At 36.3% G+C, this 72,089-nt stretch overlaps 4 protein-coding genes across 6 annotated transcripts; 3 read left to right on the plus strand and 1 right to left on the minus strand.

Moving 5' to 3' along the window:
* Positions 1-1,380: 1,380 nt before the first annotated feature.
* On the plus strand, positions 1,381-12,311 carry LOC110799254 (uncharacterized). Of its 3 annotated transcripts, none has more exons than XM_056837115.1 (9): positions 1,382-2,068; positions 2,736-2,828; positions 3,646-3,750; positions 3,852-3,986; positions 4,054-4,143; positions 4,276-4,410; positions 9,062-9,244; positions 9,560-9,676; positions 11,935-12,311. In XM_056837115.1, the coding sequence occupies exons 1-9, from the start codon at positions 1,793-1,795 to the stop codon at positions 11,956-11,958; spliced, it is 1,158 nt and encodes a 385-aa protein (XP_056693093.1). In that variant the 5' UTR covers positions 1,382-1,792; the 3' UTR covers positions 11,959-12,311. The 3 variants fall into 3 exon arrangements, with proteins under 3 accessions (XP_021860174.1, XP_056693093.1, XP_021860173.1); XM_022004481.2 differs by lacking the exon at positions 11,935-12,311 and adding an exon at positions 10,080-10,363 and having other exon boundaries at positions 1,385-2,068; XM_022004482.2 differs by lacking the exons at positions 4,276-4,410; positions 11,935-12,311 and adding an exon at positions 10,080-10,363 and having other exon boundaries at positions 1,381-2,068.
* A 786-nt stretch (positions 12,312-13,097) lies between these two features.
* Positions 13,098-17,169, plus strand: LOC110799260 (phospholipase D alpha 1). Its single transcript, XM_022004489.2, has 4 exons — positions 13,098-13,437; positions 13,554-13,664; positions 14,526-16,422; positions 16,532-17,169. Exons 2-4 carry the CDS (start codon positions 13,572-13,574, stop codon positions 16,969-16,971), a joined length of 2,430 nt encoding a protein of 809 aa, XP_021860181.1. The 5' UTR covers positions 13,098-13,437; positions 13,554-13,571; the 3' UTR covers positions 16,972-17,169.
* A 13,626-nt stretch (positions 17,170-30,795) lies between these two features.
* On the plus strand, positions 30,796-31,356 carry LOC110799256 (uncharacterized). Its single transcript, XM_022004484.2, has one exon. It carries the CDS (start codon positions 30,796-30,798, stop codon positions 31,354-31,356), a length of 561 nt encoding a protein of 186 aa, XP_021860176.2.
* A 35,322-nt stretch (positions 31,357-66,678) lies between these two features.
* On the minus strand, positions 66,679-68,057 carry LOC110799259 (uncharacterized). The gene is made up of 2 exons (XM_022004488.2): positions 67,755-68,057; positions 66,679-67,254 (listed from the first exon to the last, which is right to left on the minus strand). The coding sequence occupies exons 1-2, from the start codon at positions 67,903-67,905 to the stop codon at positions 67,034-67,036; spliced, it is 372 nt and encodes a 123-aa protein (XP_021860180.1). The 5' UTR covers positions 67,906-68,057; the 3' UTR covers positions 66,679-67,033.
* Positions 68,058-72,089: the final 4,032 nt, after the last annotated feature.

Raw genomic sequence — 72,089 nt, forward strand, 5'->3', positions numbered from 1 at the left:
AATTATTAATTATTATCCCTTTAAATGGAAAGAATCAAAATTGTGGGAGTTTATGTTCTTCATTTTCGACATTGTTGATCTTGAAAATTCATTCGGTAAAATCTCTTCCCATTTATGTTTTTGCTTATTTGGTTGTAAATTAATTTGGTTTTCTATTCTGCCTATTTAATTTGATTATCAGAATTATCTACAACGTACTTATCTTAACATGATTATACTTGAAATTCGTATAGTGCTACATAAAATTATGTTGGCATTGGGACGGACCTGACAGTAAAAAGTCTTAAATTTGGATGTTTGTAAGATGAGATTTTTGATTAAATGATGATTTTCTTAGGAAAATAGCATAAGCATATCATAGTTATCAAGTCATTGAGAAGGGATATGAAGATAAATTTAGGGGGTCTCCCTTTCGATGTAGACTTTCATCTGTCTGATTCTATTTTTGCCATTGACTTAATCAATGGTTACCTACTATTGTAAGTAATCTTCCCCCAGCTACATTTCTTTGGTGGTACTTGTGATTAAGGTTTGTCCCTCATTTGTTGGTTATTTATGTGTAGGTATCGTGATGCTGATGAGGCAGAACCACAACGGTATTATTTCACATATTTCCATATATTATTGACTCTAATATTTGGGTTTAATGTTGGAAATGCAGTCTGAAAAGCAGGATATCAACAATTAGTACAAAACAATGTTATTATAAGTATGTAATTTAAACACTTTTGGGTTTACTACATTTTCCTATGTCGTATGTAAAACCCGTGCCTTGCACGCCAGAAGACTAGTTACTATTAATATACTCCCTCCGTCCCGGAATACTTGACCTGTTTTCCTTATCGGGCCGTCCCTTAATACTTGACCTTTTTCTAAAAATGGAAATATTCTAACAATATTATATTATTTCTCACTCCACCCCTATTAACCCACCAACCCCCTACTCCATACAAAAAATAATTAAAAATTCAACCCCTACTTTCCCCCAACCCCACATCTTAACCCACCTCCCACTAACTACATTAAAATAATACCGCACTATCAACTACTACCTATTAAATTAAATAAGTCAATTCAAGTCCCTTAAACTCTGTGCCGGTCAAACCGGGTCGAGTATTCCGGGACGGAGGGAGTAGCACTATATGAGGAGTAGACTTTTTCAGAAACTTTACGTGTAACTAAGTAAAAGAGGGGCCCATTTGTTCATTGTTTCAATGTTTCATTCCCAAGCAAGGTCAAAATCTGTCAGCAAACTTTATGTTTTTCATATTTTTTACACTTATTTTTCTCTTTTTCTTCATATTTTCAGTTTTTATTGTAAAAAAAATCTTTGCCTATAAATTACTTTTGAAGTAGAAAAAATCAAAAATTATATAAGGGCTTATTTTTTAGGATGGGAAAATTTAGCACAGGGCCTCAAGTGTGTTTGGGCCGGGACTGTGTGTTATTGCTGCGTTTCGGCCCGGGAGTACCATTTGGCCGGTACTCACTCTCGGGTGTAGCATTCAGTACTTGTATGAATGTACCGAGTATGATTTTATGTTAACTAACCTTTGAGGCCTTGACCCTCCTTGGCTTCCTACCATTCAACGAAACCTGTAACTGAAAAAACTACCAGTCTTTATGGTCATGGATTCCAAGAACCCATCTTTTTCTCTCCTCTTTACACCTCTTTCATACCCACAAACTCCATCTTCGTGGAATCGTCACCTTTTGTCTGCCAAGTGCCAACCACCAACTCGGCCATCCAATTCAGTCCCAACACTGAGTCGTGCACTGAGTCATCAAACCCATGCTCAGAAGAAAGCTCAATCTGCCAGACTCACCTCGAAATGTGTTGTCAGACCGACCCGGAAACTCAGGATCCGTACCCGGGTACGAATTGGGTGAGGAGCTTGAAATGTTGCACCCTCATGGGTTCGGATGGACCAATGAAGGTGAAACTGAACCAGTTGAGGAGGAACGGGAAGAGGTTAATGTTCGTACTAGGGTTAATAAAGATGGGTCGGGTCCCAATTTGAAGAATTTTTTGGAGGAGGATGAAAAAAGGTCTGATCTTGAGTATGAGGTGAGGCACTGAGGCATGACAATTAGGGTTTTATGATAAAAAATTTCAAAAGTTGGTTTGGTTTCTGTTGAACTATTTTTACTAATATTGAAGAATTTTGATCTAATTTAGTGTTTAAGTTGCTCTTTATGGATTGACTCATTGACATGGGTAATTAGCTAGATAATTTTAATTGAAATTTGTTTGGATAATTTTAATTGAAATTTGTTTGGATAATTTGTTTGACCTGGTTCACACTTCACTATATGAGATTGGGCTCGGGTTCGCAATTCGCTACCTAATTTGCTAACTAGACCAAAATTATACCATTCATATTGTAATTCGCCTTTTCGGTTCACGTTTCGTGGTCTGATTAGAGAATCAGACAACACTGGTTTGACACTCAGGGGAATATGATTTTGGAAAAGTTGCATAAAAAGGGTCTCTGTTGTAATGAAAAGAACATGTAAGACGCATCCGGAAGCGTGATTCGCGTCATGTTCCGGGTGTAGTATCTAAGTTGTAGACTTGATTAGAATTTGTTAACTTCTAGTATTGGTGAAGGCTTACTTTGGTTTGTTATTGGAATCTTAAATGGGTTGGTTTTCGGATTTTGCTAGAAGTACTTTGCTTTTCTGACTTGATGTGGATCATCATTAATTGAGGTTTTCATTGTATTTGGTGGTAGTTAATTCAAGAGGAGATAAATTTGGAGAAGTTGCAAAGAATAGCTAGTACTGGTATACCAGACGGTGGCAGTCTTCGAGCAACCACTTGGAAGGTTAGAGATTTAGAAATGTTGAGTTTATTGGTTTGTAATTGTTGGGTGTTGAACATTTATACTGACTGAGTTGGATTAGTAGGTATCTCACATGATAGGCAAATTCTTATATAAGCTTAAAACAAACGAATTTTTATTTTCTGATTAATGATAGTTTTGAGAATGTTGTTTTCTGCTTGAGAATTTACGTATCTTGGTGGTTCTAGTTTTAGCATTGGTAGTTTGAAGTTTGAGCTCGCTTTCATCTCCATCACTTAATAGTTTCAGGGAAGTTGAGACTGTATTTGGTAAAGAGAAAATCTTGGGATGTGCTTTGGCTAATGGTAGTTCCGATTTCTGAAGACATAGATACCTACTTATCAATAAGTAGGCGTAGTTCGAATTTATCTTCTATCTTACTTAATACTTATGACGTCTTATTAGGCGGATCATTCTGAATTACTTGTCGAGAATACCTTCTTTTGTAGTTTCGAGTCTCTCGACTGATTATGGGTTTGGCTGTAAAGTTGACCTCTTTGGACCCATGTTGAGGACTAAAGGGTATCGTACATGGTGGACTGCTGTTGTAATGAAACTTATTTTTGGCATTGGACTGGAAAGTTGATTTGACTGCTTTACATCTGTGGCAAGGATGTATTCAGTAAAGTTCTGTGGTGTTGATCGGTTGCTTTTAAAACAGGATTTCTATGATCTTTTTGTTAAGTTAGCTTTAATAATTTCGGGGGTTCTAGTAAATGTTAGGTCTGTTTTCAAGTTTTTGGTAGTTCTTATGTCGTCAATGTCAAACAGGCCTCATACTCTCAGCTGTTGCTTGCAGCTTCTCTTGGGATATTTACCTCCTGCCCGAGATTTGTGGCAGAAGGTGTTGAGCGAGAATCGTTTGAAATATTCAAAGCTCAAAGACGAATATCTATTAAGTCCTGTAAGACCGAAATTTTAGTTTGTTTAACACTGCAAGATTCTGTGTAGCGGATCTTTCTTAGACATTATTGTAAACTAACAATTTCGCTTTTACATAGACAGTCACGACTTTCTAGTGGAGAAAAGACTCCAAGTTTGGATGAGCATGGTGACGGACCACTTAGACGACGTGATGTATCTGATGAAGATCATCCCCTTAGCCTCGGTGAAACTAGTGTCTGGCACAAATATTTTGAGGTAGCTTCTTATTATTTGAGATTGATGTACTTCGTGCTTGGCCTATTGCTAACTCGCATGCTGTCAGTTCACAGAGATCGCAGAGCAAATTGACCGAGATCTGCAACGTACACACCCAGATTTGAAGTTTTTCTCATCTTCAGGCCAGAAAAAGAAGGTATGTGTCACACCCTATTCTTTGCTCTCAATTTTGTAAATCCTTTCATGAACCAACATCACAATTATCACACTACGCTTGAGTGTGTATGCGTTAGTAACATTTATTCTATGTATAATTTTGTCTATATAGACTCAGGAATCAATGAGGAATATACTTCTTTTGTTCGCTAAGCTCAATCCTACAACTCATTATGTGCAAGGGATGAATGAGGTTTTGGCACCAATATACTATGTATTTAGTACTGATCCTGTCGAGGAAAATGCTGTAAGAACATGTTTCCCTTTTACTCTCTTCATTAGCTTGACTTTTTAAGCATTGAGCAATATATGTAACTTCTCTTGAGGACCATTCTAGGCCTAGTGAGGATTCCCAAAAATACTAAGGTCTACACCGTCTTGGACAAAAAACTAATCCTGAAAGTTTCCCAACATAAGTAGAGTTATAGAATGAAATATCCGAGTGTACTGAGTAGCTGTCCAGGGTCTTGATAATTTTGAGCTCATACAAGGTACAACAGTAAAAAAGGGATGAAAATGATCCAGAGGAACTCATTCAAGGAATAAAGTCAGTTAAATCTGTTCTGGTACAGAGGAAATTTCTAAGGAAATGGGTGGACTTTTTTTTTATTCTGGAGACCTGTTCATTGCTCTAATGAACTTTCTTAGGTCTCGTAATCATTGTGTAATGGTCAATATGGGCCACAGGGAAGGAATGGCTCTCAATCCTTTCTAGTGGGGCGATTGCGGGTCCATGTTTGGGATGAGGGGATTCCAACAAGAGAAATCTGATATTTTTTTTATATGTTTTGTTAAAAAGTGAACTATATACAACCTATCACCCCATAGGAAAGCTACTGTAAACAAACCATCCAGGAGGGACTCTTCACAGCAGCTTGGGGAGCACACAAAGGCTAACAGACTAGCCTATGAAACAAACCTTTGCAACATTTACAAACTAACAGTCCACTCTTTATCTATACCACTAACTTTACTACCTATAATGTGTACAACTCTAGTCTTTATCAAAAATTTACTGTTTTGACAGTCTTTTCTATACTTGGAGAGAGATGCCAAAAATCCGTTATTCCTTGCCTGCCAAATCAAGTAAGCAGAAGCTGCCACTGCTGCAGTGATGACTCTTCGCCTCCACTTTGAGCCTTTGAATCCTCGTCTAACCCAAATGGTCATCTTGTCAATGTGCTCAGGGTAATGAAACACTCCCAACCAGTTCATAACTCCTCTAATGCAATATTTTCTGTATTCATAACTATCAAAAAGATGATTCAGAGTTTCAGATATCTGACCACAGATAACCCAAGTGTCGGAATCAATGACACCAATGTTGTATAATCGAGATCTTGTCTGCAACCTATCTAGCATAAGCATCCACAAAATGAACCTATGCTTTGGAACAACAGTCTATCCCAAATGCTAAAAGACCAGTTAACAATCTGAGTAGGCCCCTGCATAACTTTATAAGCCTCAGAAATGGAGTATTTTTCATATAAATATTCCGATTTAACTGTTGTTTCACCTTTACAACGCATTTCCAACTCCAACTAGCACCTTGTGGAACATTATAACTACACCAATCAGCATTCTTCATATAAACTTCATGCACCCACTTAAACCCAAAGGGTATCTTGGTTTTGAGCCACGTCCCAACCAAGCTTTCCAACAGCAGCAGCATTTCACAGAAGAACATTCCTGATCCCTACACCCCCTGCTTTCTTAGGATCACACAACTTTTCCCATTTCACATTTTCAGGTTTATGAGTACAACTGTACAAGCTTCAACGGACCAAAGAAAAGCCCTACAAATGGAATTAATCTTCCTTGAGCCTGTTTTAGGAAGGAGAAAAATCTGCTCCGATAAACATGTAAGCTGATCAAAACTGAGTTAACAAGCTGAAGTCTCCCAGTGTAAGAGATGCATCTTGTCTGCCATGTTTTAAACTTTTAATCTAACATGTTTCTTCCAATTAGTCTATCACAGTCAGCAACACTAAGTTGTTTTGCACTTATGGAGTTATGGGAACCTCTAATTACTTAAAAAGTAGGGAACCTAAGGAAAACCCAGAAGCTAGCACAATTCTGGAAGTGGTATCTTCATTCATACCACTGCAATACACTGCAGTCTTTGTCTTGTTGGCATATAGATCCGAGGTGTCAGAGAATAACTGCAGACCTTGGAGCATGCAAAAAATAGAAGAAAAATCCCCTTTGCAAATCAACAATAAGTCATCGGCAAAGCAAAGGTGATTCAAACCCAAACTCGCACACCTAGAGTGAAAACGAAACTGCTGCAAATTAGCCACATAGTTCTAGATAGATATTCCATGCATATGACAAAAGGGGGGGGGGGGGGGGGGGGGGGGGAGAGGGGAGGGGAGGGTAACCTTGTCTCAAACCTCTCCGAGCTTGAAAGTAGCCATGGGTACCACCATTGATCAAAAGAGAGTACTTAGTAGAAGTGAGGCAGGTCATGATCAAGTTGCTGAATTTCCTAGGACAATTCAAGGAGTTAAGCATTGAACAAAATCCCAATCCACTGTATCATAAGCCTTTCGAATGTCAATTTTGATCATACAACTCTTTTCGTTAGACTTCCTCTGATAGTGCCTTACCAAATCTTGACAAATTAACACTTTGTGCAGAATTGTCCTTCCTTCAATAAATGCACCCTGATTAACTGAGATGATAGAAGGAAGAACAACCTTAAGCCTTGAACAAAGTAACTTGGGTATGCATTTGTACACCACATTACAGCAAGAAATAGGTCTATAATCCACCACAGAAGCCGGATAGTCAGATCTAGGGATTCGTGTTATAGAGGTTACGTTGAGATTGCTAAGACATTGTTGCCGGAACGGTTTAAAACTTGGTCAAACATTTCAAGGGAGTCTTAATTCTTTTTTAAGGTCTTGCAGAGTCACAAAGAAATTGCTGTACAAAAATTTCATTCCATACTTTCTAGGTTTTAGACATAAGATTCATGGGGCCATAACTTGTAACCTCCATCTAGAGATGTTTGGGATAGTTCAAAGTGTGAGAAACTGTATGGCCTTTGGCTATGGAGGCACTTTGTTATCATGAGCTTTTTCTTAGGTGTGTACCAATTTGGATTCTGAACTAATCTCCAAATTTGCTGCCCTTGCTGCAAACCTGCATTTATGAAGACTTTTGCCAAATTTATGACCTGTGAAAACATCCATAATCAAACAACCGAAGAATTAGTTATGCAACATTCGTTTGCCATTACAAGATGCTAGTATAGTATCAGCCATTAAGACGAGCATGTGAAATAGTGTGGACACTTCTGGACGAGATAACCAAACTGAGTAGCAAATTTTGTTCCCATACGCAATCCAGTTGGCACAGTGCACCTATGTTTCATGTCTATAAATTATAATCCTTATGTGACTTCCAATCTCTCCGATTCCTAAGCCTCCTCTCACAGTCGTCATGTGAAGCACTAAGTTTATTCATTTGGATTAAAATGACACTAGAATTGAAATGATTGAGGCCCATTTCTAAGGAGACAATTCCAGGAGAAACAGGGAATATTTATGGAAGTTGTGTGAAAACTGGGAAAGTGTCCCAATGGTGAATTGGTGATAAGAATCATACATGACTCTAGAATCATATCTTTTGTTAAAGAAGATAATAAGTCATCACTAAAGGGCTCCCTTTGTTGCTTAAGGTCCATGTTAGTCTTCTGGACCAAAGATGAAATGAGGACTCAACAACACCCAAACAATTTTCTGTTCGAGTTCTAAGACCTTGAAGAAACTGGAACACCTTGGGGCCACTTTTGTAAATGGTTTTCCCAAAATTACCTGAAGTCAGAATTCTTGTCCGAGAGGCCCTCTTAAGATATTGGTGCTTTGGTGGAAAGTAAATAATTTGGGGGGGAAACCTTCACATGTTCAAGTCCCCTCAAAGGCTCCTATAGTCACCAGGGGCCAAGATTAGTTATCTGGACTGCATTTGGTACTCAGATCATATCAAAATAATCATGTTGGTACCAGTCTAGTCAATCATCGTTTTTGGTCTTGAAAGAAAAATGTGAACAGTTCAGGTTGGAACATATTATTCGTGTGGTGCTTTTAGAACTGGGACTAGCGGACCAGGATCTGTAATTGAGTAGGTTTTGTTTATGTAATTCTTGGTATTGGTATTTCCACCAATTTGTAGGTTTGTTTTTACAATCTCATTTTCAGTTATTTGCATTCCCATCTTTCTTTGATGAATCGACTATCATTTGTTGTAACTTTAAATGGGAAGAAGTGGGAAACTAGATTGGTATCAGTTAGAAAGGGTTTGGATAAACTCTGTTGAAGGTTGGATACTTGATGAATTGGCCACTCAAATAGGGTTAAAATAAATATCTTATTTCCAAAATGAGGAGAAAATACCTTTTTACGTATGAATGTTTTGAGGACAGAGATGTTTACATGTAGGCTCCGTTTGGTAGGGCGTAATACATTTTCATGGAAAATGATTTTCCCTTTTTCAATCATTTTACGTTGTTTGGGTAAGGGATGGAAAACAATTTTCCATGACTCCCTCCAAGGTGGAAAATCCTTTTTCCATTTGAAAGGGAGGGAAAACACTTTTCCTTCTTTCCTCCTTACCTCCCTCTCCTTTCCTCCCCTCAATCTTCACCATATTCTCCCATTTTCCTTTAAGGTACCAAACAAAGGAAAACTAATTTGGAATTGTGTTTTCCTTGAAAAATGTTTTCCATGGAAAATCATTTTACGATGAAAACATTTTACGCCCTACCAAACGGAGCCTTATTTAGAGTTGTTTAAATGAATGAATGACTGGTACATTATTTTTCCTTGTTTTTTTCTCTTTGCTGTTTGGCCAGTGAAGCTTACATTAGTCTGGGTCGATATCATGTCATGCAGGCCAATGCTGAAGCTGATAGTTTCGGTTGCTTTGTTAGACTAATGAGTGATTCAGTGGATCACTTTTGCCAACAGCTGGACAATAATAGCTCCGTGGGAATCCACTCGACTCTATCTAGACTCCAAGAGATGCTAAAAGTCAATGATGAAGAGCTCTGGCAGCACCTTGAGTTTACAACCAAGGTAAGTCATGCATTTTGATAGATAGCGAAAGGGAGTTATACAGAAGTTGCGAGAAAATGTTTTCTACTACAACATCCACAGCTATACTAACAGTGGAAATATCAATTTTTGGTGTACACTTACATGGGGTAATCAACATGACGTTGTAAATTGAATTTAGGCTTTTGAGTGCAGGTTAATTGATTATTCTTTTAACTTCCGCTCCTTTCTGGTTTGTTCTGGTCACAACGACCATCTCCTGTGACGATTCATGTTAGCCGACCCCAAATCATTTTGGGACTAAGGCTTTGATGTTGTTGTTGTTGTTGAGTGCAGGTTAATCCACAATTTTATGCATTCAGATGGATCACATTGCTATTGACTCAAGAATTTGAATTCAATACCATTTTGAGAATATGGGATTCCTTTTTAAGTCATCCTTCCGGTGTACAGGTGTGTAGTCACTAGTCTCTCTTTCTGGTTACTTTTTTAAGGAGTCTAGTACATGCCAAAGTTCAAATATCAGCCCTGGAATTACGTACACCTTGTTTTGAGATATTTGGTCCTCCCATAAAACTTTAGGATTGTTCACCTTCCTCCCCTTACCCTGAACAATAATTTTAGTATTGCGACCGAGGGGGGTGATAAATATATTATCAGATATTGGACTAAAAGGCTGATATAGAGAGCATTTTAGTAAATTAGAAGAAGAGTTTAGAACATATTTTGGAGACCAACTGAAATTTGAAAGAGGGTTGGGGGGGAAGGGTTTAGATATGGGTTTATACTTCCTCTCCCATGAGGCATGAGTGCATGAGCAATTACTTAACTAGAATGTTGGTTAATTTTCACTCAGGATATGCTTCTACGTGTATGTTGTGCAATGCTGATACACACGAAAAGTAGATTGCTAACTGGAGATTTCGTAGCCAACTTATATCTTCTACAGCACTATCCCCAGGTTGACATTGAATACCTTCTTCAGGTAGCGCGAGATATCATCCCCGAGACCTCTACAATTCGTGTTTCTTTAGATTAATTACATTGTATACATTGGTTAAACAGATTCAGTTTCTGCTACAAGTCCTGCTGTTGACTTTTGGATTGTTATAGTGAACACTTTGATATTTTACTTATGGAGTTATGGTGTCTGAAATCTCAATTGATTAGGCTACTTATGGGCAAATAATGATGGATAGCATGAACCCATACCCACTGCTCCAAATTTGTACCCCCTAACTTTTCTAAGCAAATTCTTTATGATAAAAAGTGGCACAAAGGCCTGGTCAATGCCCATACTGACCCTTAAAACGCCGCGCCTAGTTTCCTCATGGCTCGATCCTCAATTTCACCATCATCGTCTGCCTTGCCGACAAGTTCAGCCCACCTAGATCCGCCCATTGACCACCTCTAGGGGGTACTATCGTAGTATCGTCTACGTAAAAACCCGATATTATAATTTCATTGCCTCGTGTGCTCGTACAAGATGCCAAGATGAAAATGCTTTGTTCACTTGCCTAGCTACTTACCTCATTCAAAATTTACAAAAATTTAAGACCAGCTTCTTACCAATTAGTAATACTTTTTAATCAAATTGTTATACAAAGTATTTTATAATTATTAATTATATTCTCCAATCAATTAATTATACTTTCTTACTAAATAGTTATCTTACATAAAGTTGACATACGCGGTCTTATTCATATGGCAGGATATATATACTCTTAAAAGTTAAGCCGTAGCTCATAAGGTGGAAACTTGCCGGACTAATCACTCCATGGTTAGGTCATTAGTCTGCTTTTATGCCTTTACAACTTGTTTTTTCCTTATATAAAATGCACAAATCAGTGAGTCTAATTATGAAAGTTTCTCATCCCTTCTTAATTCTCTGCATATAAACAAGACAATACCGCCAAAAACGTTATATTGCAAGTTTGCAACTGCCCTTATGACTTCTTTCTCTTAACCTGATGCGCCATAGTATTTTATTTTTATTTTTATATCCAATAGATGACGCGCGTATTAGAATTTTCTGATGGTTTAGGTGATTTGATACGTATTTCAATCATTAAACAATTGGGGTGGCCTAAAGGCGGGTCAGGGGTCGCACCGTGACCAAAAGTTCAGCCTATCCTGTCGGGTTGGATCGAGTCAAACTTTGGGTTGTTCTTGTGCCCAAGACAGATATTTCAGGTCAAGAATATCGGTTTTTTATAGATGTCTTTTGGCCATATTTGTGCGAGACCAAGTTTTATAACTACAATTGCAATTTTGATTTCCCAAGAACCACCCAATAAAATTAAAATTGGGTCGGGACCAAAAGACGGAACTAAAAATCTGCCTAAAACTCGCTATTTTTCGGGGCGTGCCAGTGGTACGGGCTAAAGATGATCAGGTCTAGGATGGTCGTTCGTATCCAAACGCATACCTAATATGTACTATATATATTTTACGACAAATTTGTGATTTAAGCTAATGAATTTTAACCATCAAAATATGATGCATTATTCTACAAATTTGTGATTTAATTTGCAAGCAAGGTGATGAAGTTCATGAGCATCTGTTTTTCAATTGTCCCTATAGTCTGTTGTGTCTGCAAGGGCTTACTGATTGGCTTGGCATTCAGATTACTGGTACAAACTTGCAGAATGTAATATGTGGTATTAAAAGGAAGAGACTTTCTAAATTCAGAACTCAAGTATGCTATGCAGGGGTGGCAGCCTTGGTTTACCTGATCTGGAAAAGCAGAAATCAAAGCTTCTGGGAGCATTCTGTGCCAACAGTGTATTCTGTAATGGGGAGTTTGAAGCAAATTGTGAGAGCTAGGATTACAGTAGTTATGAGTCAGAAAGTGAGCAGGAGTGACAGTAGTTGGTTTCTCAGTTTGTAATCTGAAGTGTAGTTGTGTGTGTAGTTGTGTGTAGCTAGTTTGTTAGCTGCTAGTTGTGTGTTGGCTGCTGTGGCAGTTAGTAGTGTTGTGTTGCCTGCTCAGTTTGAGTAGGCTAGGTTGTAATGACCTTTGTTTGGTATTAATTATATTGCTTGCTTACCAAAAAAGAAGGTGAAGATAGTAATTTACTTGACATTATACATATTGTATATGGTTTTATTATTATTGATATAAAAAAATTAGCTTATTTTAATCAAAGACATAAGAATTCCAAACATTCCTGGTTTCCTCGAAAGAAACTTTCTTGTCTTAAAAACCTCTTTCGTCTTACTTGCATAGTTGATAGTTGTATGGTTGGAGATCAGGTTTGTGTGAATATAGCTTTAACTTTGAGCACGTTTGCTTTGTTTTTCTCTCAATAGTGGGGATTGGTGGAACGTGCCATTTAATTTGTGGCCCTAATAATCCTTTTCACGTGATATATGATAATAATCATTACCTTATACAACTAGTTGATCCATAAACTAAATTACACAAATCGTAATATTTTTTTAGATCTCTAGTATAAAAGTAAAATAAGATTAATTTGCGTAGGGTAAAAGAGTGAGATCCCTATACTAAGATCATATGAATCATGATAGTTTGTTTAAACAATTTATATCTCACACTATATATTACTAAAGAATTAACTCATTTGAAAACAATTATTTCTAATATACTTTTCTTCTAGAACTAACCTTGTAATCTTGTACCTTTGACAAAATCAACTTTATTCAAAGTAATATAACCATAATATTCTATAATAATACACCTGTAATTGAGGATCAAGTTATCATTATAACTAAAGAGAAATTCAATTATGTAGGTTAAATGTCATTTTCATTAAGTGGTAGGGATCAACTTGCCCAATAGATTACCACCACGTGTCCAATGTTGATGGACCAATCTTGTTTTTAGTTACTCATTTCATATCCACAGGCATATCCCAAAATCCTTAACCAATTAAGGCACAACATATTGTCCATGCCAATAATAATTCAACCAAAATATTCATAAAAATAAGAAAATAAAAAAGACAAAAATATGTTAATATCTAAGTTGATCTCATAAATCATAGACTTGTATTTTAATCCCTTCACCACATCTCATAGATGTGCTACCTACAACACTTTTGCTACATATAATTAAATATCTTTTATTCAACTTGCATTTCATTAATCTCCAAATTTGTTTTTTATTTTTATTTTTTATATATTCAGTCTTTTTTCTCTGTTTTTCTGATCACTTTCCAGAAGATCAGAGATCGAGTATTTGCTTGTATCAGGTAACATTTCCTACAAAAATGTTTATATTATTGGTTAAAAATAAAAATAAAAATGCTGTTCTTTCTTCTTTCTTACACTTGATTATGGAGTATAAGTGATTAAACATATGTTGTAGGTGGATTATTAAGATAATATGGCAAAGATACTATTACATGGTGTTCTTCATGTTACCATTTACGAGGCCACTCGACTGTTTGGTGGTGGTGGTGGCAGATTCTTCCACAAGGTTTGTTCCCTGAAACTTACTGAATTTCATTGTTTTCTGTAGCTGGAAGTGTTGTAGTACTAGTCCCTTTCGATTAACCTATGAAATGATGAAGTACATTTATAATGTTGATTAGCAAAACCTTGGAACAAAAGTCTTTGCCTTTTCTGTTTTGTCAGATTTAACTCAGATGGTGTTTGACAGTTAGTTGAGCAGTTCTGTTATTATTGTTGTTGCTGATTTGGAGTGTTGTTGTCTATTCTTGGTTAAATAATTTATATCTTACTATAAAGTTATAAATGTATATGTGGTTGGATGATAAAGAATTGTGTGCTTTTTTGAAGATTAATGTGAATATGCTTCATATTATGTTGTTCTAGATCAAGGTTGAAGGATTTGATCACCATTCACCAGTCAACGAAACTCGAGTTGGGTTAATCTGATCTGGATTGTGAAGTTCAGAATTAAGAGTGCTCAACAGTTTATCTTATTCCGATTTACTGATGAGTGATCAGAACTTGTTGCATTTATATAATGAAGCACATATGCCTGAAATTGATCTGATAGTCTGATCTGTGCAGCAGGAACGACTAACTTCATTTACTGTTAATTCACCAATCCTGGATTCCTAGTTGATTTTCCCTTGTAAATTGCAGTTTACAGCACAAGGCAGTGGCATTTTTCCACTGTAAAACACGATTTTATAAGTTAGTTTTTGACAAATTTGCCTCTTAACAAGACACATGTCTCGCTTTACCTGTGCACCAGAACATTCTGCTGCGATTAGCTGGTGTTGGGGTGACTTGTTATGTACTACTCCGTATTTCATATATCTTATAACGCGTATGATGTGAGAGTGACTTAGACAAATGTTTGTTGCAGGTGGTAGAAGGGCTTGAAAATGTGATAGGAAAAGGTGCAGGGAGACTGTATGCTTCAGTGGATATAGAAGGAGCAAGAGTTGGGCGAACAAGGCTTATAGAAAACGACCCAAACCCCCGTTGGTACGAGCAGTTCCATATTTACTGTGGCCATATGGCTTCTGATGTAATCTTTACCTTGAAAGAAGATGAAGCCATTGGAGCAACCCTTCTCGGAAGAGCTTATCTCCCTGTAACCGACATCCTAGGTGGGGAAGAAGTCGACACATGGCTTGATATCCTCGACAAGAATGGCAAACCTATACACAAAGGGTCTAAAGTCCATGTCAAAGTCCAATTCTTTGATGTCACTAGAGATTTAAACTGGAATAAAGGGATTAAAACACCCAAATTCCCTGGGGTACCCTACACTTATTTTACTCAAAGGAACCAATGTAAGGTGACTCTGTACCAGGATGCTCATGTTCCTGATGATTTTGTCCCTAAGATCCCTCTCGCGGGTGGGAACTACTATAAGCCAAACCGTTGTTGGGAAGACATCTTTGATGCTATTACGGATGCTAAACATTTAATTTACATAGCAGGGTGGTCAGTTTATACTGAGATTACCTTAATAAGGGATACTAGAAGGCCAAGACCTGGTGGAGATATGACTTTAGGTGAGCTTCTTAAGAAGAAAGCAATGGAAGGAGTGAGAGTTTTGATGCTGGTTTGGGATGACAGGACTTCGATAAAAGGTCTGAAGGAAGACGGACTCATGGCCACCCATGATGAAGAGACATCAAACTTTTTCGCGGGTACTGAAGTGCATTGTGTGTTATGCCCTCGAAACCCTGACAGTGGGAGGAGTTTTATTCAGAATATTGAGATTGGCACGATGTTCACCCACCACCAGAAGATCGTTGCTGTAGATACTGCACTCCCTAGTAGTGGAAGTGGTTCAGATAAAAGAAGAATCATGAGCTTTGTTGGAGGTATAGATCTTTGTGACGGGCGTTATGACACTCAATTCCACTCCCTGTTCAGGACTCTTTCTACTGCTCACCATGATGATTTCCATCAGGCCAACTACAGCAGTGCCTCGATTAGTAAAGGTGGGCCTCGAGAGCCATGGCACGACATTCACTGTAGACTAGAAGGGCCAGTTGCTTGGGATGTCCTGTATAATTTCGAGCAAAGATGGAGGAAGCAAGGTACTATTGATCTTCTGCTTGACCTACGAGGAATGAACTCAACATTCATCCCTCCTTCTCCTGTTACTTTTCCTGATGATCAAGAATCCTGGAACGTTCAAGTCTTTCGATCAATAGATGGTGGGGCTGCTTTCGGCTTCCCTGACTCCCCTGAAGAGGCTGCAAAAGCAGGGCTTATAAGTGGGAAAGACAGCATCATTGATCGAAGCATTCAAGATGCTTATATCAATGCTATACGAAGAGCAAAGAGGTTTATATACATTGAGAATCAGTACTTCATAGGGAGCTCATTTGGTTGGAAAGCTTCAGATATTACTCCTGCTGCTATTGAAGCCCTGAATCTCATCCCTAAAGAACTCTCCTTAAAGATCATTAGTAAGATTGAAAAAGGGGAGAGGTTTACTGTGTATGTTGTTCTACCAATGTGGCCTGAAGGGTTTCCAGAAAGCGCGTCAGTTCAGGCTATACTTGATTGGCAGAGAAGAACTATGGAAATGATGTATACTGATGTGCTTCAGGCACTTAAAGCTCAAGGGATTCAGGCTGACCCTAAGGAGTATCTGACATTCTTTTGTCTAGGGAACCGTGAGGTCAAGAAGCCCGGTGAGTATGAGCCTATAGATAGGCCGGCACCTAATACTAATTACAGTCAAGCACAGGAAGCTAGGAGGTTCATGATCTATGTACATGCTAAGTTGATGATAGGTAATTCCTTACTCCCCATTATAACACTATCTCTCTATATCAAAATTTGACACTCCTGTTAACTACTTAGTTAGTTATTGATGATGATTTTTATTTTTTGTTGTGTTAGTTGATGATGAGTACATAATAGTTGGTTCTGCCAACATAAACGAGAGGTCAATGAACGGAGCAAGGGACTCAGAGATAGCTATGGGAGCCTACCAACCACACCACATAACTAGCCACAGGAATGAGCCAGCAAGAGGTCAAGTTCATGGTTTCAGAATGTCATTGTGGTACGAGCATTTAGGCATGCTTGATAATGTGTTCCTTGAACCAGAGAGTGTGGAATGTGTAAGGAAAGTGAATCAAACCGCGCTAAAGAACTGGGATTTATACACTTCTGAGACCTTGGAACATGATCTTCCTGGGCACTTACTTAGGTATCCTGTTGGAATCACTGAAGAAGGCGAGGTTGTTGAGCTTCCGGGTTGGGAGTATTTCCCTGATACTAAAGCTAGAGTTGTTGGCGTGAAAGCTGATTCTCTACCTCCTATCCTCACCACTTAACCAAGCCTCCAAACTTGCTTATAGTCTTGTGTTGTTACAATGCTATGTAAACTGTAAAGGTTGGATAAGAGTATGTGTGTGGTTGGATGGTTCGATGAGAATAGTGTTGTGTACTTGTGTTGTATGACGGTTTTATTGGCTTATGTAGCTCTAATCCTGTTTATTGTTTTGAATAAATACATGCTATTTAGTTACTTACTCTATTTCTTAAATATTACACCATGCTTGACTTTACGCTTTTCCACGCATACGTTGACTCTTACTATCTCGAATTATCTATAAGTAAAAATTATAAAACGCTGATATTTACAAAATACATATCTATGAATCTCGAGGAGTACAGATTACAGAATACGACTAGGTTATGACCTAAAGAGTTTATATAGTACTCTTTAGACAGATGCGGAAAAACCCAGAAAATAGGCCCAAAACAGATAACTCTAGTCCAGAATAACATATACAATGGACTTGATCGATTCAAGACATTATTCTAACAAATTTTAATTTATAGTATTAGTTTCATTGATTTCATACTATATTTGATGTAGGATTGTAATTTTAGATTTAGTTGTTATTAGTTTCAATTACTTATTGTCTGAACCACGAACTTTAGTATCACGTTAAGAATATTATAGTCGTTGTTTGACTAGCTATTGGTGACAAACCGTGTATAATTTTTTTACCTCTACATCATTTTCTGAGAATTTTTGGTTAGATTGATCGAGTAGTACACATATTAATTTCCTGAAACTTTTTGGTTCGATTGAGTAATAGACATATTAATTTTACGATGCCATTTTTGCTTATTGGTTTCCTTTAGTTATTTAACTGTTGTTGACCTCTATTTAAGTGGGCATAGCAACTATTAGTTGTGTTGCTAAAATGTAGAGGATAAGAGATCTATTATCTATTACTATATACTAAAAGAGATATTAGGAATGACACGTGTCACTTCCTGGTGAAAAATTTTCCCGTCAAAAACTATTTCCTAAAAAGATATATTTATTTTATTCTTTTTTTATTTTCTCTCCTTTTGTATAAATTTTTATATACAGAAAAAAAATATATAGGATTATGGAATATGCCATTATTAAAATTTTGGTAAAATTTTAGTCAAACTGTCATATCAATAATAAAAAATATTCTTACTCGATATTTTTGTCAAATTAGCATATTAAATATATCAAATATTTTAGTCAGATCATCTATTACTATATACTAAAAGAGACACCAGGAATGACAGTGTCACTTCCTGGTGAAAATTTTTTCCGCCAAAAACTCTTTCCTAAAAAGACATATTTATTTTATTCTTTTTTTATTTTATCTCATTTTGTATAAATGTTTATATATGGAAAAAAAATATAGGATTATGGAATATGCCATTATTTTGTCAAACTGTCATATCAATAATAGAAAATATTCTTACGCGATATTTTGGTCAAATTAGCATATTAAAATATCAAATAGTTTGGTCAGATAATCATATTAAACATATAAAATATATAATACGTAATAAGTTAAAATATGATAAAATTAGTACATTCGAGATTATTAGTTACGCAATAGATTTAAGGGATAAATAATTCAATTAAATTTTTTATAAAAAAGATGGTCAAATAATAATTTATAAATATCCGTGCGCGCACGGGACCTAATCTAGTTATATACTAAAAGAGACACCAGGAATGACACATGTCATTTTCTGGTGCGATTTTTTCCCGCCAAAATATTTTTTTATTTTTTTACTTTAAAATAAATAAATAACATTACGTTTTTTTAGGAAACTAAGATAAAAATATATTTTAATTACCATAGATGTGTACTGCATAATATATTATTGGAGGAAAGCTAAATCAATATTATTTTTTCCTTTATGATATAATTTTATTTATGTATTATTATAACTTTTTAATCTGATAAGAAATATAAAAAATATTGATAAATGAACTTCTAATGTTAGTCTACTATTAATAATATAATACATGGTAACTGGTAAGTAATTAAGAATATTAATTAAAATAATAATACATGGTAAGTAGACTACCATATAAGTTTATTTATCAAGATTTTACTCAATTCAAAATATATTGTATTTGACTAACTCGGTTATGCTCGGGTCTTTTCGAAATTTAGTCTTGAGTCATTCGGGTTTGGTTAACGTTGTTAGATACATACAAGTAAACGGCTATAATTTTTAACTTTGTATAGTAATATGCAAATTTAGTTCATTTGAATATATTTTTTACAAAACTTTAAATTTATACTTTCTCATATATCCTTTTTACTTTCATGTTTTTCCTAATATCACAAGTCTTTTAGTTACGATTAAAATAATAAATTATTTTAGTAGTAGCCGTGCGTTGCACGGGCCCTAAACTAGTTGATATATATATCTTACAAATACAGTTTCTTAGATATAGTAAAAGAAACTGCTTTTCCAACAAATTCAATTCAGTCTCTTATCGATCGTACAAAATTATTTATATTATGAACTTATCAAATAGATCGGACATTTAAACTAACCAATTTCTTTTCCTAATCTAGGAGACCGCACCAACCATCCGGTTTCTTATGCAAATAGACCCACTACCTAGGCACCATATTATCTCCGGTCTCTTAGGGTTATTTCCTACGGTTCTTTAAGCCATTTTTGTAGTAGTGCAAATTAGTACTCCATATAATTCCTACTTTATTCAAGAACACTTACTTGAATATGTTTATTGTAGTTGAATATATGTTAGGCGTGCATAATTTCTGAGATATGAGAGCGTATTCTATCATTATAATCCGACCAAAGAGAAATAAGATTTGCAATTTATTATAGGATTGAAAATTCCTTCTACCACGTAGGTAAATAATGAGGTATCCGACAGATATTTTAATTAGTTGTGCCTCATAAACAAAGTTTAATATTAAATTCATTAACATATTTACATGATTAAAGATCCTAATTATCGAATATATACGTGCATTACTTGGGGAGAAACTCTTGGTTAGCTATTGGGGAACTTAAAAAGAATTGGATAATTGACACTTACGAATAATTTGGAAGGCAAACACAATGGTTGAGCTATATGAGCATCTACCTCCTTCAAAAATAGTGGTTTATCGTGTATTAACCGTAAATAATAAAACCTCTCAATCACATAATTCTAATGGTATTAGGATCCAAGGATTATACTCTTGATATTGGGAGATAAAATTCATAAGTTTTAACAAATAAAACACTACATCGATCTCAGTTTAATAGCGAATAAATCTATGCTATTATTAAAACTCCAAGGCAAGAAATGCCATCTCGCCACATATCGCTTCACGTATTGTCTACTTTGACATGTCATCTCATGTAATTTTCTTGATCATGAAAAAATGTTAGTTTGTTTTGAACCTATGACCTCTTATTTGGTAAACACATACTTTAACCACTATGCCACAATCATTTTGATATTCCATAACGTTCAAAATTATATTAACTCAATATAATTAGAAAAATGGTTTGAATTATTTTTTAACAGTCTCACATCACTAATTAGTCATTACTTTTACAAGTTATAATCCTTACATGATAAAATCTATTAAAGCATACTCAAAGCAAGATACATTGTAATGTAAAATTTAAATTAGACTCAAAACGAGTTATATAATAATCTAATTGATCCATATTTCTACTATCGGGACATCGCCCTAGACACTAACTAATTGTTAATAAAATAATTTTTGTATGAGACTAAAGCTCTAAGTACATTCAAATTTATTATACGTTATGAACTGTAAGCTGGAAGCATTGTTGAACAGATAAGGCATACATAATCACTTATTTTAAGTTTCGTGCGAGTAGTATTTTTAGCATTATTGTAACATTTGGTCATCAATGACTACTTCTTTACTCCATGAATTAAATTCAAGTAGAAACAACTTGAAAATAAAAGAATAAAAGTTTGTGGGGAAGGTGATTGGAAGAGCAATGGAATAGAAAGTAGAGAAAGAGAACAAAATATTGAAGAGATGACATCACTAGTGGAAAAAGGCTTATTTGCATCCCCGCATTTGCCACGCCATTCTGAACATGTGACGCAAATGACCAAATTTTAGCATAAAATTTAGTCATTTGCGTCGCAGCTTTGTTAAACTGCGAGGCAAATGACTCTAGGATGTCCCCCAAAATCATTTGCGTCGCAGATTAGTAAAACTGCGACGCAATTTACTCAATCCAGTGCGTCGCAGATTTACTAATCTGCGACGCAAATGACTCTAGGATGCTCCTAGAGTCATTTGCCACGCATATTTGTAAATATGCGACGCACTGGGTTTTGAAATTTTTTTTTTTCGAATTCGCGCTCTACCTTAGTTGCTTAGGAATTCATTCTGACTTAGGTTATTGCTCGACAAACACTGCGCCCTCCCAAACGAAACCACCACCAACACCAACACTAGCTGCTTCGTTCTCACCGGCGGCACTGTCGTCGTTGCTTCGCCGCCTTCCGTCGCGCCGGCCGTTCCTTCGCGACGGTCGTTCCTTCGCTACTTAATTCACTGCTTCGCCTCACTGCGCGCTTCACGTACTGCTTGCTCCCTTTTTAGAGTCTCCGCCCACGGCTAAGGAATTCGTCCACGGCACGGCATCCGCCCACGCCGCCACCCTTATTTGCATCGCACATTTAGCTAATGTGCGTGGCAAATGACTTTTCAACATGGTGCCTGAAAAGTTATTTGCCACGCACATTTGCTAATTGTGCGACGCAAATAAGGGTCATTTGCGTCGCACAAATGTGCGACGCAAATGACTTTTAGTCATTTGCGTCGAGAGCTTTTGCCACGCACGATGTGCGACGCAAATATGCTTAAAAGTGCGATGCAAATGACCCTTTTTCCACTAGTGCATGTGTGTGAGAGCTCACTCGGTCAACAAAATTTAGGGAGTGTAAGAAAATTCTAATTTCACCTAATTTTACAATTTTGTTATATACATTTTGGAGCCATAATTGATTTCAAAACATGTACTAATCATAGTTTACTGAATAATTAAATGTATATATATATATTTAATTTCTACAATCCGATATAAAAAAATGTACCACCCAAGAATAAAAGTAAAAAATAACTAATAAAATAAAATTCGTGCATCGCACGGGCTACAAAACTAGTTTTGTTTATTTAAAAACTATATTTTATATTTAAAATTTAATATTATAATTAGAAAATTTATTAAGTGGTTTTTAAATCCCTTCTTTTTTGTTTGGTGTATTATAAACATCCTAATAATTCACTTTGGTGTTTCATAAAGCTTTATATTTCTACTTTGGTATTTAATACTCTCTCCGTCCCGAAATACTCGAACCGGTTTGACCGACACAAAGTTTAATGCAATATAAAACTTATTATTTAATTTAATGGTAGTTGATAGTAAGGTATTTTTTTTAATATAGATAGTGGAAAATGTGTCATGTTTTTAAAGGGGTAGTGGGAAATGACTCACTTTTTAATGTTTTTTAAGGGAGTAGGGATATATGCAGGTCATGGGTAAGTATAATATCAATAGAATTTTGCTACTTATAGAAACAGTGCGAGTAATCCAGGACGGCTTTATAAGGAAAGCGGTGCGAGTATTCCGGGACGGAGGGAGTACATACTAACTTTTACTTTGGTGTTGTTCGAAGACTTATATGTTTAATTTGTTTTTGTGTGCTGCAAACGAGAGGTAATACCTCGACAAAAATAAACTAAACTACAATACTAAACGAGGTGTCGTACCACCTTCAAAATCCTCTCTAAGGAGGCTAAAAATGTCCCCTATTGGTTATGGTAAAACAAAAGTTTCCCCTCTTCGCCAACACCTAGCTAGATTAGCTATCTTGCCGGATATTTTATTCCCTTCCTATAGAAATGTAGCACACGAACTTCCAAATTACTCGAACCAATTAACTCATGACGTGACAATGAGTTATGATGTGGTAGCATTTTCCTCCATGATATTCATTTTTCTTCAATAAACTTGGATACAAGATTCGTTGTCCATTTGAAATATAAGCTTAATTATGGACGCGCATTTCTTTATCCATGTCTAGCCCAAGTGAAGTTTCCATAAGTTCTGCTCGGTAGGCTGCACAAATGCTAAAATTTGCAGTAAAGACTCGCTAGAAAATACCTGTAAAATCCCTGACGACACCCCCTTACGGCAGGAGTTGGAGCACCCTTTGATGCCCCATTAGTGTTTAAAGCACCCAATCTGATGGTGGTGCAAGCCAACGAATAAACATCTGCCTTCGTGGGCTTCCTTCTCCACTAGATGCTTCACCCTCATCATTATTCAAGCTAGATCAGGTTTCTTCAACCCATGCTCGCAAGAAGAGACTTGTATCAATGGGGATCCCATTACTCCTACCAAATGCTACACAGTTTCTCCATCTCCAAATCCACCAAAGGGTAGTGGTAAAGCATGTAGGAAATTTCTCTGAGTATATTAAATCATCTGTTAAGGTTTCTACATACCCAGCTTGAGAGATATCCTATAAGGAATGAAGGATAGTTTACAGTGCCACCTAAAGTCTGCCATATATGCCTCGAAGATGGGAAGTCACGAACAAGGTGGATGAGAGATTCCTCTCCATCCCCACATCTCTTACAGCTTGGGTCATCAGTTAGGTTTCTCCTCGGTCTGTGTGCATTGCACAAAGTACAATTTATAATGCAAGGTTAGTTGAACATTCGATTTTCATGCCAAGTCTCATTTAGGGTCATTCGATTTTCAGTGATACCTTGACATACATTTGACATGTTTGAGGTTGATGTGAACATATCGATGTCACACTTCCCCTTACAATACTTTTGGTGGAGCACTCTTGACCAAAGAGAATTAGGTTCAACGAGTGCTCTCCATCCCAGTTTAGTGAAGAAGGAAAAGTTAGTTTGTCGAGATAATCGAATTCCCACAGGCAGTTCTAAATTCTCCCTAAATAGAAGGTGAATTTTCCTTTTTTCATCGTCACCTCCCCACACAAATCTCCTTGTTTTTTGATCAATGTCATCGCATATGGTGTGGGGTATTTTTTCTGATTGCATTGAGTAGTACCCCAAGGATGAACTTGTGGATTTGGCTAGAGTAATTCGACCTGCTAGCTAAAGATATTTTGTTTTCCAGCCATTTATTCGTTGTTCCACCTTCTCACAGAGGTGTTTGAAAGTATTTTTAGTCACCCGGCTTGAGAGAGTGGCCATGCCTAAATATATTCCAAGATCGTGCGTCTTCTCCATGTTCAAATCATCACTGATTGAGGATTGAGCTTACATGTCCATGTTATTAGAGAAATAAACATGTGCTTTTTGATAGCTCGCCTTCTGGCCGAATGCAACACAGAATCGACAAAGACAATCACTTATGATGGCAACCTGATCCGTTGCAGCTTCCACAAAAAGAATTATATTTTCTATGAAAAATGGTTGGAAAGTAGAAGTCCATCTCTGCTTGCGTGAATTGGTTTCCACGGCCCTCCTATGATTTATTCCACGATCACTTGATTAAGTTGTTTCACACAAAGCACAAACAAGTACGAAGATAGTGGATTGCCTAGGCAGATGTCTTCCGTTGGTGTAAAAGACTCGGTTTTCTCACCATTCCAAAGGATACTCATTGAATGGGACGTGACATAGTACATAATAACTTTGATCATTTTCTTTGGAAAATTCATCTCAGTAAGCGTGTCTTGAATGAAAGACCACTTGAACCTATTGTAGGCTTTTTTGAAGTCTATCTTTATGGCCATATATCATATCCCTTCTAACCATGATTTATTTACATAGTATGAATGACATCTTGCACTATAACTGTGTTGTTTGTTAACTAGCGGCCCGAATATAATCTTATCTGCGGGTGGGATGTCAAAATTCGGAGCAAAGTTTTGATGCAAATCACAATTCGAATGCAAATCACTATCCCCGTTTCGAAATAATGGGGACGGTTTCCTTAAATGGGTGTTTCAAAATAATAGGGACAATGTGCTTTATTCTAATGTTAGTATATGACTCATCATATTTAATGAATTCACACTACTCCTTCCACTTTACTTACAACTTTCCACTCAATCTACTTTTATATTCTCTTTCTACTCATAACATTCCACCCAATCTATTTTTTTATTCTTCTTTTCTTACACCACTCCACTCAACCTAATTTTTTATTATTTTCTTCTTACAACATACCACTTTTCCCATACTTTTCTTACATTCTAATCATTTATCTTGTTTGTAGTGAAATGCGTAAGTGTACTCATTATTTCGAAACGGATGTAGTATGAGACATTGCTTAATTTTATTGGACGAAATTGTGATGGTTATTTAGGACAATCTACTTGGAAATAAGGACAAGGAAGGTCTCACACATTAAGAGTGAATGTAGATCATTTCCCTGTAATGCAGTAAGCACATTTCATAAACATTGGGATTATGTATAAAAAAACTTTTTGGTTCCCCAGAAGCGCTCGTAAGCATTTGCGTTTTACAAAAAGAAATGAATTAGTCAACAAATGTAATAGAGGATTTTGTTTTGATTTGTCCTAAATATTTGCGTACATAAACCAATAATACTAAATCAAATACTCAAAAAAAAGTTAATTAAAAAATCACTAAATACTAAATCAAATACGCACATAAGTTAATTAGAAAATCAATAAACTGACACAAGACATGCCTTGTAAAAACCATTTATGAAAATTCTATTGAACCCGTATTTTAAAAAATTCGTAACTAAAGGGTTGAGTGACTTCATATACTCCTAAAACATGTTGAAGTTTATGTCCATCCCGAACCCAACGACAATCCAACATGAGTTTGGTGATCTCCCAAATTCCTTCGCTCAAGTTCCTTGACACATGTAAATCTCTCGCCCGGCTGGAGATGAAATCATCTCGGACACAAAAAGTAGCGCCAAATGACCCTTTGACGGAAATATGTTGGAGCATTTTCGTCAAATCGCCAGATGTAGAAACAGTAAACAATGTCTAAAATGACTTCATTATAAACACCTATATTAAATAAAAAGAAAAAGTAAATTAAACGAAATAATTGAGAACATAAAAATAGATGAAATTATACTATTTACTCAATAAGTAAAACGAAAAATGAGTCAAACTCATTGATTATAATACGAAAAACTACTAAAATTAGTTTGTCATGACAATTAGTTTCACATTGAATTTGCTCTTACTCTTCTATTTTGATAAATAACAACTACTTAAACGATAAATGAGTCAAACTCAATGTGAAACTAATTGTCATGACAAGCTAATTTTCAAAATAGTTTCTCATACCACCTAAGATGTTAAGCTCGTTTACTTTTCTATTTTGCTATTAATTTACTCCGACAAAACTATAATAAAACCTAAATATTCAACCAATCCCACCACCGTAAATAGTTTTATTGAATTTAACGATAAAAACATGAATACATATATAAAAACACAAGGATCGAAAATAGCAAAATCTCATAATTTACAAGTGTTAATTAACATTTATATTAGAATTTTATATTAAATAATTTACATAAAACTATTTACGGAGAAATTATTTACAAAAAAAAGTTCTATATATATAATATTTATGGGGTACACAAAAATTAAATAACTAAAATAAATGAAACTATAGAGTAGAGATATTAGGGTTTAGGAGTTAAAAAAAACCAAATCATATATAGTTTGGAATATACTCCTTGCGTCCTTTTTTGTTCTTTACGTATTTTATTTCGGGTGTCCCACTTTGTTCTTTACATTTCCTTTTGTAGTATCACATAAATACCTTAATATTCTATCAAAATTTGTGTCCATGGATTATTTTAACCAATTAAATTCATTAGATAATTTAATCTCTCACACTTTTCCACTAGGACATTGAATTTTTCCCATTTTCATAATGTTAGATTTTTGATAAAAAATGAAAACATTATAAATAAAAGTAATTTGCCTTGTGTAATAAAAATAGCGTACATAATACCAAATGTAAAGAACAAAAGGGGACAGAGAAAATAATTAATTATAATTTTATACAATATATTACTCCCTTTACCCTTTTCTTTTTTTATGTATTCTATTTTGGGTTTCTATTTTGTTCTTTACATTTTCTTTTATATTATCACATAATTGATTTAATATTCTATCAAAATTTGTGCCCAAAGATCATTTTAACCAATTAAATTTATTGGAGCATTTAATCTGTAACACCCTATATTTCTATCTATCCAAAATACCTTATATTTGAGAATAAAGAAACCTAAGGGTGTTATTGCCACAATAGAACGTATAAGGCATATAGAATAATTATTTAAAAGTCGGTTTAAATTAAATAGTCTAACTTTGAAAACAGACATCGAAAGTCTTAAAACAAATAATCAAACTACAATTTGGAGACCTCCAAAGGCCCTTGTTAAATCTAAACTCCAAGTGTAATAATTAATAAAATTAACTTCAATAGTTGCAACAAATTAAAATCCAAAGCCAATGCAATGTTTAATAAAAAAAAATGTACTTCAATGAATGTACTCTCATGCATGCTTACTTGTAAACCTGTAGATTACCTGCTTCCCATAACCACAAGTGAAACTATGGATCACCACATGACCCACATATAAAGATACACAACCAACAACAACAAAGATCAAGTTAGCTAATGTTGAATACGTACTAAAACAATAATTATTTAGTATTAAAAGCCATAGACACGACTCTAACAAATAAATGCACCTCGGATACAACTTTAAACTCACCGACTCAATCTTGATTTGTGTGAATAGAATTGACATTGTAATAAATAGATTGATAAAGATCCTATAAAAATGATTTATGTGAATTAGAATTGACATTGTAATATAATATATTGATCGTAGGCCGTCCTCGACCGCACCTAACGATCCTATAAAAGGGTCGAAGAGTCCTAGACGTAACTTCGACTATGAAACTTTAAACTTACTAGAGTGTCCTCCAGTACAAACAAACCTTGAATCAATATGAATACCCCGAGAATAGTCCTAGACGTACCTTCTTCATGAAGTTTAACTATTTAGTTAACTTGATTTATATAGATAGCGCGTAATAAAGAGTGCAAGGTACTAATACAAAGATGGTTCCTTTACCCATACTGCTACTCGATGAATTATTTCTCGAGAGCTTACAAGCCATTCATTTCATTTTAAGTGCTTTAGTTAATTTCGTGTTGCTTAATTTGTTTAGACATTAAACAAAAGAAATATATATACAACATAAGAAACCCGACCTTTTTTTTAGCTTCTTTAGGACGAGTTATCAAACCATTAAGACACTCATTAAAGTCTTTAGTCCTTGACTCGGTGTAATACCCCAATATTTTATGATTTTATAAAATATACTTTTAGGCAGAATAAGGTTATAGTAATATTTATCCATAAAGAATATTTTCCTAAATTAAATAGCCTAGTTATATTTTTGTATAAAACCTAATTTAGTTTTAGTAAGACTCTTTTTACTAGCATTATAAATAGCTTCTTAACCCTAATTACTTTTAAAATAAAAAACAAGTGTGCAGCCTTTTGTTCTTCCGTTTTATTTTCTCAGTGAAAGGAGGTATCGAATATCGATCATCAAATTCATCCCTTCCGTCAAAGCACCTAAGTTCCTAGATAATCATTATCAAGCCCTTCTAATTTCTCATAGGAATTGGAATCATGTGCCTAACTAATTTCCAATTCAAGTGGTTGTATGCGCTAATCCTCGATCGTAACCGACCTTTGAGTCAAGCAATTTTACTAGAGTCTTAATTACGAGTATATATTATTGTTTTCGGAAGGTAATCACGCACACCTAATCTTGTTCGTGTTGTTTGTGTATATTAATTGGTAATTCTCACATACACCTATTTTATTATTAAGATATTATTATGTGTAATCACACGCCCTTAATCGATATGAAATTTATGATACTATATTAAATGTATTTACACGAACATCATTAGAGTTGTGCATTTGTGAGTTATCGTTAAGTTATTTTTCCTAATTGCATTAACTGATTTACTTGATTATGCGGCAATAGATTTCGCCTATATTGATGTGTTATACTGTTGTTGCGCAAATAGTATTGATGAAGTTGATTAGTGATATATTTTTAAGTTGTATTGTAGAGTATGTTATTGGAGGATTAGATTATTATTTAATTGGGTTTGACCAATAAATGTTTTGGGAGTCAGATTAATATTATGTTTAAGATTGAACGAGAATTATAATTATCCAATGTCCTGTGCCCATAAGAGCTAAAGTATAGTACTCCGTATGAACCAAGGTGGTTGTATTATATTAAAATTTAGAATTGTAATCCAATAGTGGTATATAGTTTGGGATTTTGTGTCATTAAGTGTATTTATTATAATCCCTGAAGGGGTATTGATCCGATTATATATGAGATCATGAGAAAAGGTTGAGAAATTGGTATATTCTTTGGTTTGAGGCTCGACGTTATAGACCTTAGTCCTTGGCATATTGGTAAGGAGATGATAACCATCAGTAGAGGAGCAAGATACAATCTTTATTTTTCTTAATATCCCATAGTGGAATTTGGTCCAAAAGTGGCCTTGACTCAGAGAGTCTTTTTTTGTAGCTATTGAGAGTTTCAAGTTTTTATACTTGTTGGTTTATTTATTCGAATTACCCATGTCCAAGGCTAGGTATAGAACAAAGAGCGCATATGACACCTACTGGTTTGAGTATGTTTAGTAGAGGAAAAGATCATATCAATATATTTGAGGTTCATATGAAGAGAAGATTTATAGTTTCCATAGAATATGGACTTAGTTTTATCTTTGGGATCATACTTGAAATGTAGTTTCATACTACATTGTTTACATGAGCCTTTATTATTCTATATTAGTATGTTTCTGTTTGTAACAGGTGATTACTCAGCTTTTTGCTGACGTGTGTGTTTATTTGCTATGTGTGTTTGCGGCCATGTCTTTTTCTTATGGTGGCCCTGCGACGACCCTTTTGGAATTTGTCCTCTATGGTGAGCAGTCAAGATGACTGGAGCAGATTGATCGTGAAAGATCGCAGTTCAAGTTAAAGGAGCTCAAGTGTTACCGTTTACTCTTTTATGACAGTTGTATAGTTGTAAATCGACAACCTAGTAATTGAGTTGTAATAGTTCGAGTTTTGTAAGCCTTAACACTTGACAGTGTGGTCAAGTGTGGTGGTGATACCTCCGATGTAGGTGTAAGCTTCCGCAATTTTTATAAAGCCTTTTATATTCTTATTTATTTCTAGTTAGTAAATCGGGGGTGTTACACTCGGAGGTTTTGAAAAACCTACTAATATACTATGTCTAAACTTCTTTTAATTACAATAGTAAAGATTTTAAAGACACATGAAACAATAATAAAGATTATACTTGCTTCTTATAATAGATAACCAACAATAACATACTCCCAAGTGTACTCAACCCAACACATTAATTAGAATAGAAACAATTTCAAGTTCTATTCATGCCACTAATATTACTAGCTCCCTAAGACAAGTACGTACTATTTGAAGTACGAAAATAGCTTAAGGTAAAGAGATAGGATCTCCCTTTTACGAACTTGGTTCCTAGACATTGTATATTAATACAATCATCTTCTGATTACGTAAACTAACATTTAGAGTACTAAAAGTCTACAACTTCCTAACAATCTAATCTTCGACTCTTAATGCTCCAAGATTAGCCTCTATACTTTTCACGCAATAATGCAACTGCAAATTTAGGATAAAACGTTTTTTTTTTCTTTTTTATAAATTATACTTAATCCCATTATCCACAAACTCAGAGAAAGGGTAAGGAGAAGATGAAGGATTCAGCTATTAAGTCTCTCACCTGGTTACCCCCAGCTCCTGGATTTCTTAAGTTAAATACAGATGGTGCTTGGAAAGGGATTGACAAGGCTGGTGGAGGTGGGGTTCTGAGAAAGGAAAATGGCGACTGGTTCCTAGGATACTCAAGCAAATACAATGCTAAAACACCTTTAGCTGCTGAACTTCTGGCCTTAAGGGAAGGGCTCTCAGTGGCAAAAACCTTTGACATTGACAAGCTTGAAGTAGAGACAGATGCTGATTCGTTGATATTTATGCTGGACACTTCAACTGTAAACCCCTACCCTCATCATGAACTGGTTGCAGTCATTGAAGAAGTGCGTGGAATGCTTAAAGGAAATTGGCAACTTGAGTTTCGTCACATCCCCCGTTTCAAGAATCTAGTAGCGCATGGTTTGGCTGCTATTGCAATGGACATGGCTATGGGTCATAAATCTCATTTTGATCCTCCTGCGAAAGTCATGGGTGATTATGAGAATGATAAAGCTTCAGTGGTGGCAGTTAGGGGTATGCTTCGTGAGGAAAATGATAACTAGTTGTTTTAAACTTAGGACTAATGGGCTGGGATATGTTCAAATCTGATCTTCATGAGATCCCCTTTATTTTAGGAACTAACTTTTGTAAGTATGGTAGAATGGGCTTAAATGTTGAGGAACTTTGTTGGTTTTTGGTGGGTCGAGTTCCGTCCTACTTCAGCTGTAGTTATTGGCAGAAGTAGTATTTTGTTTTCACTATGTAAGAACAATCTGGTTTTATAAGTTAATATAATCTCCGTAGTTTGTGTTAAAAAAAAACAAGAATCTATAATCATCAATACTATATTGTAAATAGCGTCAAACATCAACAACAGTCGATCAACAATAATAACAACTCTATGTCAAAAAAAAAAAAAAACAATAATAACAACTACACGCAACACCAACAATGTAACAGAGATGCGGTTCGCGGTGGTTGTTGTGATTGTTGTCGGCGAAAGGCAGTGAGAGGGAGGAGAGAGTAGACAAGGAGGAAACATACGTTGACGATGACGGTGGTAGCAACAATTTACCACGAAGGAAGCTAAGAAAAACGGCGTACGAAGGAGAGGAGCAAAATGTTGCGATAATACTAATATTAGAACAAACTTATCTGATTGATGAACGAATTGAAGAAACAATTGTTGCATCATGGACACTCACTGTCCTAAAGAGCCAGAACATATGCCCAAAATCAAGAGCAATTTTAGAGAGAAAGCTTTGTGTTTGATTTTTCTGGAAAAAGTGTTTGTATTCTGTGCTTTTGGAAAGATTAAATATCGTAATTAAAGAACGCGGAGATTTAACGTGGTTCACTAACAATGTGTTAGCTACGTCCACAGGAAAGGGAAGGGAAATTTTATTGATCTTGAGGAGTACAGATTACAGAATACAAACTAGGTTATGACCTAGAGAGTTTATATAGTACTTTCTAGACAAATGCGGAAAAGCCTAGAAAATAGGCCCAAAACAGATAACCCTAGTCCAGAATAACAGATACCGTAAAGTTCGGGGACCACGTTGCGAGATCCCCGTGCTGGGGCGTTGCAGTAAGGGGCTTAACCGATTCAAGGCATTATTCTGACACTAACAAGATCACGCATGACTAAAAATTAATTGTGAAAAATGGAAAAGATTTAAAGTCCCAATGGAAAAGTGTGAGAGATTAAATACCCCAATGAATTTAATTGTATAAAATAATTCTTGATACAAATTTTGATAAAATATTAAAACATTTATGTAATAATAAAAGGAAATGTAAAGAACATTTTGGGACACCCGAAATGAAATATGTAAATAACATTTTGAGACGGAGGGAGTTGTTTTATACCAAACAACTCATCTAATTAGGTACCTTATTAGTTTCAACGCTTTATCGATTCAGCTTTAACCTTTTCAATTTCAACTCTATTTCGATTAATTTTGCCAGACATAGCCTTCTTCACAAGATTATCTTAGCTCCTGATGTATTGCCTAGTTGGAATCATAATTTAAAATGAAAAGATGTTGGCGTACCTAAATTTGAATATACTCCCTCCGTCCCAGAATAGTTGTTACACTCTCCTGGGCACACAGTTTAATGCGATAAGTAGTATTGTGGTTATCAATTGTTATTTTATTGAAAAAGTAGATGTGATAGGAGTTAGTGTGGTATTTTTTTAATTGAATGAGAGAGGATGTGGGGACAAAAATAATTTAGTGGGAAGAGAGAGACAATATAATAATTGTGGGGTCATTCCTAATTTAGAAGTGTAACAACTAATCTGGGACGGACGAAAAAGGAAAGTGTAACAACTAATCTGGGACGGAGGGAGTAATAAAACAGCCCATTGGGCTAGATTCATGGGGCTGGTCCAAAATCGATCACGTGGAATGGCCCACCGTGGATCAGCTTGTAATTTGTACGGAGAATTATTACTTCATAATACAAAGGGGAAATATTAGGGGATTTTTAATCGACGTCCCCGTTCGCAAAAAATGCCCACATATTTATGATAAAAAGACAATATTGCCCTTTAAAAAAAAATCAACGCCCTCCCCCATACACGTCACCTACCCTTCACCCTTCCCTGTCATTGTTCCCATCCAACACATACCCACCGGAGAAAATCGACCACCGCGTGACCCACTTAAAAATAAGATGACAAAAAATATGAATCCAAATTCACAACACCAAACAACCTTCGGCCATCTCCAAATATGTGACTACAAAAAGACTTCGTCCATCTCCAAATACGTGGCTACAAATTCACAACACTAGAAACTTTATATCCAAATTCGGCCATTTCCATATATGTGGCTCCAAAAAGAGGAAGAAAGAATGACTACCAAGTGAGGAGAGTTCCCCTACATCTTCATAATATGCATGGAATACCTAGCTGACCTAATCACAGACTCTGCAAATGAAGGAAATGGAAACCCTTCTGCCTAAGGAGGAAAGGCATACCAATCACCCATCTAATGTTTGTTGATGACCTCTTGCTCTTTGGGGATACTTCCCCTTCCACCCTAACCAGTTTGAAAGAAGTGTTAGGGAAGGTTTGGGAGTGCTCAGGCCAGAAAATGAACAACTCAAAAAGCATACTCTACTTTTCTAAACACACCCCTCAGAACCAAAAGGACTTTTTTTGTGAATCCCTCCATGTTGATCCAAATGCAGACTTAGGTGTCTATTTAGGTTTTCCCCTTACTAACAAAAGACCAACAAAAAATCAGACCTCTGACATCTGTAGGAAGGTTAAGAGTAAACTTGCTTCCTGGAAGGCTAAATGCCTTAGTAAAGCTGGCAGATTAGTCCTCATTAAGTCCTCCTTGAGTGTCATTGCTAGTTATTCAATGCAAGTTCTGTACCTTCCCCAAAAGATTCTTCATGACATTGACCAGATTTGTGCAAACTTTCTGTGGGACCTCTGATAGCCAGAATAAGAAAACTCACCTTGTAGCTTGGCTTAAATCCTGTAGGGATGCAGATTTATGAGGCCTTAGTGTGAGATCAGCAGTTATTTTGAACCAAGCTCAAATGACCAAACTCTGCTGGAAGTTAAACACTTGAGATAACTTGGCCATCAGTTTAATAAGAGACAAATATATCACCAATAGGGTCAACCCAACAGGATTCTCAAAAGGGTCTCGTATATGGCAGAATGTGGGAAAGGGGTTGGACCTTTTCAGTAGACTTACCTCTTGGTGAATTGGGGATGGAACCCATATAAACTTCTGACATGATAACTAGACAGGGAAGGGTAGTCTTAGATCCATGACATGGTCCTTTGGATAGAGGAGAGGAGAGCAAAATGTTAGATTCTGTAATGAGGAATGGGCATTGGAGTCTAAATGCATTGTCCTTTATGCTTCCCACTAACCTAATCATTTGGATTAAGGCAATCCCCATTCTCCTTTTTGGTGAAGATGCTCCCTACTGTAACCTTTCTAAAGGTCTCAAATTCAACCTAAAAAGTTCCTACAATAATGTTTGGAACAACAAGTTCTCTGAAACTACCTCCAATGATAAATGGAGTTGTGTTTGGAAAGCTAGATGCCCACCAAAAATCCAGTTCTTTCTTTGGCTAATCCTTTGGGGTAGGCTCCTAACTGCTTCCCACTTAGCTAGCAGACATGTAATCCCAAATGGAAATTGTCAATTCTGCCCCCATACCCAGGAAGATATTGAACACATGTTCCTTCACTGCCCTAGAGCTACTGAATTCTGGAATTAGATTGAGTTTAATGACAAATTTAAACATCTGCACAATGATTTTGAAAACTGGTTTTTGAAAAATCTAAAATGCATTGATCCCTCTAATCAGGGCATCACCAATCAAACTGTTTTTGCTTTCTGTCTTTGGAGGTTGTGGAATAGAAGAAATCTATGGTTTTCCAAAAAGAAAGCAAGGCCATTGGACCTTGGTGTAAACAAACTATATGGTTGGCAAAAGAATTTGAAAACACAGAAAATACCACCATAAAACATGGAAAACCAATGCATATGGAACCCCCAATCAAGACCAAGTTTATTGTTAAATGTGATGCCTCTTTCTGTACAACTACTCTCCTTGCTTCCTATGCCATTGTTTGCAGAGATGAAGATCACAAGTTTCTTGCTGGCGTAGCTGGAACCTTTACTACCATTACAGCTACTGCGGCAGAAGCACAAACTATCCTGATGGCCACCTCATGGACCATATCTAAGGATTGGCAGAATGCTACCATAGTCTCTGATTGTAAAGAAGCAGTAGACAACATCACCAATGATCAAGCACCAGTTTCTTTACTCACAATCTAGTTTGGCAAATGTAGGGAGTTGCTAAAAAGCCAAGAGAGCCTATGGTTGAAGTTCAGAAGAAGACAACAACTCATGGAGGTGGATTTCATAGCAAAAAAAAGCCAGGAGCCAGCTGAGTCTGTTTGACCAGTGCAATAACATTGCCCCCCCCCCCCCATGTCCTTTTGATGATATTTCTGAAAATAATGAAACTAATTTTTTGGAAGCATGTTTGCTTCGTAACTTTTGGGCCATTTGTGGCTGTAGCCTTACCTCCACTAGAAGTGGAAAAACATAACTTTTAGAACATGTTGTATTATGGTTTACTAAGTTTCTAATCTAGTCACTCTTTATTACCAAAAAAAAAAAAAAAAGAGAGGAGAGTTCAAGAACGTGAACAGAGAACCTATTTGCAAACTAATGAAATTTTTATTTTTTATTTTTAAAAAAGTGCCGCCAGTATGTAGCGACCGCCACCATGACCATCCCATTGAAGCTTTGCGGCATGGCCATGGTGGCGGCCGCTAAACATGGGGGGCATCTACATGGTATGTACAAATAAACACGGGCGACATTTCCATGGTACGCATCGCTAAATATGGGCGGCACACCTCCCCTGTTTTCGTTCCCCCTGTTATATTTTATTTTTCTTTTTTTAAAATTTTTTTCTTCTGATTTTTTTTCCTAATTTTATTAATTTTGATTTTGTAAATTTTAATTTTATGAATTTTGTTTTCTAGATTTTAAAATTTAAATATTTTTTTAATTAAGAAATTAATAAATGAATCGAAATTTAAAAATATAGTTTTTTACTTATTGAAATAAAAACGAAATAATTAAATATAAAAGAATTAGAGGTGAAAAATGAAGAAGGTGGGGTAGTGTTTTATAAGGGTACACTCGTCATTTCAAGTAAAATACGCGGGCAATTTTAGCGAAAGCGGACGTCGAATAGGGATACACAAATATTATTGGGAGGAAATATGATCCACTTCTTCCAACTCTCTCCAATTATTATTATTATTATTATTATTATTATTATTATTTTGTTTAAATAATTCACAAGAATAATACGGAGTACAAATTATACATTAGTAGGAGGTTTTTGAATATATAACTTACAGGTATTATGTTCGTTACACAAACACTCAATTTTGAATTTTATCAGTTTTTAGTTTCTATGATCAACTTATACTATTACATACTCCCTCTGTATTTAGTTAAGGGATTGTAGACACCTACTTTTGTCCCAATTCCCGAAAGGGAATGTTCGATGATGAGAACATAAATCTCCAGTTGGCAACGCATCTCCTATAAAATAACGAATCTCAATCACCCTTTTCATTTCAACCAAAACTGCTATTTATAGAAACCTGCTAAAAATAGTAACTGCCGTAACGGGTAGTTGCTAAAAGTGGCAAGACATAAAAGATAGAAACCTGTCAGAATTAGGTGTTGCACTCCAACATAAATCCTAAAAGAGATATAATTTGCAAGAGGAATCTTGTTCCTTGTATAGCTCGAAAATAAGAGTTACGTATTAATTAAAATCCTAACGAGCCTAGAGTTCGTAACGGGCCCAGACGCATTCCGTCATAAAGTTAATACGCACTAAAAGACTCGGATAAGTCTCAAAGACTCCGTATTCCACGAGTCCAAATCTGACAAGGAAATACGGCCCATACCCTATTTTCAACGCCTGCCTCTGGGCGCTGAAATTACCTGGGTACGTGTTCTCTCCTAATTCTTCTTGGATTAGTACTCTAAAATTTTATCTTTCCACGAACTCTTCCCTTTAAATACAGCCCCAAATTCGACGTGAAAAGAACACAACACACAATTCATATTCTGAGTATTGACTCCAACCCCTAAGCCTAAGCCTCACGCTGCGAAATTGATCCCGCGTTCTGTCGCAATCGATCCAAAAATCGAACAGAACGTATCTTGTCCCTAGAAGCTGAAGAATTAGGCCCGGAAACTTGAGATTCGTTAAATAAAAGGAGAAATAGCAAAGCCAAAGTGGTTAGTTTTCTGAGAACCGTGACGCACCTCTCAAGGGTGCGTCGTAATGTGTCCCTTCGTATGATTTAATCGCTTTCCTCGCCTTTTTATAAAACTGTTAAACTATTAAATCTGATTGTTCTATCACGCCTAATAAAGATAATATATTGGGAAATTGAACTATCATGCTAGGTCCCTTAAATCAATCTAAACAAGATAATCACGATCGATCTAGTATTATGTGTTGCATATTGTTAAAATCAATTCAGATTAGTTTAATAGTTAACGCATGTCCCTTCAATTATTTATGCTGAGCTAGTAAGGATATCCTGCCTCTGGAGTTATCGAAGAGCGAGTACTCCTCTCGGTAGTTACAGTCCCCCGAACTCTCAATCTCTACCTTGCGGGTGTACGTTGAGAGATCCCCACACCAGGGATCACAAGGGAACCTATGGCCGTCGTGGTCAAACATAATTGCACTCCCTTTATGTCACGATAACCGGGTTTTGTCAATTTTTCTCATTGTTGTTAAAAACTGAATGCCGACTCCTATATTACTAGTCAATTGGGTGTAAACTCACAGGAAATCCAAATACACTTGATTTGACAAAAAGAAACGTCACGCCCACGAGGGACGAGGTCACGCATTAGTCTCTTGCTTTTTCGACCCCCTCACAGTGGCGACTCCACTGGGGATAGTGAAGGAAATACTCGTGCTCGTAGGTCATCAAAATAGCCGAAGGGTGAAACGATCCTACCCCGCGTTTATTTCCCCATCAAGTTGGGACGACCTGAAAATCTGCATATTAATGTGAACGGACAGAACCGCATAACGAATCTTGGCTCCCTTGGATGTTTTATCTCGGGAGTTGGGACTAAGGATACCCATCGCCAACCGGGGGGTGCATACGCTTCGAATGTTGTCCACTTGGCACTTTTCGCTAGTAGTACACCCGTCCCAAACCCAATCGCTCGCCCACTAGGTCCCTCTCATTGGTGCATGCCCCCTTGGCTTACATCGTGATTGGCCTCTTGGGCGAAATTCGTCTGTTGAAGGCACTACCTCGACCGGGGCATGTGTTGGATCTGCGATAGAAGCGGTACCAAGTCGGCGCAAATACTACCCATAGAAGCCTATCATAAACTACATGACATATTATTATTTTGCCTCATGATGTAATGTTAGTTATGTGTAGCGAATTATGTGATTGTGTGTGACAAATAATGCTAGAAAACCAACGACCTTAAAAATTGCCCAAACATTCATAAACCAATTGGCCAAAGAGTTATACCAAAATACGTGTCCCGCAAATCCGAACGATCGCCACAAAAATAAGCGACGCTCGGGATGGCCCGTAACAAATCCCACAAACGCTGCGCAACGCGTAAAGGACGTTATTAGACAAGCACGCAAAATTAAGTCGCATATACAAAAAAATATACGCGAACAGAATACGAGTACCAGTCAGGGACGCATTTTCAGCGCCCCTGGCTGGGCGCCAAATATTCTCACGCCCACCGCTGGGCGCTGAAGTTGCTGCCTGGCCTTTTGGTCAGGCACAGCAGCCTCGGTGCCCGCGCATAAAAAAATATACGTAGCAGTAAAAGAAAATTCGTGAAAATTGATGCAAGGGCGTACGAAAAGGCACTCAATTCTAAGAACGACTTATAAAATAAACAACTCTTTGTGTCTTCATTAGGCCTCCTATGACGACAATGTTCGGCACCAAAACCGAGCATGCTAATTAAATGATGTTCAAATAATGTTCAAATAAAAAATAATGTTCAAATAGAGTCTTCAAGGAAAAATAATGTTCGAATAAAAAATAAAACAGATTCTAGACTAGGCTATGCCAAATTACAATCTAAATCCTAAGTCTTAGTTGTCTTATCCATAGAATCGGTCCTAATGCTTGGTGTCGTTCTGAAAGTTAAAAGGTTAAACCATATTAAGTCTCCCTTCCTAACATTTAAATCAATAAGCACCATATGTAATTGTCATCCCTTACTAAGAATCTACGGCCTCAATACTCTCTCTCACCAATAAAAAGAATATATTATGTATTTGCAAAATGGAAACAGTCACATTCTGAAAATCATTCCCCCATAGTCGCACAACCCCCAAAGTGAACCTAAGGTGTCAATACCATTAGCAAAAATTAATGGCCTCAAGGCTTATGATCACATTGGGTCACGACTATCATAGTCCTCTCGAGCCACTCGCTCCTTGAGATACTCCTACGGACTAAAAGATTTTCCATGAATGCAACATGACAAACCATAAAAATACCCAAATCAGCATGCCATAAGGCTACCATTGGGGTAAAGCAATACACACTAAGAGAGAAGCCGCACTAATGATTCTAGTCTTGCAAAAATGAAAATTCGATCTCCCCAATTAACTACCTTGCCAACATTAAGCAAAATGGCGCATGACAAATGAACACCCAAGGGTTAAAATCTAAAGTGTCAACCAACAAAAGTTATGGTCCAATTAGCCTAAGTCTGAAAGTTGCTTGGTCAAGTATTATAGGCTTACGCCACGCCATTATTTTGAGTCTAGGCCACCTCCTTATATTCATACACGGGTTATAATCAGAAAGATTAATGAAAGTTCGAGTCTAAACCACAACTTCCAATTAAATCCCATAAACTGGAGTCTGAAAAGAAACAAAAAAATTATTTTCGATGTAATTCTTTTGTTAAGTTTCAATAAAGTAAAAACAACATTTTGAATCTACGCTATTTGCACATTTTAAGAAACGACTAAATACGCTTGCAAAGTAACACAATCTAAAGGTCTACCCTAGGCCTACTAAAGCTAAAGGTCCACCCTAGGCCTACTAAAGTTAAAGGTCCACTATAGGCCTACCAAACGAGGCTCACTCAGTCTCGCCTCGCGACTCAAAGACCACAACCATCTACCTTTTAGCCCAAATAAAAAAAGGGGGGTGAAATCCCAAGAAAAAAGAAAAAGAGAGAGAAAAAGAGAATGTGAAAAAGAGAAAAAGAAAAGGGAGAGCGAAAAGAGCATAGCCAAGAAATACTTAGCCCGTACCTCTCAAAGTGCGGAATTTACCCAAGTAAGCGAAGAAAATAAAAGAATCGAGTCAACCAATCCAAATCTTACCACAAAAACTACATAAAGTTCTACGATGTCTACCCTTTCCAATCCTTATGCTCTTAGACGCCTTCGCTCTGGGACCCCTGTTCAGCTCATTTAACCCATCCATGTTCTCATTGCCATAACCCAAGAAACCATTACCTCGACTCTTGTCCTTGAACTTGTTATCAACTGCAAACCACGTACGGCCATTGACACGTGCGTCATACCCATTATTTCCAAAGCCCAAACCTGCTGTTACACCACCATTAGCATAATGACCATATAACTTGTTTGGATACATCCTGTTGATATACCCTTGAGCCGTCCCCATGCTACTCATTGGCCTTGGTTGATGTAAACTCATGACACTAGCTTGAGGCTGCAAATTGTGAGTCCTAGCAGATGTGATCCTCATGCTTGACTAATACCTATACAAATTATCCTATCTCATTCGACCCGTCTTTCAAGCCGTCTTGAGTCACGAATAAAAAAAAACAAATGAAAAGTACGTTCCACGCTTAACGTAAAAAATTAAATTATAATAAAAAAAAACTTTGCAAAGCGCACAAAAGAGGAAAAGAAGCATTTAGCGCACCGAAAAAGATCCGCCCAGAAATCATTTTCAACGCCCAGAGCTGGGCGCCGAAATCTTTAGCGCCCCAGCCTGGGCGCTGAATCTCTCTGCTTGCCAAACCTGGCCCAGAAGTGCTCGTCATTTTATCCGCACATACACGGAAAAATAACGAACACTTGGGGGGTACAACACGTATTCAGATATACATACCAAAAAAATACATGAAAAGATTTGTGCTAATACACGTACTTAAAAAATGAAACAATTTTTGGCCTACGGCAAAGCAGCAGATTAAAATAATAATAAGCTTCACTTATTCTACCGTTTCAAATAATATGTTTCCACCTCAGAACATACTTGTTTAAAATCGGCATTCTAAGAAACCATTTTCTTGGCTAAGAATTACGCAAGACCTGATTCCAAATTAAATCTATTTAAGGCGGATACGTAGGCAATCCATGATTCGGTCCAACCAATTTGCAAAAATGTTAAAGCCTATAGAATAACAAGAATAAAAAATAGAGTCCCTTATTGAAATTTAATTACTTGCAATCCAAGTCGAAAGAAAAATTTAAAGTCAAAGGAAGAATCCAAGTCATCAAGATGCCAAAATGAGCACACATCGAAAAATAATAAGGGCACGTACCCTTGCCAAGAAGGAGCACTCACACTCCTAGGCACTTAGCCAAGACTCAAAAGATCGCTTTGCCTCAATTGAATGGGGGCTAGCGCAAGCGTCCATGACCTCTAAAAATACTCGACTTGACCCTCCCTAAAAGCAAAGTAACTCACTTAAAGACCTTCTTTCACCACTAGACACAGTCATAATCGCCAACAAGTAGTAAAGAAAGTAAGCTTGCAATAAAGAGGATTGTTCTACGGCGTCGCCCCATCGTTCCTTCGAACTCAGGGCACCAGTTCATGGTAATTCAAATGCTTGCGAATCCCGTTTGAAAAAAAATCAGACATTGTCAATAGGACTTGGCACTTAACCAAGGCTCACCCTACTCAGACATATGACACGGGCATCTAAAATTGAAATCTAAAAGCATCGTTAATGGGAAGACATGATAGCAACTGGGGGCTAAAAAATTGAAATGAAAGAGCTAGGGAAAGAACTAAGTATACCTTGACCTTTTGTGAAGACATACACCAAGTAAATCTAAGTCAATTTGAAAACGGTTTATATTCCCGCAATTCTGGAAAAGATGGCCCTAAAAGCCTAAAAGCATATGCCAAACGGGCACAAGTATATCTTGACGTCAGCACCCTGGCTTCCAGCAAATCCTTAGACAGCATTCCAAAAATCGTAACAGTATTTTGATTCACTCATATAATCCTGTACGAACCCTTGTATAAGTCAACCTACTTAGGACACCTCGGATTGTACACAGTAGGACTCGGATTTCAAATAATTTTCAAAGACTTCTTCGAACATAATAAAGTGTCGTTGGTTTAAGCTAAGTATGCGTTTATCTCGATGTTGCAAGTGAGTCAAAAGATTTCTAAATATGATTATGAGTAAAGAAAGACACCTAGCTTTTGGTCAAGGCACACTTCAACATGTGACTACCTTGACCATGGCAATGTCGCACAATACGACATTTACAAGAGAAGTAGCAAATCACTACTCGAACGTACCTCGCACTAAACGAGTCTGATTCAAACTATTCATGATCCATGTCACCATGAACGCATAAAAACGTATGCCAAGCATTATAGCACAAAGCCAATCCCGTAGCTACAATTGGGGGCTTGAGAAAAACACTCTAAAAATGCTCGAAATGACGATTTTATCGCAAATTCTCGACGCTAGTGCTATACATACATCATAGGGGCACAATCCTGAGGTTTAATCGTGTAAAACGAACCTTAGAATGGCTACAACCCCTCCCAAATTCTAAGCACCACTTAGAATATATAAAGTCACCCCACTAACAAGGGTAATTGAAAATCGCGAGTCACCAAAACTCCGATCCAACTACTGCACATAACGCTCGCCCTATAAGCGCCCGTTACACAGTCTACGTCGTTCCAAAGCAAAAGCGAAAGAAAAAGCAAGGATAAAAACGGTCAAATTCTGCCCAGAAATCATTTTCAACGCCCAGAGCTGGGCGCCGATATCTTTAACGCCCCAGCCTGGGCGCTGAATATCTCTGCTTGCCAAATTTTGCCCAGATATAAAAAAAAAAAAAAAAAAACATCTATGAATCCCCGCATCGAACGAAGTAATAAGCCGTGCACACCCACGCAGAAGGTGCTACACTTGTTCGAGCACCTGAACGAGGCGTGATAAAGTACTCCAATGCAAAAAATAATAATGATATCCCAACACCCGGAGGAATGTTCTAAGACACGCTGTTAGGCCACACAAGCCTACGTCGCACTATAAGTTCAACCATCCCACGGTACAAGTCTAAAAAAAGAGTAAGGCATATAGCACTAATGCGGGCACGACCAAGAGTAAGATGCAAAGACTACTTATCGCCCAAATTCAAAATGCAAGCCCCACGACTCCTACATTAAGGATTAAAGGTATTGAAATATTACCTACCACGGAAGGGATAGCTCGCACCTACACGAGCGAAACCCCAAGGCATCTTTCTCGAAAGAACCTACAAAAATCGTACGCCAAAAGGAAGCATCCCAACATGCATACTTGGGGGCTACAAGCTACGAAACAACCATAGCAAAATAAAAAAATGTCGAAGCAAATGTTTGAACAATCGAAAGGGCACGATGTTTAAGCCCACTTCATGAATGGGCCTGAACCCTATCAAGCTTCTAAGCAAACTATTCAAAATCAGTCATTCCTCAAAAAAAAAAAATGATTCAAGCAAACTGATTAATGGACCGCACACAACGGCCATTCTATGAACGCTCGTTCGCACATACATATCATCATTCTAATTATCGAACATTCACGAACGCGTTCAAAAGAAAAAATATATACGAGCGATCAAAAATATACGCCTTAAGGTATGTTCCTCGGGCCATATAGACTCACCCAACTATTGCAATAACTGCACGCCTTAAGAGCGACAGTTCCTTTAAATAAGCGCCCCAAAGCGACAAACACCGTAGTCCACCAATCGGCTACGGCTTCTCGAGAAATCATCACGATCACTCAGCTCATTGTGATCTCTAATAAAATTTTACGTTCCAAAAATAAAGAAAAACAAAAGAGAAGAGAATACGTAGAATCTCCAAGTGAAATAAGCGAACGGAAAAGAGGCAGATCTGCCCAATAATCAACCACGCCTGACTTTGGGCGTTGAAGATTAATCCCACAATCGTTCTAAGCTAAGAAATGGCGAACGGATAAGGAAATAATAAACACCATTGGTCCACTATTAGGCTACGGTTTCTCGAGAAATAATTATTCACCAATCAACGGTGATCTCAAATGAACGGTTCGTTCCAAAAAAAGAATCTCTAGAAGAAAAGAAAAAAAGAAAACGAACGAACAAGAGGCCAACTATGTCATCAAGAAACCTCGCCAGAAATCATTTTCAGCGCCCAGCGCTGGGCGCCTAAATCTTTAACGCCCAGGCATGGGCGCCGAAAATGATCCCAGACCAAAAAAGGCCCCTGACTTCTATAGGGCCCTGCCGTATCCATTCGACTCAAAAATTGCCGATGTCTTTACTGAAAGTCGCACCTTACGGCTTTCTTAGGAGTAGCACACCACTACAAAGATCGCTCGCACTTACGAGCACGATCCTAAACACGATCAAGGACATTACAAAATGCTTATCCCCAAGGAACCTCTTTGACAAGAGATGACCGTCAAGCACGAGTGCTTGGGGGCTCGAAAGAAAATATATATTATGCAAAGTTAAAACAATATTCCCAGACTATGCTGTACGAAGTCCCGTGTTTGGATGTCTCAAAAGATAAAACCGGTTTACGACCTCAAGACAAAGGTCGCCGTTGATACCTATACGTAGTCCCCTAATCAAGGACCCAAGTAGTGGCAAAATTGAGCCGTAAAGACTAGCTCAAAACCATGAAAGATGATGACCACGAGACAATGGTCCGTCTAAGCACGTTATCAACCCACATTCAGGTTGCAACTGAATCCGAGCATCCCTCGAAAGAATTCGCTCCTACAAGAATGAATAAAAAGAAATTCTCAAAAGAAATCACAATGAACAAAGGAAATAGGGACTTGGACACCTCAATCAGGCAAGATCGCGCCACAAACCACGCGAGTCCATAATCGAAAAAAACGAATTCAGGTTCGCTCACCTCCAGCGAGCGGGGCGTCCACCCTTAGCGGACAGGGCTCGCCCACCTTCAGCAGGCGGGGTCTGTGTCACTAACCGCGCAGGTCCTCAGTTTTCGAAAAATGAAAAGAAAATAAAATCTTCAAAACAAAAACAGGCTCGCCATCTTCAGCCGGCGGGGTCTGCGTCACTAACCGCGCAGGTCCTCAGTTTTCAAAAAATGAGATCTTCAAAACACAAACAGGCTCGCCATCTTCAGCCGGCGGGGTCTACGTCACAAACCGCGTAGGTCCTTATTTTTCAAAAACTTCAAAACAGATTCGTCCACTTCTATCGGACGGGGTGTCCACCCTTAGCGGACAGGCTCGCCATCTTTAGCCGGCGGGGTCTACGTCACAAACCGCGTAGGTCCTTATTTTCAAAAAAACACAAACAAATTTCAAAATAGATTCGTCCACTTCAATCGGACGAGGTGTCCACCCTTAGCGGACAGGCTCGCCATCTTTAGCCGGCGGGGTATGCGCCACTAACCGCGCAGGTCCTTAGTCGCTGCAGCGATAACTTTTTCTAGTTTTTCCTTTTTCCAAAAATTAAAGGACTGGTTTTCTCTTTTTCCAAAAATTAAAGGATTGGTTTTCCCTTTTCCAAAAATTAAACTTACAAGTATTATGTTCGTTACATAAACACTCAATTTTAAATTTTATCAGTTTTTAGTTTCTATGATCAACTTATACTATTACATACTCCCTCTGTATTTATTTAAGGGATTGTAGACACCTACTTTTGTCCCTAATCCCGAAAGGGAAGGTTCGATGATGAGAACATAAATCTCCACTTGGCAACGCATCTCCTATAAAATAACGAATCTCAATCACCCTTTTCATTTCAACCAAAAATGATATTTATAGAAACCTGCTAAAAATAGTAAATGTCGTAACGGGTAGTTGCTAAAAGTGGCAAGACATAAAAGATAGAAATCTGTCAGAATTAGGTGTTGCACTCCAACATAAATCCTAAAAGAGATATAATTTGCAAGAGGAATCCTGTTCCTAGTATAGCTCGAAAATAAGAGTTACGTATTAATTAAAATCCTAACGAGCCTAGAGTTCGTAACGGGCCCAGACGCATTCCGTCATAAAGTTAATACGCACTAAAAGAATCAGATAAGTCTCAAAGACTCCGTATTCCACGAGTCCAAATCTAACAAGGAAATACGGCCCAGACCCTATTTTCAACGCCTGGCTCTGGGCGCCGAAATCTTCGGCGCCCAGCCCTGGGCGCTGAAATTACCTAGGTACGTGTTCTCTCCTAATTCTTCTTGGATTAGTACTCTAAAATTCTATCTTTCCACGAACTCTTCCCTATAAATACAGCCCCAAATTCGACGTGAAAAGAACACAACACACAATTCATATTCTGAGTATTGACTCCAACCCCTAAGCCTAAGCCTCACGCTGCGAAATTGATCCCGCGTTCTGTCGCAATCTATCAAAAAATCGAACAGGACGTATCATGTCCCTTTGTAGCTGAAGAATTAAGCTCGGAAACTTGAGATTCGTTAAATAAAAGGAGAAATAGCAAAGCCAAAGTGGTTAGTTTTCTGAGAACCGTGACGCACCTCTCAAGGGTGCGTCGTAATGTGTCCCTTCGTATGATTTAATCTCTTTCCTCGCCCTTTAATAAAACTGTTAAACTATTAAATCTGATTGTTCTATCACGCCTAATAAAGATAATATATTGGGAAATTGAACTATCATGCTAGGTCCCTTAAATCAATCTAAACAAGATAATCACGATCGATCTAGTATTATGTGTTGCATATTGTTAAAATCAATTCAGATTAGTTTAATAGTTAACGCATGTCCCTTCAATTATTTATGCTGAGCTAGTAAGGATATCCTGCCTCTCGAGTTATCGAAGAGCGAGTACTCCTCTCGGTAGTTACAGTCCCCCAAACTCTCAATCTCTACCTTGCGGGTGTACGTTGAGAGATCCCCACACCAGGGATCACAAGGGAACATATGGCCGTCGTGGTCAAACATAATTGCACTCCCTTTATGTCACGATAACCGGGTTTTGTCAGTTTTTCTCATTGTCGTTAAAAACTGAATGGCGACTCCTATATTACTAGTCAATTGGGTGTAAACTCACAGGAAATCCAAATACACTTGATTTGACAAAAAGAAACGTCACGCCCACGAGGGACGAGGTCACGCATTAGCCTCGTGCTTTTTCGACCCCCTCACAGTGGCGACTCAACTGGGGATAGTGAAGGAAATACTCGTGCTCGTAGGTAATCAAAATAGCCGAAGGGTGAAACGATCCTACCCCGCGTTTATTTCCCCATCTAATTAAATAATCTATCTACACCCCATCCCCACCCCCATCCCCTAAAATGACATGGTCCCCACTTGTTTTACTTATTAAAATATCTACCCAACCCCACTTGTTTTATTACTTTATTTCATTCAATTATTTTTCTTAATACCCGTGCCCGACCAAGTGTATCTCTTAAATATATACGGAGGGAGAACATTTGTGTACATAAGACCATGTGCATCATTGACCTTCGGTCAAGTGAAAAATAATTTCATTCTCATCCTTCTCCTTCTTCCACCTCATCTTCCACTAACTTAACATACCTCTTAATCAAATCTCTCATTTTTCTTCTACAATCTTGACTCAAGGTTATTAATTCTCTTACCTACTTTTTTACTTTTGCATATACTCCACTTTACATTCACCATCAAACACAATTATTAATTTTAACAAATAAATAAATATGAAATTAAATTAACATACATATAAATAAAAATGTAAGGTGTAACCTTAAACATACATATATAGCACAATGAAGTAAAATTGACAAATAACTGACTACTAATATTTTATTAAGTTCCCCTTGGTTGAAAATTTTATTAGCCAAAAAAAAAATATATATACGTATTGCACGCATGGCATGGCAGCACCACATGAGCCAAAAAAATATGCATTGCATGCATGCATACAACACAAAATGATGTTAGCCAATATTATAGAATAATACTCTGTATGCAAACAGGAAAACAACAATTGCCTAGGCTCCATGCAAGTTGCGCAAAAATGTGGCCGCACACCCCATATCCGACCCGAGTCAAGTTAATAAAATTTTAACCCTTGTATATTGTCAACATTATAGTCATTTTATTCCGTCAATTACACTTGACCTAAGCTAGATGTAAAGATTGTGTGTGCTCTAAAAGTGTTCTAGTCCATGATTAAAAAATAAAATGTTTGCCGCAGTGGGTACTAATGACATCGCAATTGGAGATTTGGAGCATCATTTTATATTTATATTTTATGATATCAGCATGATCAAGGTCGTTTTCTTTATCTTTTTTAAATTACTACTTCGTATATTCCATTTAATACTTAGATTAACAGAAAAATACATCATCAAATTAACACTAGTACATTACGGAGTACTCCGAATGACGGACTTATAGAATACTCTGTAATCTATATTACTATTACTCCGTATTATATTATGTTTATGTGCATTACGATTGACGACATGTGTTATCATATTTAACGGCAAAAATTACGGTTAAGAGTATTGTACGTATTTGATAAATAAATTTCATGAATTCCCTAATTTTAAGGGCAGTGACATGGTAAATTGGTAACCACGTAGATGGGCCACAACACCCTCAATAATTGAAAATCAACTCTTTAACTATTCCGCCCCTTGTTTTGCTCCAAATTTAAAATGCATTCCTAATTTGTGAGACTTTAAATTACAAAATGTTTTGATGGTTATTATTAGTCAACATAGAGACTAAGAACAAATACGAACACACGAGTTAAACATACGTTAAGGGGGATAATATTTTGGTTTTTTCAAATTTAAAGACTTTTCAGTTGAGGATCAAGAACAAATACGATTATATTAGACCCTCTTCCAAGAAGTTTGTTGGCAATTTATTTGCATAAGATTGATATTCGACCTAAGAAATTATGGGATTTCACCATGTCGTTCATGTTCTGTCATGGATAATTTGGTTATGTCAAATTTAGTAGGATTGAGAAAAGCTAATCGCCTAATCCATGCGAAGATTATCACTTGCAACAATAAAATTAAATACCGTTAGATTTCATATCATAACAACTTACAAAGCTTTGAACTTTGATTACTATTAATGTAACAGTGGTATTACTGAAATACCAAAAAAATTCGTCTTTGTTGTGAAATAGAGAGAAAGAGATGAGAAATTGGGAGAGAACAACGGTATGTTTTATTCCATGAACAATAGGGTATATATACATACAATATAAAGGGTTTGCTTGGAGAACAATAAACCCTAGATCTAGAATGTTCCAGAAATATACTAGGGGTATAATGAACATCCACATAATATTTCATAACACTCCCCCTTGGATGTCCATTATTGAAGATTATGCCTCGTTAAAACCTTACTAGGAAAACCACGTGGGATAAAAACCTAGTGAAGGAAAAAGAGTACATCGCCTTCATAATACGCTTGAAATGTTACCTCATTAAAAACCTTACCAGGAAAACCCAGTGGGACAAAATCTTGGTTAAGGGAAAAAGAGTGCAACGCGTATTTCTCCCCCTGATGAATACATCAATTGAGATCTTTTGTGCAATCCATCCAATATTGTTGAGTAGCTTCTCAAATGTTGCAGCATGAAGTTCCTTGAAAATTGATTCTCCAAAGTTTAACTTGAATCTCCAATTCTCCACTTGAACAGATGAAGTGAATATCTTTATCACCAATGCTTTGAAAATAATACCTGTATGATCATTTGTTTTTCTCTATCTCATTCGATACGTTTGTTTTCGAGTTTCTCGATAGCATAATATTTTAGCTTCACCTTAGATAGATACATTTTCTTGTACAAAACTTATTCATACATATTGCACATATATACCTTCTTCTGGAGGTCATAAATGGTAGTTTTCAATCAATAATGATCAAAATTTCTTTGGTCATGAAAATACATGATAAATAATAATATCATCGTCTAACTTGGAGGTATAAATATAGCTAATAATGTTATTTATGGTTCTTCTGAACCATGACATAATATCCATTGGAAGGACATTACATACCTTTATCTTATATTTTAAGATGATTCATATTTGTACAAGAATTCTTTCATGAATAAATTAATATGTATATTTCAAAACTCTCAAGTACTCAAACTACTGGTTGAGACGACATTCCAAAAAGACTCTTTTAGAGTTTTGATAATATCTCATCAATGTTGTGATGTATGTATGCAAAACTCAAAAGGCTAGATGTTTAAGAACATCATGAATAAGTTCTTCATGAACTTTTCTTATTATATCATAAGAAACTAAACACCTTCTTCATCAACCTCTCATCTTCCATGCACCCACTTATAAATAATTTGACTAACAATCATTTTCGTTGTATCACTTACACAATCACTCTATACCATCATACCATTTTCAGAGGTAATGTGTGTTTTACTTCGTGTGTCTATTCTTTTTTATTATTTTTATTATTTATTTATGGCTAAGTTTGATTTTTCGTCAATGTATTATGATTATTTTATTAACTGTTTGTTTTTCTATTGACATCATATTATCACTACAAAAATTTGTATCGTTTGTGACAACCTAATAACGACGGGTAAAAATTCCGTTGTAAAAGGGCTTTTGCGACGGGGATAACAACCCAACAAAGACGGGAACAACCGTCGCAAATGTCTTTTACGACGGGATTTTCCATTAACGACGGCCCCCTTTTATGACGGGTTCACGACGGAAAATCCCGTAGTTAATCAACAATTATTGACCTTTAGCGACGGGATTTCCCGTCGTTAATAGTACAATTTCTTGTAGTGTATATATCACTATCGTTGATCGTTCCTTCTAAATGTTGTTAGATTAATTTATTAATAATCTTAAATATATAAATGTGGTTCTATTTAATTATATATTTATATAATAGCTAAAGTTATTGTACGTTGAGCAATACAAGCTCGTATAACATCTTAAAAATGCTCCCGTACACGGGCTCAAATGCTGGTTATTGTAAAATAGTAAACATTTAAAAATAAACGTATTGAACTTAATCGTAATTTATAGAATCTGGTCGTAACTTACTGAACCTAATTGCAACATACTAATCTGATTGGACCTGAAATTTACTTTTGTATAAGGTGAAGAGAAAGCCCTCATACACGTGTAATGTATTTTGGTTTTTTCCTTTCCATTGTACTTGAGGGTCTTGTAAGATACTTTAGAGAAAATTACATTAAAAAATTATGCAAATTGACTGAAATTAGTAAAAACTTGCTCAAAGTATGTACGAAGTGCTCCATATTTTAAAATGTAGTTTTTCTAGTTCACTTATGATAATTTTCGTCTCTTAGGCCTTGTTCTCTTTAACTTATATAATCTTATTTTCAGGTCCTATAAGTTCAGATAATTTCCTATAAGTTACCTAAGTTCATATAAGTTTCTATATATAAGTTCCAATAAGCTAGATGCGTTTCTTCTAAGCCAAGTTTGCTCTCGGCGTAGGATAAGACCCTCTTCCTTATCATGCGCCGGCGCCATGGCTGGCAAATCAAAAGCTCGGAAGAACGGCAAGAAACCTTCTGGACCAGTCTCGGATTCACAAGCAAAGAAGACGAAATCAATGGATGAGATTCTTGGGGTAAGGGCATTGGAGATTGATTCGGATGATGATGGAACTCAATCAACTGATGATGCGAATACTTTGGTGGATGAGAATGTGGTATTATCACCTCGAACCTCCCTCAATCAACTGAAATCACGATCGGAATCTCACCGCACTTTCTCGTCGTGGCTATCAGTGATGAATTCAGGAAAACAGAGTCAGGTATCTCCCATTCCCACTTTCAATCCTATATGCGATGACAAAATTGATGAAACTGATAATGTTGTGAGTATAGAACTAGATGATATTCAAGATGAAGTAGATTACTGGAATTCTGCTGTAATTTGTGCTGTCTTGGGTGCAAATCCCCCTCTCTCTGTTTTGGAGGGTTTCTGCAGGAGAATTTGGAAGGATTTAGGGGTGGATAAGGTTGTGATGATTGAACATGGTGTGTTTCTGGTTAGGTTACTCACTATGGAGAATCGGGACAAAATCTTAGCTGCTATTAAACCCTCTTTTGACAAAAAACCAGTAATCTGTAAACCTTGGCATAAAGATATTGTGGATTTCAAGGATGAAGTCAAGGTGGTACCTATTTGGGTGCATCTGAAACATCTTGACCTAAAATTTTGGGGGAACAGGAGCTTGGGTAAGATAGTTAGTTCTATTGGGGACTTCATTCAAGTTGATAAAGCAACAATCAATAGGGACAAATTGCAGTATGCTAGAGTTCAGATTGAGGTTGCTTTATCTCAGAATTTACCTGAGTGTGTTAAGTTTCATGATGAACATGGTACTCTGAGAACAATCAATGTGGGTTATGAATGGAAACCTACTGTTTGTGAACACTGTAAACTTCTGGGTCATCTTGCTAGTGACTGTAGGAAGAAAAAAGGGAAGAAAACTTGGGTGGCTAAGACAGTCCAAACAGTCCAAAACCAACCTGTTGCCAACATGGTTGTTAGCACTAGTGAGAGTGATGGGTTTGTAACAGCCAACAAAACTGCTCATATAAGGCAAGAGAGGCATAGTCCAGTGATTGTGGCTAACTCTTTTCAGATTTTCCAGGGCACTGGATGCCAAATTGGTGATGATAGTTCAGGTGATACATTGGTATTAGATGATGGAGGTGGAATCCCTCCTGATTCTAATGGATAGAATGGTATTCTGGAATGTCAGGGGGGTGAATAGGGGCACCAAACAAAAAGATGTAAAATCCTTTTTGAACTCAAATAGGTGCAGCCTTGTTTGTCTCCTTGAAACAAAGGTCAAAGCTCACAATCTGGGGGCTTTGTACCTTAATTTGTTTACTGGATGGTCTTTCACCTCCAATAACATGTGTCACCCAGGTGGTAGGATTATTCTTGCTTGGAATCCATCTGAATTCCAGGTGAATCCCTATTTCAGTTCCAGTCAGTTAATTCAGTGTGCCATTAAACCAAAAAATGGTAGTCAGTTTGAATGTTCCTTTATATATGCTCATAATTCTCAACAAGATAGAGTTGCTCTTTGGAAAGATCTTTGCTCTATTGCTGGTTCAGTTAATGATGCTTGGATCTTGATGGGTGACTTTAACTGTGTTCTCAACACAGATGAGAGAGTGGGTAGTGCAGTTAGATTACATGAAATTCAGGATTTCCAGTCCTGTGTTAATACTTGTGGCTTGGTGGATGCTAAACTAAATGGTAATTTTTTCACCTGGAATAATAAACAACAAGGCAGTAGGAGAGTGTTCTCTAAACTGGATAGAGTTTTGATAAATCAGGCTTGGCTCACACACTATCCAAATACTGAGGTTTGTTTTAAAAATGAGGGTTACTTTGACCATTGCCCTGGCATTGTTTCTGTTTACCCTCATTTGGCAGCAGGGAAAAAGCCCTTCAAGTTCTTTCCCATGTGGCAAGAAGCTCCTCAATACAAAGACATTGTGATGACTGCTTGGAATATGTCTGTTACTGGCACTCCCATGTATCAGGTGGTTCAGAAACTGAAAAATGTAAAAATTGCTTTGAAAAAGTTGAACAAGGAGGGGTTTGGTGATATTGAGGCCAAGGAAGCTAAAACAGCTCAGGCTCTGCAGGAGCTGCAAGATGAATTACACAAAAACCCTGCTGATGTTGAGATGGCTAATAAAGAAAAACAAGCACAACAGGAGTATTTGGCTGCTCATAAAGCTTTGCTGACTTTTCTTGCTCACAAGGCCAAGTCAGTGTGGATAAAGGAGGGTGATGAGAACACTGCTGTGTTTCATAGGTCTATTAGACAAAGACAAGTGCAGAATACAATTCTTTCTATTAAAGACATGCATGGTAACTGGACTTCTGCTCCTGGTCAAGTTCCTGTTGTATTTTTAGAATATTATAAATGGCTTTTGGGCACACAAGGGGATGTTAGAACCTCAGTTAAACAAGCAGTTGTGAACAAAGGGCCATTGGTGTCTGATGAGATGGCTAGTTTGCTCAATCATACCTTCACCAAGGATGAAATTAAAGCAGCAATGTGGGATATTGATGGTGTGAAGGCTCCTGGTCCTGATGGGTTTGGGAGTGCTTTCTTTAAAGGTATGTGGGGGGAAATTGGTGATGATGTAAGCAAGGCTATTCTGGATTTTCTGAACACAGGGAAATTACTGAAGGAGATTAATGCTACAAGTGTTACCCTCATCCCTAAAGGGAAATGTCCAGAGAGTGTTCAAGAGTTCAGACCTATTTCTTGTTGCAATACTTTGTACAAATGCATCTCTAAAGTGCTATGCAATAGGTTGAGAAATGTTTTGCCTAACCTGATCTCTCAAAACCAAGGTGCCTTTGTGCATAGCAGATTTATTGCACATAACATCATGGTTTGTCAAGATTTAGTGAAGGGGTATGAAAGGAGAGTCAACTCTGCAGGGTGTTTGATTAAGCTTGATCTTCAGAAAGCCTATGATTCTGTTGAATGGGATTTCATTGAAGAAATGATGACTGCCCTTAAATTTCCTGTTCAGTTCACTCAATTGGTGATGCAGTGTGTGAGGTCTCCTAAATTCTCTTTGTCCATTAATGGCTCTTTGCATGGTTTCTTTGAAGGGAAAAGAGGGCTCAGGCAGGGTGATCCTCTTTCTCCCTTACTTTTTGTTCTGTGTATTGAATATCTATCCAGAATTCTGGTGTTGGTTGGTGAGAAGAAGGAGTTCAAATTTCATCCCAGATGTACTGAGATCAAACTGAATCACCTGTGTTTTGCAGATGACATCATTATGTGTTGCAAGGGGGATTTTAACTCAGTACACATGTTGATGCAAGGCTTTCAGCTGTTTTCTCTCTCCACTGGTTTAAAAGCAAGCCCTCTTAAAACTTCAGTATATGGTTCTGGTGTGAGTGATTCCACAATGCAGAGAATTCTGGACATGACTGGATTTGCTAAGGGTTCTTTTCCTTTTAGATACCTAGGCATTCCAATCTGTTCAAAGAAGATTTGTATTGCTGATTGTGAAAAAATTGTGGAAAAAATGTGTATCAAAATCAAAGCATGGAGTTCTAAAAATCTGTCTTTTGCTGGCAGGCTTACCTTGGTGCAATCTGTTTTGATGACTATTCAAACATATTGGGCTCAGATTATGATTCTTCCCAAGAGTATTTTCAAATCTGTTAATAGCATTTGTAGATGTTTTCTTTGGAAGGGTGCTGCTGATTCTAGTAGCCCTGGTAAGGTAGCTTGGAAACAGCTGTGCAGACCAAAGAATGAAGGTGGGTTGGGGCTTATTAACTTAAAACTTTGGAACATAGCTGCCATGGGAAAACATGTTTGGATGATTGCTACTCAGAAGGATAATATCTGGGTTAGGTGGATTCTCTCTGTATACATCAAAGGGGGGCAGTGGTGGGATTATTCTCCCAAGAACACAGATAGCTGGTACTGGAAGTCTATCTGTTATGTTAGAGATTTGATGAAAGCTCATCTGTCTGAGGCTCAGTTATGTTCTATTCAGAAATACTCAATCAAAAAAGCATATGGTAAGTTGATTCTTCCTACTGCTGCAAAAGTTTACTGGGCTGATGCTGTTTGGTGTCGTTTAGGCCAAGCTAAACATAGATTCATCACCTGGCTAGCTGTTTTAGAAAGATTGAACACTAAAGACAGATTAAGACAGTTTGGGCTGTCTATGGATGATCTTTGTCTTCTGTGTGGTGCTGCTATTGAGAACCATAACCATCTGTTCTTTGGATGTCATTTTAGCTATCAGTGTTGGTCTCACATTGCCTGTTTTCTGCACATTAGTCTCACTAATTGCAGTTTGCCTCAGTTGATTAGATGGATTCATAGGAGGCACATCTCCAAGTTTAGAAAAGGGGTGTATTACACCTTTGTCTGGTGTACTGTCTATCATATATGGAAAGAAAGGAACAATTCTTTGTGGAACAATCAAATTAGCTGCATAGATAAAGTGTGTAGCATGATTAAGAGTAATGCTTGTCATAGGTTACATTCTGTGTTGCCTAAAGCTCTTAGCACTAAGGACAGCAGTTGGTTTTGCACCCTTGTTGAAGGGTAGTTTGCTTGGCTTGTTGCCTGTTTTTCTTGTTTCAGTGGAGGGTTGTTCCACTTGATTCCATTCTGTAATTGTTGTGCATAATATATACAAATACTTGCTTACCAAAAAAAAAAGAAGTTCCAATAAGCTCTTATAAGTTCCAATAAAGTCCTATAAGCTCTTATAGTTCCAATAAGGTCTTATAAGTTCTAATAAGAACCTATAAATTCCAATAAGATCTTAAATAAAATATGTAATACTTCGTATTATAATTTTTTGCGTTGTTATATTAAATAAATCATATTTATATTATTATAGTTAAATAATTTGTGGTTATAAATTGACGATAATAATTATCAATGATACATAAGTATAAATTAATATGTTATTATTAATTACTATCAATATAATTATAAGGGGAAACTTAATAAACACTTTTAAAATTACGTATACATTACAAATCAACGAACGATCTTTTTGGTGAGACGCAAATAATGATAATATTACTTTTTTACATCATTGCATTAGTTGAAAGTAATACCAATTGCTTGTTGGTTCAGTGGTGATTGGGGCTGAACTTGGTAGGGAGAACCCGTGTTCGATCCCCCGCAACAACAATTGGGAGGGGACTGGAACCTAACCACCCAGAACTCGCCCCGAATCCGGATTAACCCTAAGGGTGAACCGGGTGCTAACACCAAAAAAAAAATAGTTGAAAGTAATAACTTCCAATAATCATAATATTACTTTTTAACATCAATGCATTAAGTGAAATACTCGTAGGTATGGAGTATAAAGAGGTTTATTAAAGAGTTAATCATAAATATATTTTTACAAATCAGTCGAATTTGTACTTGAATTTTATAAGTTTTGGATAATTATTACCGAGTAATAATTTATATTAATTAATAATAACATAAAACATAATTATTAACATAAAAATAATAATTTATTTATTAATTTATATTTATTAATATTTACAATCACCTATTGTATATTAACAATATTCTAACGGTGACAGGTTTAGTAATAATCTAATCTTTTCCAAGTTTATTAATACAAGTATTTGAAAAATACTATACATTAAGCTAATCTAACAACATTTTACACAATAACATTTGATGTTTAATTTATGTATTTCGTGATCAAAATTAATGTATAAATAGTACAAAAATCAAACGATTATAGTACTATATTTAGAAACGGAGGGAGTAAAACTGTAGAATGATCAATGACAAGTTGGCAACAAACTCATAAATATTTCGGAATGATTTAATGAAAATAGGAAGTTACAAACTACATGGACCTACGTTCAAAAGCACATGAATATACAACTTCATCATGTGAGTGTAGTACAGTCCAACTAAATTAAGACCCTCACGTAATACTTCTTCTGATTCTTCACATGTTCATATGACTATATATTTGGCTTATCATTACAGCAAATATGCCAATAAATTTACGTAAAAAATTATCGTGTATTTAAAGTATAGACGGTATTTTATATGATTAATTGTACCTAGACCAAGTTATTGGACAGGGTAATTCAATGATAATAGAGTCGAATCAATTATTAAGGGAACTTGGCCTACTTATTTATAGGTTGCAACAAATCATCCTATGTTCGTAAACCTCAACTAGTAAAATGTCATCATCTAGCTAGGCACCCTAAAGGTCTAAATAAACACCAATTGTATGTTGGTTTAGTGGTGATTGGGGCTGAACTTGGTAGGGAAAACTCGTGTTCGATCCCCCCGCAACAACAATTAGAAGGGGACTGGAACTTATCCACCCAAAACTCGCCCGAATCCGGATTAACCTTATGGATGAACCGGGTGCTAACACAAAAAAAAAAGCCCTAAATAAACAAATATAAAATTCTCAAAACCAACTAGTCGCACATAAAAATATAAGCTAGGGCCTTACTTTTCATCATACGCAAGCCAAAGTCCACCGCAATTGGCAATTGCATCCTCAACAGCTTCCTAATCCATACTCTAAGACCATGTGCATTCTTGACCTTCGGTCAAGTGATAAATAATTTCTCTCTCATTTTTCTCATTTTTCCACCTCATATTCCACTGACTTGACATACCACTTACTTAAATCTCTCATTTTTCTTCTACAATCTTGACTCAAGGTCATTAATTTCTCTTACCTACTTTTTTACTTTTACATATACTACACTTTAAATTCATCTACAAACCCAATTATTAATTTTAACAAACAAATAAATATGAAATCAAATTAATATTACATATAAATAAAAATGTAACGTATAACCTTACACATACATATATAGCACAATGAAGTAAAATTGATACATAACTGACTATTAATTTATGATTGTTATCATGCAAAAAAAAACATGAAATATTGATTCCATGCATGCATTCAGTACATGGAGAAAAATATGAATGCATTAATATTTGCATGCATACAGCAAATATAAGCCTAAAATTCCGTATGCAAACGACTAATATTATGCAAGTGGCAGCTTCATGCGGCCCCACATTCAATTTTAAGGAACTTGATCTTGGGTCACATATGCGACCCGGGTCAAGTTAATAAAATTTTGACCCTTGTACACTGTTAACATTGTAGTCATTTTGTCCTGTCAATAGTCACTTGACCCAATCTACATGTCAAGATTGTATATGCTCTAATAGAGTACTCAATCAGAATCAATCAGAATCAAGTGAGTCATGATATAAGCTACTGATCCCTTCGCTTCTTTATAATTCTACAAAGATACTTAAACACTACCAAATCAAAAGCATCTACTAAATAATTAATATCCCATAGGATGACACCCAAATAAGATCCATCCCACTGCCTTGGTCTTCAACTTATTCACATTGACACTTATTACCAGACAATTAGACATTCCAAAAATAATTGTCACAACTACAAAAGGGAGCTTCATTGTCCAGATATAGTAGTACCATTTAGTCATGTACTAAGTACTACTTTGACGGCCCATTTGGTAGCCGATAATAAATCTAAAAGTAATTTGGCAAGTAAAATAGCATCATGATGTCCATGGTAATGAAATTTTGTCTCAAACTTGGTGTTTTTCTTCACAAATTCGCATTCCCACCTAATACCACTCCGCAAATGGTAATGGGTAGTAATGAAAATTTATAAAGAAAAAAACATAATTTTGAGTAAATTAGCATTACCATGGGAATGAATATTGATTTTCCTTACAAATTTACATACAAATTCATTCCTATTGATACCATTTATGACCGGCTACCAAACGGACCGTGAAGACTTTAATTCCTTCTTGCCATATTTGCTAGTTTATCGATCTTATTTTGGGATTCAATTAGAGTAAGGGGTATCTAAGATCCACATAAAGGACACTTATCAAATGAGAAAAGATAGAGAGATAGAGAGATCTGATTAAATGATTATATCTAACTTTAAATATATCCGTGCGATAATAAGATGAAGGTGCTCAAATAAAAACTCGTGAATTAAGCTCCTCTACACTATATATCGTACAATCATTTGATATTGGCCAATCTTGGTATGATTAGAATTTCTACACTAAATATTAATTCAATATAAATACATATTAACAAAGTGTACGGTTAAATTAAAAGATTACGGTATCAAGTACCATCACGATGAGTAGCATTGTTTATGTAACACCCCAATAACCCATGTTATCTCAAAATAAATTATAATAAGCCTAAAACACCTAGAAGGAAAACAATAAAGAAATCATTAGATGGTTTCACATAAAAAAAAAGCGAACTATAGTTCTATTGACTTTCTATCCTTATACAAATAAATTATTTGAATCAAACTCTTTTAGAGTTGTTGCACTGTATTTCGTCTACTTCAGTAACCTCTTAAGTTATGTTTAGCTCACTATATTTTCACTTATTTAAAAATTACGTCCAGATACGAATTATTCAAATAACTCGTACAATTTTTAACTAAAATTAGTTATATTAAAGTTAGTGAAACAAATGGAATAGACCGCACATTTACTACCAGGTGACCTTTTACTATTTAATTGGTTCCAGGGAAAAGATGTATGTTTGGATGTGACTGACATCTCTCCCTTTGCTGGTTTGGGTGTGAGCTCTTGGGCTCCTTTTACTATTTAATTGGTTCAAGGGAAAAGATGTATGTTTGGATGTGACTGACATCTCTCCCTTTGCTGGTTTGGTTGTGAGCTCTTGGGCTACCGGGGTGGCCTTGCACAATGTTGTGGAGAAGAAAAAGAAGTATACGTCCAAATGTGAGGACAACAGGTACAAGTTCATCCCATTTGTGTTTTTTACATTTGGGAAATTAGATAAGGAGGTCTTGGACACACTTTCGCGTATCAAGTCTCTCTATTAGTGACTCCAACAATGTTAAGAGTTGTGCATTTATCTTTCATATATTGAGTTTTTGCATTTAGGAAGGGGTAAAAGCACAACTTGTTTCTAGACTCCCATCCAAATTTATGTAAAATGTTTACAAAGTGATTTATAATAATAATAATAATAATAATAATAATAATAATAATAATAATAATAATAATAATAATAATAATAATAATAATAATAAATGTTTACAAGTGTAAAAGCACAAGTGATTTATAGTCATGTTGCCCTATGGAAATCACAGCAGGGGGATCACTCCTCAGCTTGGTTGCGGGCAGTCCCCATCTCGGATTTAGGCCAGACTATGAACGGTAAGACTTATCGTTTGGTTCTTTGCTATCGGTTGGGTATTCCGTTGTTCTCTGGTTCGACGCCGTGTTCTGCTTGCTCTCGAGTTTTCGATGGGGACATTTATGGGGATCATGCCGTGTCTTGTGCTGGGATTGTGGGTATTAAACATCGACATAATGTTGTTCGTGATACCCTTTTGGATATTTGCTATCGGTCGGGGATTTCTGCTCGCAAGGAGGTTGATGTTGGGCTGACTAGTGAGAGTGATGGAGCTCTTCGTCCTGCAGATATATTGCTGTATTCATGGGATGGCGGTCTAGATGTGTGTGTTGATTTGACTGGGTCTTCCCCTATGACGCAATCTGGGTTGTCAGACTTCGTTCCGGGTCGGGTTGTGGCGGTTGCAGCGCAGCGGAAGCAGGATAAGTATGCGGCACGTTGTAGGGCTTTGGGTTACGGTTTCTTCCCTTTTTCCTTCTCTTCTTTTGGGGAATTAGAGAAAGGGGCTGTTTCGTTGCTGAAGCGGGTCCAGACGTACTCCAGAGCTCAAGACATTGGGGCACGGGCAGCTGCCCACATTTTCAGCAGGATCGGGTTCGCCATAGCTAGAGGAGTGGGGGCCCAGATTGTATCTCGGCTCCCCTCCAACTTCTTGTAAGCTCACTTGATCTTTGTAGCTTGTTAAGCTTGTAACGTTTTGGTGTTTACCCATAATAATAATAATAATAATAATAATAATAATAATAATAATAAGATTAGGGCGATTATTATGGCGATTAGGGCCGATTAGGGCACGTCCATATTCCGGCAGTGGGTGCGGCGGGTCCGACGTGGGGTGCGAAGGTTCGGCGGTTTCAGGCGTCTTTCCAGGCGGTTTCAGGCGTCTTTCTAGGCGGTTTCTTGTGCGGTTTCAGGGCATTTTTGGGTCAGGGGCCACGGCATTCTCGGTTCAGTTTTCCAGAGAGTTATATTGGGGTTCAGGCGGCAGAATTAGACGGCGGTATTGGAAGGTTTCAGGCGGGATTGAAACCAGTTTCAGGCGACATTTTTGGCGGTGGTTCTGTAGCTTGGTGGTGCTGTGTTTGACGTTATTCGTCAGTCACGGTTATTCTGCTCTTGTGGGTTTTGTGTTGGTGTTTTTACAGCGGTTCGTTGGCGATTCTGTAGTGGTATAAACTGTTGTGTAATCGTGGTTGTTGGTGTGGCAGTTCTTCGGTCGTTCGCAACCGTGTTTGGTGTTGTGTTGGCTTTGGGTTAATCGTGGTTGTGCTGGCGTTGGGTGCTGCGCATATTGCGGGTGATGCGTTGCATATTGTTGGGTCTAGCTGCTGCAAATTGTTCGGTGTTGTGTTGCGTTTGATTGTCATTTCTCCAGCCTTCCCCACGGCTACACTGTGGAAATCACAAGCAAAATTTGTGTTTCGATCATTTCCCGGCAATTTGGAGATCACTTTGGGGTTCTGTTTCAGTCGTGGGTTTCAGTTTGGTGCTCAGCTTCATTTTGGGGTTCTCTTGGGCGTTTCGATCTTCTCTTGTGTGCAACAACCGTGATTGTTGTTCGTGAGTGTTTTGTTCACTTGGGTGTTTTGATCGTGAGTGTGCAACAACCGTGAGTGTGTTCTCTTGGGTGATTTGTCCTCTTGGGTTTGCTGTGTGGTGTTCGTTGGTGTTCGTTGGTTGAAGTTACTTTTTGGTTGAAGTGCTTTGTTATGGCGGCTTCCGTAGAGAAGTTTCATTGCCCTTTTGTGGGTCTTAGCGGGTGCCAGGATGGAGGTGGGCGTGGTTTGGTGAGGAGTTCTCTGATCACTCACTTACGTGATCGACATTGTTGCACTGGTGTGCGGGATGTAACCCGTCATTCCCTTACTACCAATTTGCAGGTTTTTACTACGGCTGAGGTGACCTTTCGTCGTATGGGAATTTGGTTATGTGGAGATTGTTTCAAGACGCATACTCATCGTATTAGGTGTCGTCATGGCAGTGGTTCTAGTACGGTTTTTGTGGACCCACCTGATTCTGGGGATGGTACTATTCGTTTTACTCTCTACGGTATTCAAAAACCGCAAGCTCCTGCTTCCGAGCTGTCTACTTCTGTTGCGCCTCGAGAACATCATTTTTCTTTTGATGTTGCTCTTCTAAACACTTTATGGTCCAAGCGGCTGCGTTCTGTGAAATCCATCCCTCCCAAATGTCGTTTGGGTTTTTCGCGAGTTCTGAAAGGGGCGCTTGATAAGGTGATTTGCAGGCCAGATGACATCGCTTGTTGGGTTCAGTTGCTCGTGTTACCTCTTTGTGTCCTCAAGACTTTTTCTCCACGAAGTAATCGTGAGTGTTCCTCCGGCGTTAGGCGGCGGCAACAGGAAGAGAGTATCACCTCTGCTATTCGTTCTTGGGGTGTGCCTGGTGGTTCTGAGCAACTTGTCATAGACACATTGGCTAGTGTGTCTCCCCCTCTATTGGATGTTGACGACGACCATGGTTTGGCGGAGCATAATATTAAGCAATGCAAGAGAAAGATTTCTGACGGTCACTACACTGCTGCCGTTAGGGTTCTTTCTTCCTCAGGTCTTGCCCCTTACAATGATGCTACTCTTGCAGATTTGCAAGCAAAGCACCCTTCCGTTCCGGTCCCTACCTTACCGGATATCCCTGTTGATCACCACCTTATTGCTTCCTCCGCTGTTGTTTTGGAGCAGATTATGGGCTTTCCGCGTGGTACTTCGTGCGGTAGAGATGGCTTGCGTGCTCAACACCTTTTGGATTGCTTGGGTGGTGCTGCTGTAGCTGTTTCTGATGAGTTGGTGGATGCTATCACTCAGGTTGTTAATCTCTTTCTTGCTGGAAAGTGTCCCGCTGAGCTTGGAGGATACATTGCTAGTGCTCCTCTTACGCCACTTATTAAGCCTGGTGGGGGTATTCGGCCTATTGCCGTGGGCACTATTTGGAGGCGCCTTGTTTCTAAGGTCGGGGCAGCTTTGATTGGTCCGCGTTTAGGAAACTACTTTGGAGGTCTTCAGTTTGGAGTTGGGGTTCCAGCTGGTGGTGAGGCCATTCTCCATGCTGTCAATCGGTTGGTTGAGGCTCGTGGGGCTGATGTTGGCCTCTCTATGTTATTGGTGGATTTTCGGAATGCGTTCAATTTAGTTGATCGTTCGGCTTTGTTGCGTGAGGTACGGCTTCATTGTCCTGCTCTTTCGCGTTGGGTTGAATTCTGCTACTCTTCTCCAGCGCGGCTGTATTATGGGGAGCATACCTTGTGGTCTTGTCAGGGTGTACAGCAAGGGGATCCTCTCGGCCCTTTGCTTTTTTCTCTGGTTCTACATCCATTGGTGTGTCGAATCAGAGACTCATTTGATCTATCTCTTCAGGCTTGGTACTTGGACGATGGCACTATCGTTGGTGACACTTTGGTGGTTGGGCAGGTCTTGGAGTTGATTTTGGAGGAGGGTCCTCATTTAGGTCTCCATGTTAATGTTGAGAAGACGGAGGTTTTCTGGCCTTCGGAGGACCCCCGCAGTCGTCTAGATGGTGTCTTTCCTACGGATATTGCTCGTCCTGCGCTTGGTGTTAAGTTGCTTGGTGGCCCAGTCAGTACGGATTCCTCTTTTTGTAAGGAGTTGGTTTCGCAGCGTGTGTCGAAGGCTGTTGTGTTGATGGATGCTGTAGCCAAGCTTAATGATCCCCAGTGTGAGTTGTTGCTTCTTCGTGCGTGTACTGGAGTTTCTAAACTCTACTTTGCTATGCGCACTTGTCCGCCTCATCTTTTCGAAGCGGCCCAATTATCCTTTGATGTGGCTTTGCGGGCTTCTTTAGAGCGCATCGTGACTGCTTCGGGACCTGGTTTCGGTGACTGGCAATGGCGCCTTTCCACCTTGCCTTATTCTTATGGAGGATTGGGTGTTTATTCAGCTGGTGATGTTCGGCATTATGCTTTTCTTGCATCCCGTTTGCAGTCTTCTGGTTTGCAGGATTCGCTTCTTCGGCTTTCAGGTGTTGATGGTCCGGGACCGGCCTTTGACGATGCTCTTGGTCTTTTCAATAGGACCGTGGAGACCGACCTTATGCGTAGCCCTAGTGAGATCGCTGCCCCCAGACTCATGAAGAAATTGGCAGACATATATTTCACGAAGGTTACTGCTGATGCGGAATCCGCCTTCTCCTTATCTTCGCGTCTTGTTGCCCTATGGAAATCACAGCAGGGGGATCACTCCTCGGCTTGGTTGCGGGCAGTCCCCATCTCGGGGTTAGGCCAGACTATGAACGGTAAGACTTATCGTTCGGTTCTTTGCTATCGGTTGGGTATTCCGTTGTTCTCTTATTCGACGCCGTGTTCTGCTTGCTCTCGGGTTTTCGACGGGGACATTTATGGGGATCATGCCGTGTCTTGTGCTGGGATTGTGGGTATCAAACATCGGCATAATGTTGTTCGTGATACCCTTTTGGATATTTGCTATCGGTCGGGGATTTCTGCTCGCAAGGAGGTTGATGTTGGGCTGACTAGTGAGAGTGATGGAGCTCTTCGTCCTGCAGATATACTGCTTTACTCATGGGATGGTGGTCTGGATCTGTGTGTTGACTTGACTGGGTCTTCCCCTATGACGCAATCTGGGTTGTCAGGCTTCGTTCCGGGTCGGGTTGTGGCGGTTGCAGCGCAGCGGAAGCAGAATAAGTATGGGGCACGTTGTAGGGCTTTGGGTTACGGTTTCTTCCCTTTTTCCTTCTCTTCTTTTGGGGAATTAGAGAAAGGGGCTGTTTCTTTGCTGAAGCGGGTCCAGGCGTACTCCAGGGCTCAAGACATTGGGGCACGGGCAGCTGCCCACATTTTCAGCAGGATCGGGTTCGCCATAGCTAGAGGAGTGGGGGCCCAGATTGTATCTCGGCTCCCCTCCAACTTCTTGTAGTTCATTTGATCTTTGTAGCTTGTTAAGCTTGTAACGTTTTATATAATAATAATAAATAAATAAATAAATAAATAATAATAGAAAAAAGTTACTCTTCATTCTTTATGTTTTTCTTGTTTAGAATCTTATGATTATTCAGAACTTCAGAAAATTTATTACTCGTAATTTATTCTCATCAAATAAAAAAAATAGTCATATTAAGGCTTATTCGATTTGTTTATAAACTACCACTGATAATCTGATATAATAAGTCAACTTTAGCCAAAGAGAAAGGAAGAAAAGAACAACTAAAAAATCATCATACAAAACCAATTATATTTATCAAATTCGTATTACAACAAAATCCATCATGCAATTATTTAACTTTCTCATATTCAATCATATTATATATGTAGTACTATTATATATAAACTCCATGAATCATGAAAATTCACCCTACACTCTTTTCCAATTCTCAATGAACAATTACAAAGAGGATCATTAATTCATTACAAATTCGGTAATCACCCTCTAATATGTTCATTAGAATTCTAAACACGATAAAAGAAGCTAAAAACTTGATTAGCAAGTTAATCGAACTTTCCCTCTTTTGTCAGCAATTTTCTATGTACAACCTCTCTCTCGCTAAAATTCCTAAAAGTGAGTAATTTGTTTCACCCACCAAACAACAAGATTCCAAAATCAAAAATTTGTACATATTCACAAGACGACTAATTACTTAATTAGACCAAAGTCTAATCAAATTACAGTTAATTGGTTGATTAATTAATTAAACTAATTAATAAGAGTAAGTGACACGATGAATCACGCGATCTCTGATAATTCCTTTGTAAAGAGCAGCTCGATTTGCCGGCATTAAACCCCTGTTTTCAACTTTGTTAATCTTTCTTAAAATATTATTACTGTGTTGTCTTCTAAATTCCTCGTTATCTCCTCTTGGATCCACCACATCTTCTGCAAATCGAACCCTTTTTTTCTTCTTTTCTCCCCTTTTTTCACCTGTTAATCAAATTCCCACATTCAATTTTCCCTCTAAATTATTTTAAAAATTAAAATAAGTAAAAAAAACAGTAATTTTTTTTAATAATTTCCCGTAACATTTAGACATTTGCATTTTATGTATTGACATTGACAAGCGTACAAAATAAAACATTGTATCGAGGGGTAAAATTATCAAATTCCCACATTCAATTTTCGAACAGAGTGAAAAAAAACAGGGAGAAACGGAGTTGACAAATCAATACTTTGACTTTTACACTAATCACAAGACGCTAAATTATACATTGATAAACGTAAAAATAAAAAAGTTGAATTGAGGGAGTAATTTTTTTAAAAATTTAAATTCCCACATTCCAATTTTCCTCTAAATTATCAAAAAATTAGAGTTAAAAACAGGGGAAAAACACAGGGAAAAGTACGTAACAATTTGACTTTTAGACTTATCACAAAAGGTCGAACATATGCATTGACAAGGGTAAAATAAAAAAAAAAGACGTTACCTGAAGAAAGACAAGGGCGAAGAATTGGGATTTGATTGACTTGAAATTGAGAAGAAGGGGACTTTTGAAGCTTGATGGCTAAGAGGATGACAGTACCAGCAGCCATGGCAGTAGCCAAGAAGACACCTTGAGAACAGAGGATGGAGGACATTGATCAAGTTTTTTGATTTGTAGAGGAGAGAGAAAATGGGTGTGAGGGAAGAGAGAGAAAGTGAGGTGGGAAAATAAAAGGAAGAAGGTGAAGACCTCTCAACTAATTCCAAAAGACAGAGTCTTGGAAAAGAAGGCCAATTTAATTTATAAGAGGTTGTTTAATAGAGTATGATTGTATGAACAATAAAGAAGAAAAGGGGGTAAAAGAAATTATAAAGAAAAAAAAGGGGGCCAATAATACTATTGAATTCGGGAGGGGGTGGGTGGTAGACTGGTAGCTACTAGTCTTTGCTTTGCTTTGTTTTGTTATCTTTCGAGACCTAGTCTAATGTGGATTATGTAAAATCATTTATAAATATATTTCTATTACAAAAATAAATCAAAATAACGGAGTATAATATAGCTAGGTTGTGTTGTGTTCACCTTAAAGGAGTATGGAGTAATGATAAGTTGCAATTAAATTTGATTAAGTTTCAATCAGGTTTTATCATATGGATCATGTTTAATCAGGTCCACTAAGTTAAGATATTATCAATTTAAATAAGGTATGATAAGTTTTGTTACTCTGTATAAGGTAAAGAGAACCACCCCGTAACTATGTGGTTGTGTGGATAATGAATAAATGTAGGTTGAACTTAAATAAAACTATAGTATAATATTTGTACTTTTAATTTTTATTGTTATTATTGAGTCGAGGAGTAACTAGGGTTTAGAAATTCCGTCATGGAATGGCTGCTTAAATCAAAATATTGACCTTTTTATAGATGTTAATTTACTTATTTTCTTATTGTTGATATTTGATAAGGTACGTTAGAGTTTTGAGATAGCATGATTTAATTTTTGTATTACTTTTTACTTTAAAAAAAAAAGCTTGTATGGGTTTAAGGTATATAAAATCCTAAAATGCACCAAAAGAATTGCAAAAAGGATGATTTATTGCCAACTTTGGCGGCCTACTAATGTGAAATTGTGAATATTGAATATTCCATGTACTCTAAGAAAAGCATGCATAGTTAGTCCAAGTATTATTATAAATTCTTTGTATCTCGGAGGGGCGGGAGACAAGGGAAGTCCCGCTCAAATTGAGCATTAACATGAATCCATTTAAATGGAATAAGTATTAAACTCAGAATTATTAATTTACAAGTAATAGGTAGAACCCAAGTATTCCCTCTGTTTGTTAATTTAATTTTAATTTTTATGTATTTGCTTCTGCTTTATTCTATTTTTATCAATCATTTGCACCATCTTACCTTTTAATTATACATTTTCATCGCTTATTTCCATTAATTAATTATATCTCTTATTTTTTTTTCTACCTTTTATTACATCCAATCATTACTCCTCGAAATAAAAGTTAAACTAAATAAGAACATTAAGAAAGGAAGCAGTAATTATTTGATTGTTGTAAAAATAAAATAAAAAAGCAACAACGTAGTATTTGATTGTAGAACATTGAAGGTACAAGGTGGCATCTGACAGGTATTCCCTCCGTCCCTTAATACTCGCACCGCTTTCCTTTCCGGGTCGTCCCTTAATACTTGCACCGTTTCTATAAATGGAAAATTATATTAATATTATATTATTTCTCACACTTACCTACTACCCCACCTACACCCCTATTCTTTACAAGAAAAATATTTAAAAATTCACATCCTCCACTCACCACTCTCCACCTCTCACACATTTTTCACTAACAATATTAAAAAAATACCCCACTATCAATTAACACTATTAAATTAATAAGTCAATTCAAATGTCTAAAATCCTGCACCGGCCAAACTGGTGCGAGTATTAAGGGACAGAGGGAGTACTCAATAAGAAATAGGCAATGTACATGTGCAAGGTAGTTTGGCGACGAAGGGAACGTTCTGTTCACCTTAAAAAAAAAAGTTTCAGGTCTAATAAATTCAGATAAGTTCTAATAAGTTTCAATAAATTCAGATAAGTTTAGATAAGTTTCAATATTAATAATAATACTATTATTATTATTATTATTATTATTATTATTATTATTATTATTATTATTATTATTATTATTATTATTATTATTAGTTTTATTATTTATTATTAATATTATTATTATTATTATTATTATTATAATTATTATTATTATTATTATTGTTGTTGTTGTTTTTTTTAATTTTTTTTTTCTATTATTATTATTTTAAAAACGGATTTTTCATGAAATACCCGCAAACTTAAGGGTATATTGTGCACGTTTACAAAACATCTATCGGGGGTATATGGTGAATAAGTGAAACTACGAGGGTATTTAGGGAATAAAGTCAAACCTCGGGGGTATTTCATGAAAAATTCGTTTTAAAAATTGTGAACGTCTTATACAAAGTTTATTCTCTACCACAATTGACCTGGTTGAAGTTTGCGCCTATTTTAAAAAGTATGAACACCTTAGGTTGAGTTTATCCCTCAGACTCTGCCGCATCAGTTTTTCACTAAGTTTTTCATTATTCAGAGTCACACAAGGCTCTTCCTTTTTGTACACATTATCCCCAGACTCGCCTCAAACTCAACTAAACTCCTAAAAATAGATAATTAAATAGGATAAAGTGTGATGACGTGGTATAATTTTATTTGGTTGGAGAAAAAGTGGAGTTAGGTGAGTCTTGAATTTTCAAACTCACTTCAAAACTTGCTGTAGTCTTTTACCACATTATCCCAAGACTTAAGCTTCAGACTCACCTTAAGGCCCTGTTCATTTGGATTTAATTGCAGTTCTATTCAATTCAGTTCAGTTCAATTTAGTTTAGTTCAATTCAGCTCCATTCATTTCAGTTCAAAAGAATGGTATTGTGTTCATCTTATTCTTTAATGATCTTATTTTATTATTATAATGTTAAATATTACTATTAATTATATTGTAATGTTCATCTTTATTTATTTATTTATTTATTATTATTATTATATTTATTATTATTATTACTATTACTATTATTATTATTATATTATTATTATTATATTATTATTATTATATTATTATTATTATTATATTATTATTATTATTATTACTATTACTGTTACTATTATTTTTAATTAGTATTATTTATTACTTATTATTAATGATTAATTATTAATTATTATATTATTAATTATTTAATTATTATATTATTAATTATTTAATTATTTATTATTTAATTATTAATTATTTATTATTTATTATTTATTATTTATTATTTATTATTTATTATTTATTATTTATTATTTATTATTTATTATTTATTATTTATTATTTATTATTTATTATTTATTATTTATTATTTATTATTTATTATTTATTATTTATTATTTATTATTTATTATTTATTATTTATTATTTATTATTTATTATTATTATTTATTATTATTATTATTTATTATTTATTATTTATTATTATTATTTATATTTATTATTTATTATTTATTATTTATTAGTTATTATTATTAGTTATTAGTTATTAGTTATTATTATTAGTTATTACTTATTAGTTATTATTTATTACTTATTATTTATTATTATTATTTATTATTTATTATTTATTATTTATTATTTATTATTTATTATTTATTATTTATTATTATTATTTATTATTATTATTATTTATTATTTATTATTTATTATTTATTATTTATTATTTATTATTTATTATTTATTATTTATTATTTATTATTTATTATTTATTATTTATTATTTATTATTTATTATTTATTATTTATTATTTATTATTATTATTATTATTTATTATTTATTATTTATTATTATTATTATTATTTATTATTTATTATTTATTATTTATTATTTATTATTTATTATTTATTATTTATTATTTATTATTTATTATTTATTATTTATTATTTATTATTTATTATTTATTATTTATTATTTATTATTTATTATTTATTATTTATTATTTATTATTTATTATTTATTATTTATTATTTATTATTTATTATTTATTATTTATTATTTATTATTTATTATTTATTATTTATTATTTATTATTTATTATTTATTATTTATTATTTATTATTTATTATTTATTATTTATTATTTATTATTTATTATTTATTATTTATTATTTATTATTTATTATTTATTATTTATTATTTATTATTTATTATTTATTATTTATTATTTATTATTTATTATTTATTATTTATTATTTATTATTTATTATTTATTAT

The sequence above is a fragment of the Spinacia oleracea genome, chromosome 2, assembly GCF_020520425.1.
Source record: "Spinacia oleracea cultivar Varoflay chromosome 2, BTI_SOV_V1, whole genome shotgun sequence".
In the NCBI taxonomy this organism is placed as follows: Eukaryota; Viridiplantae; Streptophyta; class Magnoliopsida; order Caryophyllales; family Amaranthaceae; genus Spinacia; species Spinacia oleracea.

Bases quoted from the DNA above. Each gene is read 5' to 3' on its own strand.
- LOC110799260 (XM_022004489.2), top strand. From the start codon at position 13,572: ATGGCAAAGATACTATTACATGGTGTTCTTCATGTTACCATTTACGAG. The intron at 13,665-14,525 runs GTTTGTTCCCTG...TGTTTGTTGCAG, and splicing joins GTGGCAGATTCTTCCACAAG to GTGGTAGAAGGGCTTGAAAA. The intron at 16,423-16,531 runs GTAATTCCTTAC...TTGTTGTGTTAG, and splicing joins ACATGCTAAGTTGATGATAG to TTGATGATGAGTACATAATA.
- LOC110799259 (XM_022004488.2), bottom strand. From the start codon at position 67,905: ATGTCCTCCATCCTCTGTTCTCAAGGTGTCTTCTTGGCTACTGCCATG. The intron at 67,255-67,754 runs GTAACGTCTTTT...TTTGATTAACAG, and splicing joins TCGCCCTTGTCTTTCTTCAG to GTGAAAAAAGGGGAGAAAAG.
- LOC110799254 (XM_022004481.2), top strand. From the start codon at position 1,793: ATGCTCAGAAGAAAGCTCAATCTGCCAGACTCACCTCGAAATGTGTTG. The intron at 3,751-3,851 runs GTAAGACCGAAA...TTACATAGACAG, and splicing joins ACGAATATCTATTAAGTCCT to TCACGACTTTCTAGTGGAGA. The intron at 9,245-9,559 runs GTAAGTCATGCA...TGTTGAGTGCAG, and splicing joins ACCTTGAGTTTACAACCAAG to GTTAATCCACAATTTTATGC.
- LOC110799256 (XM_022004484.2), top strand. From the start codon at position 30,796: ATGAAGGATTCAGCTATTAAGTCTCTCACCTGGTTACCCCCAGCTCCT.